The sequence below is a fragment of the Vigna unguiculata genome, chromosome 4 (assembly GCF_004118075.2).
Source record: "Vigna unguiculata cultivar IT97K-499-35 chromosome 4, ASM411807v1, whole genome shotgun sequence".
NCBI lineage: Eukaryota > Viridiplantae > Streptophyta > Magnoliopsida > Fabales > Fabaceae > Vigna > Vigna unguiculata.
Window position 1 is genome coordinate 35,737,814 of NC_040282.1, and position 59,539 is coordinate 35,797,352.

General features: G+C 30.4%; 2 protein-coding genes and 1 long non-coding RNA gene across 9 annotated transcripts; 1 reads left to right on the plus strand and 2 right to left on the minus strand.

The window, feature by feature from the left end:
• Positions 1-20,302: 20,302 nt before the first annotated feature.
• Positions 20,303-21,989, plus strand: LOC114182105 (UDP-glycosyltransferase 1). The gene has a single exon (XM_028068862.1). The coding sequence runs from the start codon at positions 20,370-20,372 to the stop codon at positions 21,792-21,794; it is 1,425 nt and encodes a 474-aa protein (XP_027924663.1). The 5' UTR covers positions 20,303-20,369; the 3' UTR covers positions 21,795-21,989.
• Positions 21,990-27,419: 5,430 nt separating this feature from the next.
• LOC114181342 lies at positions 27,420-29,929 on the minus strand. 6 transcript variants are annotated; one of them, XR_003603801.1, is made up of 8 exons: positions 29,714-29,924; positions 29,322-29,607; positions 28,720-28,830; positions 28,580-28,638; positions 28,385-28,459; positions 28,173-28,235; positions 27,970-28,079; positions 27,420-27,795 (listed from the first exon to the last, which is right to left on the minus strand). It is a non-coding gene; the product is annotated as an uncharacterized LOC114181342 (long non-coding RNA). The 6 variants fall into 6 exon arrangements; XR_003603802.1 differs by having other exon boundaries at positions 29,350-29,607; positions 29,714-29,923; XR_003603800.1 differs by having other exon boundaries at positions 28,720-29,607; positions 29,714-29,929.
• A 6,816-nt stretch (positions 29,930-36,745) lies between these two features.
• Positions 36,746-41,541, minus strand: LOC114181375 (isoflavone 7-O-glucosyltransferase 1-like). Of its 2 annotated transcripts, none has more exons than XM_028067814.1 (2): positions 40,797-41,541; positions 36,746-37,569 (listed from the first exon to the last, which is right to left on the minus strand). In XM_028067814.1, exons 1-2 carry the CDS (start codon positions 41,479-41,481, stop codon positions 36,845-36,847), a joined length of 1,410 nt encoding a protein of 469 aa, XP_027923615.1. In that variant the 5' UTR covers positions 41,482-41,541; the 3' UTR covers positions 36,746-36,844. The 2 variants fall into 2 exon arrangements, with proteins under 2 accessions (XP_027923615.1, XP_027923614.1); XM_028067813.1 differs by having other exon boundaries at positions 36,746-37,563; positions 40,791-41,541.
• Positions 41,542-59,539: the final 17,998 nt, after the last annotated feature.

A 59,539-nucleotide genomic window follows, 5' to 3' on the forward strand; every position in this document is an offset into this window, starting at 1 on the left:
TTTAATAGTTGACTTTTTTAGAAGTTGGATGAGAGGAATTTTATAAAATGTGGATAAACTAATAGTTCTACCGAGATATTCAAGCTCTTGGACATTTCTTTTATGTTAAATTTTAACTTATTTTTTCTTTTTCTTTGATATTTGTGTAACAACTTGAGTCGTGAAACAACAACCTTAAAAGTGAGGCAACACATGGAACTTTCATATTAATTACATGAGATCCGCAGCCATAGTTTTAACTTACATGATGAGAAATGGACAGAAAATAAGCAGACATTGCCTAACAACTAGAACGACCACATGTTCCTGTCACTGCTCACTGTATTATTGACTCTTTCATCTTTTGTTTTTTTTTTCTGCATATTTAGGCACCATGTTCTGGAACAATATGCTAGTGTGCATTCTTTAATGGTTGCCCCTGATTCTGGTACTGTATATTTTTGATTCTTAGTTCACTTTTTTCAGTGTGAACGTTGCGCTGTATTAAATTAAGAAAAAAAGTTAATTGTTCTTTATTTTCAAAACAAAAAGTGCCAATCAGCTTTATATCTTGCTTTCACCTTTGTTTTATATTTTATTTCTACTTAAAATAACAAGTTTAAACTGATTTAAAAATATGGAAACTTTATATCTCTACTAGTTATATTTCACTGCAGAAAAAAGATAAAAAAAAGGTTATTGTTTAAGTATGTGTACTTAAACTTAAGAACATATTTTTTCTAAAATTCCTATTAACAAATCATTTAAATTATTTATGTCAATTGATATCTTCCACTATTGTTATTCCCACTATAAATAATGTTAAAAATATTTATAATAGTTATTACTCATAATTATAAAATATCTTATAATCTAAAATTAGAAAAAATAAATCAATCTATGATTGTTTAGTTTATTTTTTAGAAAATCATATTAAAATATAATCATAATTATCCTATAATATGAAATTAGGGAGAATAAATCAATTCATGATTGTCTAACTTATTCTTAAAAATCATATCAAAATATTTAGAAAAAAAAATTAATTTCTGATTTACAATTTACCATTACTTTTTCTTTGTCTTTTTTAATTTTTTTTTAGAAAAACTTTTCGATATTCTAGAAAATAAAAGAAGAAAAGAAAAACAATTTGAATCTGGCCAAAGTTCATTTCAATATAAGGAAAGCAATAAAATTGTTTTGAAGTTTTTTTTTTTTTTTTTAAATAATGATGATGGCTTGTAAGATATATCACCAAAAGGGTTTTCAAAAACAAGTATTTCTGTCTCTAATTTTCCTTTAGAAAACCAGAATTGTCCTTGTTATGTGACAGATACACAGGTCCTAGATTTTTATTTTTTATTTTCTTCTACATGGACCCTTTCTAGATGAACAAGTTGTGGTCAATGGTAAAGACTCTGGAGTCAGTGCATGCCCAATTTATGATCCAGAGTCATTCCCCTGTCACAATGTGTTGCCAATTTTTCAGTGCTGGTCCATCAATGTTTTTGTCATATTTACATTAAATAATATACTACTTTAATCCCTCAAATATTAAAATAGATTAGATAATGTACTATTGTCTAACTTATATATTATATACATTATAACGACGGTGGGTATTTTACCTGCATTTTCTATATGAAAAAGACAAGTTGGTATGTACTATCATGCATTATTACGATGTTACTTTCATGAAAAAATAAAATAAAATACTTTTAAGAGAATTCAGAAAAGCAAGCCCTAGTATGATGGATAATAGTTTATAATATCCTTTCACGCTTAAACTAGTTCTTAGTATGATGAATAATTTAATTAACTCGTAAAAGGAAAACACGTTTTATTTGATTTTGGGATGTATAAGTAAGTTTGCATGAAAAAGAAAAAAAAGTTGTCAGCCAATAGCAATTGGTTTTCCAATATCAGTGAATATAAATTATAGTGAGATAGTGGTGTGATGAATAGAAATTAATAAAGTAATTGAGTTTTCTATGATGAGATTATAGTGTTAACGGAGGCATTACAGAAAAATGCTAAGAAAATGTTATCATTTGTGGTGGTTCAAAATTAAGGTTCTTAGTCGCAAATAGTATTGATGACTATATAAAACCCTTCAAATGTTGATCATGGTCCAAATAAATAAATTGAAGTTGATTTTTTTTTTCCCGTTCAGGTGATATGAGTGAGATATGGTAATGAGACAATGGAGAACAAGAAAAGATAGAATAAGTATTACTCCTCCTTGGATCTTCTCTTCCATTTACGGTAGTTTTTTCTCTTTTGGGGTTACAGAGAAATATGGTTTGTGAATTAGATGTTGAGACGATTCTAATAAGACCTGTGGTGTGGGTATTTATCGCAAAATCAATCTTTTCTTATTCAATCATGCTCTCATTGAGTTTTTGTTTGTTTTTCTCTATCACAACTGCTTTCTATTGACTTATTTAACATACTTACTCAACTAGATATGAGAAGTAAAACAAGCATAAAATAACTAAAATACACTAAATTTAAAAATATAACAAGATAAAAGTTAAAAAATAGTTTATTTATTCATAACTATAAATAAAAGAAAAGATAAAAATAGATGTTATGAATCGGTCCTAATCATGAAAATAAAGTTTAACAACTTCACTATTTTCTAAGAATAATTATAATAGCTCAATTCATATAATTTATGCTAAAAGCAAAGGCTAAAAAGTCTATATAATGAAACCAACATCACAAATTACTTTAACTCATAGCCGCTCTAGTATTATATATATATATATATATATATATATATATATATATATATATATATATATATATATATATATATTAGGATTTCATTATTATTAGTAATTAAGCGATATAGTACTAGATAGACCTTGATTTGGCTCTCATTCATTCCTTTGTTAGCATAAAACTTTTTTCCCATTAAAATAAAAACAATAAAAAATTAAAAAGTTTCACCTCACCAACAATTCTTCTAAAGACATTTTGGTTTACGATAAGAACATTAAATCTTTACCTTGAAATCTTAGTAAAATTAGTCTAAGCCATACAAATTTATGCTTTTACATACAATCACTTTCTCAACTTCATTCAACGAGATAAACACATTTTAATAATCAATCATCTCAAGCTTATATAGAAGAGATGCAACGAAAGAACAATGAAAACATACACATGAGTCTTGCATTACACACTTAACTTATGAAGAGTTATTGACGAAGGTGGTGGAAAAAGAGCAAGCATAGTTGTTGACGAAGGTAGGATTTAATTCGGGAGCGAACGAAGTTAGTTTTGGAGTTGTGGAGGAAGGTAGCTATTGACGAAGGTAGGTTGAAGAAGCTGCAACGATTTGGAGCAAGTGCACACGAAATAAGCTTTGGGGAAAAATCGAAAATCAGTAAATTTGGGAAAGCTGAAAAGAATGGAGGGAAACAATAAAAATAGATTAGCCACAGAAATACATCTAATTTGGCACCGAATACTATTCAATCACTAATATTTAGCTAGTGAAAAATTGGACTTATGTGTTAGTCATCAAAACTCTCTCGGTCACTATTTAGCCATCAAAACAAATTCGGTTTTTACAAAATCACTTTATTTATCACTTTATTTAGTGACTAATTTGGTAGCTAAATTGAATAATTTATTCTGCTATTCATAGTCACCAATTTAGTGATTGAATCTTTATTATTAATTTTTTCGGTCGCTATTTCAGTCGCTATACAAATTAATTCAAAAAATAAGCAATTTGCTCACTATTTAGGTGGCTAATTGAGGCTGATTGACATCTTTGAGTATTTCAATCACAATTTTTTACCACATTATTTCGGTGGCTAAATGACTTTTTTCTACTAGTGTATATAAGTTCATGATTTTTTTAATTTTTTAATTTTTTTAATTTAAAAAAACGTTGTTCACGTGTCATTTCCTTTCGTTCACTTCAATCCCTATATTCATTATTTCTTTATCCATTCTGTTCCAAATTTTGTTAAAATAGAATAATTATGTCTCTTCCAAATTAAGAACAAATTTAATTTTTATACAAATGTTAAACTAACTTTTTTATTAAAATTGATATTTTTTTAAATAAATTATAAATTATTAGATTTAATTAAATATTTAATATAATTTTTAGGTTCAATTATTACATGGAATATAATTATTAAATATTTTCTTCTAATAATTATATTTTAAATATACTAATATTTTTAAAATTGACATTTAAAATTATTAAAATATTAAATTTATGTTTTACTAATAATTATATTCTATTTAATAATTGAATCTAAGAATTATATTCAATTTTTAATTAAATCTAGTAATTTATGATTAAATTTCAGAAATAACTAATAAAAATGTGAATTTTAATAAAAATATTAGTATAATATTTATATAAAAATTAAATTTGGTTTCAATGTGGAAGGGATAAAATTGTTCTACTAATAAAGATTGGTACAACATTAAAAAAATAACGAATATAGCGACTGAATTAAATAAAGAGAAATGACATAACCACGAACTAACACGTGACACTGACATTGACATGTGATGTGATGTTGACTTGACACATGAACAATTTTTTTAAATTAAAAAAATACACAAGGTGACATATAACATGCATTGTTCACGGGTATTAACTATTTAAATATCGTGAGTAAAAATGACTAAAATGACAAAAAAACGAAAAATAAAACGTATTTGAACACTAAAACTAAATTAGGACTAAATTGAACAAACGTCATGAAAATAGGGATCAAAGTAGTATTTAAGCTTAATTTATATATCAAAGTTATATGAAATGTGTAAGTGATGCATGAACAAGTGGTGATGTTAACTTAAATTTGTTGCATCTAATTACAATTAGTGAAGCTCTAAGCCCAACGGCGAAGCATCGTATGGGTTGGGTGTGAGAAAAGAAGTCTCACATCAATGGGAACTTACTTTGGGGCTTACTTTTAATGTTATAAAAGGAGTCCAGTGTTTTCTTAGGAAATCATCCCAAAAGTCTCTACCTTTCTATTCCTTTTGTTTTATTTGCTTGAGAGAAGAATTAAGAGAGAATATTAGTTTCTCCTCTAAGAGAGAAGGTTAGTTTTCTCCTTTAAGGTTCTCCTTGTGTTAGTTTTTTCTTATTTCTAAGAGAGGGGTTGTCATTATTTTCTCCTTAGGATTAGAGAGAATGGTATGTAATTTTTCCTTTCTTTGAATAAATTAAATTCATTGCCTATTATCTATTTTTGTTCCTTTATTTTCATCTTTTATTTTAGTTGTGAGTACTTGTGCTAGTACTCTGATACCCAATAGTGGTATCAGAGCTGTTGGTTCGTGTGATTATATTTCGCTGCTATTGTCATTAGAATAGTGTTGTGATAGTGGATAAAGTGTGGTAGTGTGAAAGTGCATGTCTAGGAAAGACTTGGTACTTAAGTGTGTCCATTAGTGACCCACCTCTCCTTCCTGGAAATTACCTGGTGCACTGATTCACGGTCTGCCTCCATTGTTCTAGTAGACAGTACTATGAAGTGCATAAGTCGGTTTTAAAGCCATGACAACAAGATACGAGATAGAGAGGTTTAATGGGAAAATTTTCTCATTGTGGAAACTGAAGATGAAGGAAATTTTGAGAAAGGACAATTGTCTAGAAGCAATTGAAGAAAAACCTGAGGGCATTACAGAAAAAAATGGAAGGAAATAAATAACAATGTTATAGAAAATTTGCACTTAGCATTGGCAGATGCGATTTTTTCCAGCATTGCGGAGAAGACTACAGCAAAGGAGATTTGTGATACTCTCACAAGCCTGTACGAGGTTATGTCACTTCACACAAGAATATTCTTGAAGAGAAAACTCTATACTTTTCGAATGAGTGAGTCCACATCAGTGACAGACCACATCAACAATCTAAATACATTGTTTGCCCAACTTTCAGCGTTAAATTTCAACATAATAGAAAATGAACGTGCGAAGCTTCTACTACAGAGTTTACCTGATTCGTATGATCAGTTTGTCATCAACATTACAAATTACAACGTTGTTGACCTCCTACACTTTGAGGATGTTGCCGGAGCTGTTCTTGAAGAAGAATCCAAGCGAAAGAACAAAGAGGATATGGTGGAAAGTGCAAGACAAACAGAAGCTTTGGTGATGACGAGAGGTAGATCAACAGAACGTGGATCTAGTGGGAGTCAGTCTCATGATAAATGTCAAAGTAAGAAACATCTCAAATGCTACCATTATGGCAAAAGAGGGCATGTGAAGAAAGATTGTTGGCATTTGAAGAATGAAGGAAAGAACTCTTAGGCATCAACCTCACAAGGTTGTATGGCAAATACCTCGGAGGACGAAGATATTCTGTGAAGAAGATGAGAGATTTGGTTAGTCATGAAAGCTTAGAAGATCGTGGCAGATGTGTATGTGCTTTTGGGAGATACGTTGCAGGAAGCTAATGCAATGGTTGCATCGACAAGTCAAGAAGAAGCGGTGTTGACGTGACATCGTAAACTTGGGTATAAGTCAGAGCGAAGTTTGCAATTCCAGACAGAACGTAATCTCTTACTCGGGCTCAGAAAGGTTGTTTTACCTCTGTGCAAGCACTGTGTGGTAAGCCAACAAACATAGTTATAGATCGCAGATTGCTAGTTTGACTACCAGGAAAAAGGAAAACACAAGAAGACTTGGTTTATTCTGATGTAAGGAAATCACCAGAGTTATCACTAGGAGAATCAAAGTTTACTCCAGGAGATTGTGGGTGTACTACGTCAAGAGGAAGTCAAATGTGTTATTACTAGTTCAAGGAATCCAAAACACAAGTAGAGCTTGAAACTGAGGGAAAGTAAGTGCTTGGACTATGCTAACAATGTGAAGGGGTACCACCTGTGGGTCCCACTACCCATAAGGTTATTGTTAAGCAAAAATGAAATGATGCTCCAACTAGAAGGCGTTAAAGAACAAGAAAACTTGGTTTGCATGGTTGAACAAATCTCAATACGGTTTAAAAAGGGCGCTCAGGTGTTCGTATCAGAGATTTGATTCCTTCATAGGCCTCGATTACAACAGACTGGGTGTTTAGACCATTGATGTTGTATGTGGATGACATGTTGGAGGTAGGCCCCAACAAAGTTCAAATCCAGGAATTGAAGGCACAATTGGCTAGGAAGTATGAGAAGAAGGACTTGGAACCAGCAAACAAGGATTTCAGGGATGCAAATTCACCGAGACAAAAAAAGATAGGAAGGTTTGGCTTTCTCAGAAGAAATACTTACTGATAATCTTGCGACGCTTCAACATGCAAGATTGCAAGCCAATTTCGACCCCACTTTCTATCAAATGTTCCTCACTTATGAGTCCTAGCAATGAAGCGGAGAGGATGGAGGAGTCTCGAGTACCGAGTGCATCGGTGGTGGACAACCTTATGAATGCTATGATGTGTACAAGACCAGACATTGCACAAGCAGTGGGAGTAGTTAGTAGGTTCATGGCAGGTTTAGTGGAGAGTAATGAAGTATTGACAAGAGGTCCTTAGAAGGAACCTTAGGTGTTGCATTGCGTTTCGGAGGATCAGAATTATGTGTCAATGACGTCTACGTGGATTCGATCCTACTGAAGTCTACCAAAAGAACAAGCAACATGAAGACAGAGAATAAACCATGGTGTGAAGATTTGATTAATTTCATCAAAATCTTCAAGTGGGAGATTGTGAGAAAAGAAGTCTCACATCGATGGGAACTTACTTTGGGGCTTACTTTTAATGTTATAAAAGGAGTCCAGTGTTTCCTTAGGAAATCATCCCAAAAGTCTCTTCCTTTCTATTCCTTTTGTTTTATTTGCTTGAGAGAAGAATTAAGAGAGAATATTAGTTTATCCTCTAAGAGAGAAGGTTAGTTTTCTCCTTTAAGATTCTCCTTGTATTAGTTTTTTCTTATTTCTAAGAGAGGGGTTGTCATTGTTTTCTCCTTGGGATTAGAGAGAATGGTATGTAATTTTTCCTTTCTTTGAATAAATTAAATTCATTACCTATTATCTGTTTTTGTTCCTTTATTTTCATATTTTATTTTAGTTGTGAGTATTTGTGCTAGTACTCTGATACCCAACACTGGGAGGGGCCATGGTCCCCCAAGATTTTTGAATTTTTTTTTAAATTAATATACATTTTGAAATTTTTGAAATTTTTTGAATTGTTTTTAAATTATAGGTAATATATTTTATATATAGATGAAAATTAAATTGTTTGTATTTTTATTTCTTTTATAAAATATAACCAATTAATGTTAATAGATAATAAAACATAAAATTAAATATATAAAGAATAAAAGTATTTAGATTTAATTAATCTTTTGAAAAATTGATGCAATTTGATCATTCTCGTTAAATTTATTGAAGCGGATGAACGATTTTCATCAAGATTGATAGTGAGATTATGTTAATTACACCAACAAAATAAGTTATCTTTATTTACAACTTTAATTTTAATGAAGAAGCATAAATCTGTTTCAAGAAATTTAATGAAAATAACCAAATTGCATCAATTTTTCAAAATTCAGAACCAAATTGAAACTAAACAAAATTGGAGGACCAATTTAACATTTTTGAACTAAAACAATAACCAAAAGAATAATTAAACCAAATATTTATTAAGATATTTTTTATATCCTTTCTTATTGTCTTGTTAATTTTACAAAAATTGTACTCATTTTTCACTGTCATATTTGTTTTAAAGAAAAAAGGTAATTATTTTTTTCTCTCATTTCTCATTTGTCTTATTTTTTTTTTTGAAGAAAAAAAGTAATTATCTTTTATCTTACTTGATAATAAAATATTAATTTAATAGTTAACAATTTTTTTTATCTCATGAGCCTTTGATATATTCATTTTTTATGAATATAAAAGAAAAAATAATGTATTATTTGTTTTTCATAACCGATTTTTAATTGTGACTTAACTATGCTATGTTTTTTCTTTAATATTTACGCTTCTCAATTTTTTAGTAAGGTGTGATAAATTATTTTAATATTATTTTAAAAAATAAGTATATTGATGAATAATAAAAGAATATATTCATTATTCAAAAGTAATGAAAGTGAAACTATTCGTGAAGATGGAAACAAGATAAATTATATTTTTCACAACATTATACTAAAGATTAAATTATTCAATTAGAGAAACCAATTTTTAAACCATTATACTAATGATCCACCAATTTAATGGTCAAATAATTACATTATTTTGACCCCTTCAAAACTTGTGATGAATATCCGCCACGGTCTAAGCCAATGCTAATTAACAATAATATCCATATTCCAAACAATTATACGTTACATCACTAACATTAGTATACCTATTCAGCCCAATAGGGGACACAGTCCAACAAGACCCAACTCATCCAACACACCTCTATTGGGCACAACACTCATACATCCACTAATCTCATCAGCATAATCGTAATCGCTCCACATATTTAGTGAGATATTAAGTCCTAGTCAAAATATCACAGTAAGACAGTTGCTAAACGGGTATAGCCTGACCAACGGAAGTCCCGGATTAAAATGATACTATAAATAGAAATATTCCATAGATTCATTCATATTCTCTCTTATTCTTTGAACAAATATATCAAATTCCCTTACTTACAGGTGGAACTCCCCCATACTTGGACAACAAGAGACGAGATTTTCAATCACAGTATCACTCGGGTGATTGTTTGAACTTCACCACTTACACTCGATATTCTCGGTAAGAACAATTAGTATTCACCCTTTCGATTTAATTTTAGCTTTCTTACTCATCTCGGTTAAGTTATACCGTTAATTAGCATTAAAGTTGTACTAAAGTAATTAATGAAAAAAAAATGTTGCTTCTACTAGTTAATCTATAATAGACTCAACATCAACGTAAAAATTGACGCTAAATAGTTTAACTTATAACTTCTGTCTTATGCACTTCTTAGCCTCTAACTTATCTAAATTTTAAATAATTTATAAACTGTTTTTAAAAAAACATATCCTGAACAATTAATTTTACAAAAAAAATATTGTAATATATATTAACCACCCCAATTTCAGGTCACCATCCGCAAGCAACTAGTTGTTGACAATAAACACAAACTGAGGCATGAATCATGGCCTAAAAGAGTGCAAGAATGCACTGCATCTATGGCTGCTTCTCATAACTTGGATGAAAAAATAAAATAATGGCATGACTCCATTAATTGAAGTTCATCCTTATTTTGAGCCTTCAATGAATCAAAAACTCAATATACTTATATTTTGCGATTCAAAATATGATTTTTGGGTATATTTATTATTATTTCTTATCAGTGTACATTGTTTTCCCCTCTAAATTATTCCTTACATGTGTTCAGATTATAAACGTCGTATCTTTAAACACTGATAGCAAGTATGCTTCTTTTTCTATGCAGGAACAGGAAGAAATTTCAATTTGCGCATGCACGTTTGAATTATTTTATTTTAGAATAGTGATTTTTTATAATTTTTTAAAAAATTAACAAAAAAAAAAAACTGTTCTTACATAAACTCAATCACTCAAGCCAATGTCTGATATAAGTGAAGTGATATTGCTGTATTTTTTACTCATATTTTATTCATATTTTAAATGGTTAATATTGATGTTTAATTAAATTTAGAAATTATTAAATTACTTTTCAGTTAAAAATATTTTTTTTACTCTTTAACGAGTTGTCCATTTCTTTTAAATTGGATCTAACTATATATTTGTCTTGCTCTAAGATGGTTGTCGAAATCCTATCTTTCCATTAAATATATATTTCAATTTTTTTAAATTTTTTTTCACCAAAAACTTAATAATTTAGTGCTTTTTTATCGGAAAAAAACGTGTTATTCTAAGAAAATGTAGTATCCCATAGATAATTATTTTAATAAACTGAAAACTATACATTTCGTTCGTGAGTTCTTGATTGACCAACTTATAAAATGATTTATTCTTTAAAAGTTTTCCATCCAAACACAAAGTTACTTTTTTACAATGATCCAATTTAGCATATATTTTTCATTGTAAATTATTTTATTTTCCCTTTTTTCTTATCATACATGTGTATTCTAAAGAGTTTTTACAATTTTTTTTTTTTTATATTCTCCATTCAAATATTCTTCTTTTTTATATATATAAAACATGTTAAAAGCTTCACAAAAATGAGTTACTCTATAAAGTATATTTACCTTTTTAAGTGTAAACCGATGAGGGACTTCTTGCCAAGATTCCCTTCACAAAATTGGTAAAGTTAACAGAATAGCTATATTTGAAGTGTAGAAATTAAAGAGGACACCTTTATTAGTGTGTTCCAATAATAGAGGTAGTGGAAAGAGTAATTGTAACACACAACAAAATTGTGGATAATTATTAGAAAATAGTCATTTCTCAAACAAACGTATACGCATTATATACATAATAATTGTCAAGTGACGAAAGGTAGTGACATATGTTATAAAAATCAAGATTAAATGATTATCGACGAAATTTGTACATAGGAATTTTGAGAAAATGAGTATATAATTAAAAAATCTATCAAAATTGTAAAGTTAATTTTTTGTATTTTTATTATTAAAAGGGATATTTTAATAATTATGAAAATTCAATTATTTTAGTAATTCAGTGAAATCAATTATTTCATACAAGTATATTAGTTGTGTCACATTCTAAGTTGAAAACTTAAATTGCTAGCAAAAAGAAATATATAACTTATAGTAATTTTGTTGAATAACATCTTAAGTTCCGTACCATACAAGAATAACTCAGACTTTAAACCCGATGAAAGGATATACGATACTAAAAATACATTAGCAACTACACTTGTATCCACGTAAATTATAAAAGAGCTTAAACTAAATTCAATTTGATATTAATTATGAATGTAAATTGAACGCGTTTCTGTTTGTACTTGAGCTATGCAAAGTGACTTAATATTAAAAGTAATATATTTGGGTTGAAACAATGAAAAGATGACACATATAATTCCAAATAAGAGACGTATATTGTATCTAAGATTAAAGAAGCATTTTCTTAGAGATAATATTTTTGTATACCAAGATAGTTTATAGTTTCCTGTTGAAGACGAAGAAGGACATGTCCATTGATTATTCCGTGGACGATAATGGAGTTAGAACCCAACATTTTCTTCTTAGAACATATCACATGCCAAACAAAACATACATACAATAATTATTTTAGTACAAAATTATTTTAATATATATAAGTAAAATAATTTTGAAACTATAGAAGAAATAAGGTATAAATTTTTGATATTATTAAATTAGGTATAATTGATGTGGTACCTCAATTTTTTAAAATTGTTTAATTTAATATTCGAATTTTAAAAATATTTAATTTAGTATCCAAATTTTTTAAATAGATTTATTTTAATATCTTTCATTAAATATTATATTGTTTAACTTTTGTTGAGGTGACACAGTACAACAAAGACATGACAGAAATGTTTATGCATATGAATTTACTGTACCAAATTGAAAAATTCCACGATAAATACCATATTAACAATTATACCTATTAAATAATAATAAATATGTTAAATCACCTGATATCTTGAAGGAGTAATTTTTTTCAAAGATTTTGCTGTCAAACTAGTTGAGCAATTAAAAGCTATAAAGTTGTCACATCATCCATTAATTATGATATAGTGATATTTCATGAAAAAGATTAAAAAAAATAGAGACGGAAAACATAATTTACTTACATGGATGGAGAAATTATTATGCAACGTGACCGCCACACATCAACTTAAAGACGTAAACTAAAATATCGAGGGAAAAAATGGTTAAAAGACAAACTGGTCAAATTTTTTATTTAGGTATTAAAACTTGAACTTGAAAAACAATGCAGGAACTAAAAATCATGAACCCATAAAAGGATCCTACTAAAAAAACTTCATAAATAGATCTTAACATTGATACGTTATGTTGTTAAATTATTCTATGAGAGCAATATGTGATTAAGATTAAAAATAAATGAGTATTGATCGGTTAGGCTAAATAATACGTTGGTAAGTGTAACGTTCCATTTAATAAATAAACTTACTTAAATGACACGTCACATAATATAATAATATGAGTAGAGATACAGAGTAAGGACTCACTCCCTAAAGATATCTAAGAGTTATAAAAGGAAATTCTAAGGCACACCACGATGCCAAACAAGACAAAGTACGAGGTCTAAAGTAACCAGAAACACAACACAAATCAAAATAATACATGGGCCATAGCCCTAGCAAAAGACATAAAAAGAAGAGTCCAAGTCTAGTCGACTAAGCAGCGGAATCATCACCTCCCTGTTGGCCACGGGTGTTCTCGCATCTACTCACATCAACAAGTTGATGATCATCGCAAGAGAGAGAACCACACAGCAGAACACACAACAAATAACATAAGGGTAAGCTAGAGCCAAAAGTAGTTTTATCATGCAATCAGATATACCTTCACAGTCAAATATACATACATCATCCAAGCATGTTATGACCTTCCAATCAATAAACTAAGACTCGACTCATCCAAATTACAGATAATCTAGTCGGATTCAGCGGATGCTTGCACTTGTGGTGGATATCTCTACTCACCCCCGAGCTAAGTGTTACAAGTGTTACAATGTTTCAATCCCCCACACACAAGGTTAGCCCTTAATGAGTTTCAAGCCTCCTGCTACTCTCACCACAAGAGTCAGTCTGCTTTAAGTGAGACTAACTGACTCTTTAAAATGTCAGGATGCAACCTTACCTTGAATCCTTACCAAATTATATAAATGGGACACCACCATGAACTCTCACTATCAAGGGTTATAAAATTACGTCCCGACCACTAAAGCACGACCCTGAAACCTCACCTAGAGGTTTCAAGGAATTACGTACTGACCGTATACCAATCATATTCAAACAACCAAGTAATATATATTTATCATGCATATACATCTTATGTCAACCTTCATGACCAACCTCTTTTATATTCCAGGTCAAACCCATACCAACTCCTCATACTCCATCCATGAATATAGAATTTCAACTCATCTCATTACCATGCCACTTTCATAACCAATCATTTCATGTTCATCACATGCCAAGAATTATTCAAGTTCGTCATTCACAACTCATACACCCTCCCACTCATGGATATTCATTCCCCTCATGCCATTATATAATAATCCAATCAAATACAAGCCAAACATCCAAGAATAGAAAAAACACCAAACCAGAACGCACTCTCGCCCAGCTCTTCGCTCAGGCTGAAGGGTCTCGCTCAAGCAAGAGGGACTCTCGCTCAGGCGAGCTCCCTTCGCCTAGGCGAGAGCTCGACATACATGTATAGTGGCTTCTGCGCATTCTCGCTTAGGTGAGACTCTCCTCGCCTGAGCGAGACGCTCGCTCGTTCAAAAACAAAGCTGGTCACCTGAGCGACCATTCACGTGGAATAACCTGGGCAAGCCTTTGTTAATCTCACCTAGGCAAGGCAGGCTCGCTTGGGCGAGAAAACTAGTGCTCACCACTGTTCTCTCGAGTAACAGCCACCCACACACACCCAAACAGTTCAAACAGACATTTTCAACCGCTCACATATCCACACAGTCCATTCAATCATCCAATACTCGTAAAATAAGCAGAGTTCATGGAAAACACAGTAGGGTCTAGCTTCCCTTACCTGGACAATGCTAGATGACAACCTCGACACCCAAACCATCTAGCACAGGTAGTTCTAGGAACAAATTCAGAGCTGGAAAACAGTGAGCAGAAGTGGGTTTATTACGGAACCCTAATAATGACTATGAAACTAAACTAGAGAAGGAAAATCTATGAGTTGAAGAGCACTTACGTGAACATAAACGAGATCAAACGGAACTGGAATCTGATTAACTTTCGAAACCTTAACAGAGGGATAGACGACAACAGCCCTAAGGGGAAAAGGCTCTGTTTTTAAAAAATGAGCAGAATGGCTAGAGTTAAGATAGATTAGGTATGAATTTCCCCTTTTTGAGCCAGCTCTTAGATCCAATAAATTGGACAACCCTTAAAATAAAAGGACAAAAAAAATAATGGGCCTTACAATAAATATGTTATTCATTTCTTTTTACTCTAAGTTAAGTGCAAAATAAATCCTTCATCTTATACGAAAGTAAAATCTCTGACAGATACTAAATAGATACAAAATAGACACTTTCAATAAATATAAATATTTAATTATCCACTTGTTATTGGTGGATACGGAACCATAGTATTTGATTCATAAATATTCTCTATCTGCTAATGTTTTTAATAAATTTAAATATATTTTTTAATTCAAATGTTCAAAATAAAATTATTAAAGAAATATTAATCATGGAATAACCATTTAAAATTTGACTTCATATATTTTTACCTTTTTGTTTAGACATATGAAGTTGAAATTATTTTGTAAGAGACTAATTTTTTAAAATTTATATTTTAATATAACTCATTTAAATATACTTCTTTTAAAAGATAAATTTTTTTTGTATTGATATTTTATTTAATAATTTGATTTGATATTTACTTAAAATTTCATATATATATATATATATATATATATATATATATATATATATATATATATATATATATATATATATATATTATGTTCATGTTGGGTAGTATATAAAAGGGATGTTGTTAGTATTTTAACTAATTAGAGTGGTTGTTATATATTATCATTTGTACCAGCTATAGTAAAAGCATTAACTATATACAAATACCTTCAATATACAATAATTAATGTACTTTGTATGATTCTTTCTCTTTGCATAGAATATTCTTAATAAAAATTATTCACGTAACAAGTTTTGGAGTCTAAATTTTATTAAATTCAAGTAGCATAAAAAAAATGCTCTTTTCATAGAAATAAAAAAAAAAATCACAGGCCTTCTAAGTCATTTGTAACTCTAAATGAAGGAAAACCTACAAGGGACGACCCCTATAGTTTGAAGCTTTCTATGAAAAAAATAAAAAGAGAAAGAGAACACTTTAAATCTATTAAATGTATTAAAACAAATTCTTAACTAAAATCTAAGGAAAATAAAGATTTGTTTTTAAAATTACTTTTCCAAGGTTTCTAATTAAAAATTTAGAAAACGAAAATTCATGTTTAGAATATCTTTTCATTCCCACATTTGTATTTAATGTATCGAAATAAAAGGTACATTGCCTTATGAATAATTTAAATCTCCTTGAATTAGGTTAAGTTTTATATGTCATTTTATCTAAATCAAAGAGAACACAAGCCACTTTTTGAATTGCATTAGACCTTTTTCTTTTTCTTTCTGAAGCATTATTGCCTGGTTGAACTTATAAAATAATATCAAAATCAGCACATATATTTCTTCTAATAACGACAGATAAAAAATAAATAAAATGGGTGACATATCATATTACATATCACTCCATGATAACACATGCATGTGAGTGGTGTTGTGGTTAAATATTTCACCTTCTAGAAGCACAACATGTACATAAGCATAAAATAAACGATTCATGCTATATATATACTTCATAGTTTTCGGTCCATTAATTTAAAACGAAAAATCCTAAGGTGCGAGAACAGAAGGGAATATTCTCTAAGAAGTTATGTTTAAATATTTCTATAATTAGTTCGAATTTAATAAAAAAAATATTCAATTTCACAGTATTTAATTAATTATAAATAATACATTCTGTATATGCTTCTTAATTGTAACTACACGCTTAAGTGGAGGAAGTATTGATAGAAACCAAATGCTAACATCTAGAGAAGAAACTAAAGAGAATGAAGACAGTGAAAAAAAAAAGTGTAGTAAATTTTTAACAATGAACTAAAGTAATAAAGAAAAGTATCAACTAATGCATCTCAAAGTAAATTTATATTTTTCTAAAGTAACGACATAAGGAACAGACATTTATTCTCATATTAAATATATTTAAAAATATGTTACTAATTCTTCTACAAATTTAATATTAATCCAACTAGATCCAATCCAACTTAATTCTTATAAAATAAAAAAAAGAAGGTATAAATATATTAAAGACTTATTAATCTGTTCTTAAAACACTTTAAAGAAATAAAATAAATATTTTACAGCAAGAACTAAAGAATACTAAAAAATATCATTTGAAAACATTTCTTTTATTCTTATAAATAATTTCATTAACAAACCCGTTTACTAAGAATATTTATTAACGTTTGTCATAAATTAAATAAAGTGATAATCAAAAGTAAATGCGTAGTCAACCTTTTCGTTGAGTGAATTGTATATAAAATATAGGCTTAATAGCATCATTGGTCTCAAATTTTATCTACTTTATCTAATTTGGTGCTTTTTTTTAAAATATTTAAAAAATCTTAATTTTGGTAAATTATGGTCAATTTAATTATTGTTGTGACTACGTTTAAATTATTAAGAGAAGGTAAATGAAATCAATGTCACTTCATGATTGTTTTTATTTTTTTTATTTTTTTTTAATTTTAAAAAAGTTGTTCACATGTCAAGTCAGTCCTGTGACATGTAGCAGTGTCAATTCACATGTTAAGTCACTAACACTGCAAAGTGTAAAGTCAATATCACTGTCACGTGTCATGTCTTATATTTAATTTAGTTTCAAATTTCTTTAATTTTATTCAATTATTTAATCCAAATTTTAGTTAATTTAGTTCAATTTAGTCATAATTTTGTCTTTCTTTAAAATTGATCAAATTTAATTTTTATATAAATGTTATACACTATTTTTATTAAAATTCAGTTTATATTAAATATTTATTTAATTCTTTTTAAACCAAACCTAACTATACTTTTGGAAGGAAATTATTAGATTTATGTTTGATTTTTCTAGATGTAAAAAATAGGTTAGAGTTATTTTAAAATTAGAAGAGTTCTTCATTATTTTTAAAATTAAAAAGAAAATTATTCATTAATTTTTAAAATTGGAAGGAAAATTCTTTGTTATTTTTAAAATGATAAGGGAAATTCTTAATTATTTTTAAAATTAGAAGAAAAGTTCTTCATTATTTTAAAAATTAGAAGGACAAATTTTCATTATTTTTAACATTAGAAGGAAAATTCTTCATTATTTTTAAAATTAGAAGAAAAATTCTTCATTATTTTTAAACCAACTTTAAATTTATTTTTTACATGTAAAAAAGATCAAACATAAATATAATAATTCCTTTTCAATAATATAACTTTGTTTGGTAGATTGAACCAAATTAACAAAAGTTGAGACTGAATTAAATATAAAATACATGATATGTCATTGACTCGACACGTAATAATGACACTAGCTTGATACGATACTGTCACATTTCATAATGTTGACTTGACATATTTTTTAAATTAAAAAATATATATAAAGTGATACGTGCTAGTTATTATCATTTTTCATTAATTTAAACGTCATTAAAAAACTAAATTATCCACAATTTCTAGAAATTAATTTTTTTTAACATTTAAAAAATAAAATAAAATTGAACAAAGTAGACAAAATTTAGGAAAAATGTTTTATTTAAGTGTAAAGTATAATACACTTTTTTATTTTGCCAAAATTTAATTAGTATTAACATAAAAGAAAAAAAAACAAAAAAATTTGAATTTTCCAATAATATTAAAATTAATACATGTGGGTTCAAATAGCGACAAATCACACATCATCGAATCACAAAACACCACTTCATTCAGTGAGTAGCCATTGTTATAACCTTCTAGAAATCTAGGCATTTACAACAATAAAATATTATTACATTTCTGGACCACTTTAGCATTTATTTTACTCAGACAAATCTAATTTTGGCATTAATTTTGTATATCAATTATGATGTAATTCTTTTAACTTAATAGTTTAGAATTTGAGTAAGAGTATCAACCAGTGTAATAGTCACGGAAAAAAGTGGGTTCTATATTTTTATTGAATTAGAGATCTTAACTCCATTCAACTTGTCACAGGTTACGATTTAAATTAAGTTGGTCGACATAGAATTATGAAATATGAATAGTTTATAAAAATATAAACTATTATATTCTTAATCACAAAAATAAATACATGTGCATGCAGTGGCGGAACTATATGATGATAGAGGGGAGCCACAGCTCCCCCATTTTTTTTTTAATTTTTTATATATATTTATATATTTTTTTAAATTATATTTATATATTATTTATATTAAATTTATATTATAAAATATTATAATATAAAATAAAATAAAAAAATTTAATAGAGACATTGATTTATAAAAGAGATTAGATTTTTTTTTTCTGACTATAAGATCTTTTTATTATGTAAATTATCGTGTGAAAAAAATAAATACAAAGAGATAGATTGGAAAATAAAGGTTGAGAAACACATAGAGTGAGATTGAAGTATACATTCTTGCATGATCTCTCACAGATCAAGATTAGTATCTTATTATGATTTATGTATATTAAATTTATGATTCTTTTTAGGATGTTTCTCCCAAATTAAGTTTATCTCAAATTAATATAAACCCTAATTATGATTTTAAAGATTCTTTTATGAAATTGGTATAAACCCTAATTATAATTCTTCCCAAATTATTATAAGCCTTAATTATGAAATTTAGGGATTTTGTATTCTTCGGTGCCTATGGTATTTTTTTTTTAAATTTTGAATTTATACAATGTTGCTTATTCAATTAAAGTGGTATGAGTTTTGTTATGTTTTGCACTGTGATAATTGTAATTTGTGAATATAAATTTTAGTTTTTTTAGATATGCGATAGGTGATAAATTTACATTAGAAAGATTATGATAAGAAGTAAAAAAATTAATTCTTTTTTTTTTAAAGAGGAAGGTTTATGATAAAGATGAAAAAAATGCATTTACATTAACTGAACTTGAGAAATTTCATGAAAACCAAGAATTCAAGATAATCAAAAACAAATCTCTAAAATCAAATTGATGAGATACAAAGGACTTATCTAAAATGATATTCATGGTTTGGTATTATGATATAATAGCGAATGATAGTAATATTTTTTTAAATTCTACTATTATGTGTCCTTGTTTTAAACAGAGGAAATAAAGAGAAAAGATGAAGAGTCTTTTTTTTCTAACTAAAAACAAATTATATATAATAAATCTAATTTGACACCCCTACATTTTTTATCCAAGTTCCGCCACTGTGTGCATGGTATAAGCAGCATAGCAAATAAATCAGTCAATTTTAAATTTAGAAAATAAATATATATAACTGTATTAAATATTTTTGCAGCTTTATAACATAGTTTAAACCAGCCGACATATAATCCAAGACACACTCACCTTGTTCTGTCCATAAATAGAACAAGAAACTCCTTTTGTCCACTCACACACCAAAATTCCTTAGAAAAGTGGAGAAAAACAAAAACAAAAGACTCTCTTGAATCGCCATGACCATGAAGAAGGACTCCATTGTTCTGTACTCAGCTTTGGGAAGAGGACACCTAGTTTCAATGGTGGAACTAGGCAAATTCATATTATCCCACCACCCTTCTCTCTCCATCAATATCCTCTTCCTCACTCCACCCCCTAACCAAGACACCCCCACCTCCCCCACCGCCTTCACCTGCGCCGCCACAGCCAAATACATCGCCGCCGTCACAGCCGCCACCCCCTCCATCACCTTCCACCGCATCCCCCAGATTTCCCTCCCCACCGTCCTCCCTCCCCTAGCCCTAAACTTCGAGCTCTGCCGCGCCACCACCCACCACCTCCGCCGCATCCTCAACTCAATCGCTCTCTCCTCAAACCTCAAAGCCGTCGTTCTAGACTTCATGAACCACAGCGCTGCACGTGTCACCCACACGCTTCAAATCCCCACGTACTTCTACTACACTTCCGGCGCCTCCACCCTCGCCATTCTCCTTCAGCAACTCGTCCTTCACGAAAACTACTCCGAATCCATCAAGGATCTGAACATGCACCTCCTCATCCCCGGGCTTCCCAAGATCCACACCGATGACTTCCCGGACACGGTGCAGGATCGTGCAAGCGAGGCTTACAAGGTTTTTATCGACATCGCCACGTGCATGAGGGACAGCGATGGCGTTATTGTAAACACGTCTGAAGCCATGGAATGGAGGGCTATAGAGGCCTTCAACGAAGGGTTGATGGAAGGAACCACACCACCCGTGTTCTGCATTGGGCCTGTGATTTCTTCCGCCCCTTGTAGAGCAGACGATGACGGGTGTTTGAGTTGGCTCGACTCGCAACCGAGTCAGAGTGTGGTGTTTTTGAGCTTTGGAAGCATGGGAAGGTTCTCCAGGACGCAGCTGAGAGAGATCGCTACTGGGTTGGAGGAGAGTGAGCAAAGGTTTCTGTGGGTTGTGAGGAGCGAGTTCGAAGATGGTGACTCGGGGGAGCCGACCAGTTTGGAGGAGTTGCTCCCGGAGGGGTTTTTGGAGAGGACAAAAGGGAAGGGGATGGTGGTGAGAGACTGGGCCCCACAGGCTGCGATTCTGAGTCATGACTCAGTGGGTGGGTTCGTGACTCACTGCGGGTGGAACTCGGTGTTGGAGTCTGTGTGTGAAGGGGTGCCCATGGTGGCATGGCCTCTTTATGCAGAGCAAAAGCTTAACAAGGTGATTTTGGTGGAGGAAATGAAGGTGGGTGTGGCCGTGAAAGGGAACAAAGAAGGGTTAGTGAGCTCCAGCGAGTTGGGTAACCGAGTGAAGGAAGTGATGGACTCAGACAAAGGGAAAGAAATTAGACAGAATATTTTTAAAATGAAAATTAGTGCCACGGAAGCAGTGGGAGAAGGTGGATCTTCCATCATTACTTTGAATAGGTTAGTGGAACAGTGGAAACAGCACTAGTAGTATAGAATTAGAGAAGGAATGAACTTTATTAATGAATAATATTAAGTTTAAAAACGTGTGATGCAGCATAAAAGCTGAATATCTTTCTCAATAGAGAATGAGTAGTTGTGGAAGTTGCTGTAAATTATCAATGTTTTCAAGATTAATTATGAATATAAATGTGTCAGGGGCATGTTTTCAAGTTAAATGAAATCGATCTACGAAACCAGAGTACTACAAAACATTCTCTGTACAAAATAATTTTTTTTATTTCTAGCATGAAACTCAAACTTAAGATAGTGTTCATTTAATTTATTCCTTAATAATTAGTCTTTCTGTTCATATAGCAACTAGTTTAATATATATGAAGCTAGGATCTCTGGAACATTTATAATTTTGACTTATTCAGTGTTGCGTTCGATGGAGTTTCAATCAGTCGGTGCTTGATTGAAGACTATAACATTTTCTTCTGCTATATGCGCGTCACGAGAATTGGCCATTTGTGTTGAAAAAACTGTAAACTAACAGGTAAAATGCAACGTAAGAAACTGTACATGAGATGATGGTGGAGTTTGTGTATTATTAAATCTGTCTGAATATAGAGATTTTTTTCTTATCAGCAAATAGGGCTAAATGCAAATTAATATGGTACTCTTGTAGATTTAATCTTACGGATTAGTTTATAATAATGACATATATTTAAGAAAAATGCTTGAGCAAAACGTAGAAATGTATATTAATTCTATTTATTTATATTAAAAAATAAGTCTATTTCATTTTCTTTTGTTATATATGGTCATGCCTGTTTTATAGGATTTGAGTTGTGCAGTTTTGTTGATTTTGCGTGTATCTCCTTTTAAACTTTTACGTATACTCTGTTATACTTTTTGAACCTGTTTTATTTATATAATTAATTTGTTTTGATCCACCCTAATGAACATCTGTAAATTAGATAAGTGCAATATTTGTCTTTTAAATTCAAATTCTAATGATATGGAGAGGGGAAAATTCAGCAAACTAATTGAATATATATATATATATATATATATATATATATATATATATATATATATATATATAAATTGGAGTGAAGGGATATTCTGAAATATGAGCACTTTGAAGTATAACTTATTTTATATTAGATGAGTGTTTGCAAGGTTTTGGTGGCTCATACCCATGCATTGGCGTGACAAATTGGATTAAATATGAATTTATAGATGGTGATGGCTTTTCTAATATAATGCGAAAAATATATATCATTATCAGAATCTTGATGTTCGTTGTTTGGATTTCTAAGTGTGGAAAGTATTAAGTTAAAAATATCGATTTTTTCTAAGAATGTAAAATTAATACCGCATAATTCTTTTAATTTTAACATAGAAGAGTGTAATGTTAAATTTTTTCTTTTCCAAAACCAACATCAACTTATCTTTTATCTTAGGTCTATCATCACAAACAATAAATATAAATATAAATATATATATATATATATATATATATATATAAATAAAAGAAAGCAAATAATATTATATTATTAGGAAAAGTATAGTTTGAGACTCTCTTTAAATTTACAAACACTTGACAACTTATTATACTTAATGTAATAAAAATAAATATAAACGATATAAAGTTGTAAGTTGAATATAAGAGAAAAAGGAGAGTATGAAAAGTAATATCTGCCTTTAATATTACTTTACTTTTACCTGACACGCCGAAATTTCTCAAAGTTTATGTGTTATAAATAAAGATTATGACGGTGGATTACAGAAGTCAAATTAAGTATGATAGAGCAGTAGTGGATGACATAAGAGAAAGAGACAAGTGACTGTACCTGGAAAGTGACCATTTCCGAGATATACTGAATTCCTTTATTTAACTACCATCTAGAAGGAACAAGCATCGACGTAAATGGAATCTTTGCTACAATTTACACATTCATGTTTTTATGTTTTTTTCTGGAGACAAAGAAATGCCTCGGAAATACTGTTCTTGCCTTGCTTCTCTCGTGGCTTCTGAGTTTGTCACGAGAATGATTCAGAAAAGAAGAAGAAGAAGAGAATATACTGATTAGATACGAAATTAAAAAAAGAGAGTAAAAAATTAGAATTATAATAAAGTAATTAAATTATTTTAAACAAAAAAATTTAAATTTCCCTTCAAAAATTTTTCATATTTTTTAATTTTTGTAATTTTTGTAATTTGATTTTTGTTAAAGTGACTAAATATTAATAAAGTATTGATATAATATTTTCAGTTGATATTAATTATATTTTTTTAATATTAGAAATTTTTTTATTATATAATATTTTTTATATAATGTAACGTCTCAATTTAGTAGAATAAATTTAATAAATAAAACGTGATATGTTTATAGTATAAAATAAGTACCAACGGAAAGTATATAAGAATCAACTATTACAATTATTCATAGTATACAAAAAGGAATATCCAAAGGCACAACAAGAATACCTCTAGCAGGAATTAAAAGAAACAATTGGCAAAAGGATCGTTCACTGAACAAGAACCTACCTAAACATTAGCGCCTCAAAAGTTGCTCAAAAGAGAGCCCTAACTACCACTCCTAAATTGGAAAGCAGCCTCACCAACATCTAAATGATCTTTAGGAATTTCCACATCTATTCACACCAAGGATTTGGTAATCATCGCAAAAAAGAAAAGTCAAACAGAGAAACAAACACCAAATAGAAAGGATAAGCTAAAGTAAAAGATTTGTAATCATATTATTGAGCAAGTAAATGTTAAATCAGGTTATAAACATACAAAGCAGTAAACACTCAAACCATGTGATAGTAAACAAATGCAAGACCTTCTGACTCAAATATCCGGATTATACTCTCGATATAGAATTATAACGGAAGTATGCACCTGTGTTAGTTTCTAAACTTTGCAGAGTCTAGACACAAGGGGTTATACCCCAACCACACCCTAGGGTTAATCCTATAATGTCTTAGGCCCAATACGTTCCAAGACTAGAACCTCCTGCCACTCTCATCATATAAATCATTTTACTCTATGTGAGTGTGAACGATTATTAGAATTCAGGATACCTTCCTTTATCTAGACATCTCCTATATCAAGGTATACACTAACCACACCATCACCAAGAGCTTCCCTTGAAATTCTTTCACCAACAACATTCCACATGTTATCTCAAGCATCATAATCTCATGTCAATGCACCACCTTCCACCCAACCCATTCTTATTTCATTTCATACCAAGCAAGTCAATATCACATGAAACATACATAATCACAGATTCATGCTTTTAAGAGTAATTGAATCAACCCACAAGTTCAAGTTAAAGTAAGGAATTAAAATTCTGCAGCAATTCTCGCTTAAGCTAGAAATTTTCGCTTAAGCTAAATTGATTTCACTTAAGCTAAAAATTCTCGCTTAAGCTAAACTGATCTCGCTTAAATTAAAAGTTCTCGCTTAAGCTAAACTGATCTCGCTTAAGCTAAAGATTTTTGCTTAAGTTAAACTGATCTCGCTTAAGCTAAACTGATCTCGCTTAAGCTAAACTGATCTCGCTTAAGTTAAAAGTTCTCGCTTAAGCTAAACTGATCTTGCTTAAGCTAAAAGTTCTCGCTTGGGCGAGATTGCAAACAGGGAGCACTGCAGGTTTTTGCGAGTTCTCGAGTAAGCAAGACCTCCTCGTCTGAGCGAGATAACTCGTCGCTCAAAATGGAAGCTTGTTGCCTGAGCGAGAGTTTGAGAAAAAATAAGGGCGAGCTTATGCTACTCTCGCCTAGGCAAATACTAAGAAAACATAAAAAGAAAAACTAGCTTCTCTTATCTTGAGTGGAGCTAAACTTGAAGGGACTCTTAGTGTAGGAGAACTAGAACCAAAACAACTTAAGGAGATGGAAGAAAACAAACTCAGCTAACTTGGAGAAGAATAGAGTTCAAGCCCTAATAGAGCTTCTAAAAGGAGAGAAAAGAGAGGATGGGCTGACTTGAGCCCAACTGAAAAGGCGAAGCCCAAAACGTTTTTTTAAACAAAGGGACTACATATAAACCCAAAATTAAAAGTTAAAAGAGCATGAAAAATAATATTTGTATTAGGTAAAGAAATATAATAATATGGAAGGATTTCTTTTTCTTTTCAAAATAATAGTTTATTAAAATAAAAATTATTAAATAGACATGTCAAAACATTATTTTCTTATCTATTGAAATATTATATCTCCAAATAGACCTTTTTTTTGTTTTTGATTTTTTTAAATAGGAAGAAAAAATTAAAAAATTCAAATTCAAATTATGAAAAATAATTAAAAATAATTAATTAAAAATATTTGGTTTATTTCTTTAATTAATAAAATAAAAAATAATTTATGATTTTTTTAATATAATTTGAAATTAAATTTGTTATTATTGATGTTTTTAAAAATAAAATTATTATAATAGAAAATATTTATAATCAATAATAATAACAACAACATGATAATAATGTTATAAAATTTTACATTTATCTTTTATTTTACATATTTTTTATAAATCATATAATAATAATAGCAGATTTTATTCTAAATTGTATTACGACATTAATATCCTCAAATTTGTCCCAAAAGAATAATTTCTTAAAAAAAAATATTCAAATGGACTCACTAAAATAAAACACAATTTTCCACAAATGTACTTAAGCCAAATTCTCAACTGATTTTTTAGATATTTGATATTCAATATTTCTTCAAAATTTAAAAATATTATTAAGGTTTGTTATTTCAAACATTTGTAACAAAATTATAAAAATAATGACTCGATAAAATTTACAAAAAGTAAATTAAAAATGTATGCAATAACTTTTTGCTATATAGATGATAACTTTTACGTAACAGTAGTTGTCTTTCATCCCTGACAAAATCAAATATTGCAAAAAAAACTATATTTCTGCACTTACAGTAGGAAATCAAATATAGCAATAAGATTAAATATAGATATTAACGGTTACTATTCATCAAACACTATAAAAATAATTATTTTTGACAGGAGTTATATTTGGTATTTCTGGAGGTTTTAACCCCACCAAGGACTTTACCAGAAATTTGTCAATCTCCTAGAAAAACTAGCGTCGATAATGAATTACCACGAAGAAGGTTTTAACAACCTCTGGAATTAACACAGATTACCGAAGGTTTACAACTGGGGTTTCAAACCCCCGTACTGTTGGAGTTTTGAAAAACCATTCGTATTCGCTGGGGTTTCGAAAAACCGCCGGTATTGGCAAGAATTTGAAAAAAAAAATCCTGGACTCTTAATCCACCATGCTGCAAGCGAATTCTCCCATTATGATGACAACTTTAAATATTTTTAATTGAGATTTGTTGTTTTGTTTGTTTTATACTTTTTAATAACATAAATTATAAAAGGCAAAACATTTAGGTTTTTACCATTTATAAGTTGCATAAAAGATCAAATAATATAAATGACAAAGCGTAAAATTTATAATTAATAAGTCATTACAATATCATTGTTCTAACTAATAAAATAGACATAATGTAAAAGTAAATAACATTATTTACTCCAAGTGATGGCTGTAATTTCCAAAAACACTTAAAGAGTATGAAACAAAAATGTTATTTGCATCACAATTGCTATCTCCTCTTTTCTTGTCCCCTGTGATGGAGTGAAAAGTAAAGTGGGAGTTACATATATGAACAAATCATACTGGATGGCAATTTCCAGTTAGGTAAAATTCATCAAAATGATTAAGAAAAAACAAGAATATATTGTTTTTTCTTAAGGAAAAAATACATAAAGATAACTATCAATAATTAAAAAATATACAACTTCGTATTTGATGGCATGTTTCTAAAAAGGTATTTGATATGCCATAATATTGTACAACGAAAAAAAAGGATAGTTGTCTTCTATGAAATCATAAACCACAAGGAAGCATAACGTGAAAAAATCTAGGTACTTGCCAGTGAAAAATCAATTGTAGGAAATAGAGATTGATACTCCCTAATACTTCTTCTTTGTTGTAGGGATGAACCCCCTGCATGAGAAAACACACGAAGAAATTTGTAAAGGTTCTCATGATGACCTTAATAACAAGCTTAAGAAAGCTTATATAAAAACTAAAAAAATGTACTAATATTGTCTATAAACATAAAATACAACTTCTGACAATATTGGGGAGGGGAAAATAAAGGAAGAAGCCATGTTTAACCTTTAATCTCACTATTGTTTACACAATTTTGAGATTCAGAAAACCACCATATTCATCTTCAAGAGCTTGAGGGAAACTAGAGTGAAATAGAGTTATAAAAGGTTGTTGTTCTGTAAACAAAAATAGGTACATTAGTTTAGTTTGATATGGAGAGTATCATGAGAAAGAGAGATAGAAAAGGAAAGAAAATTATGTCCACTGACCATTTGCTATCAGATCATTTATGAGATTGTTTTAATATACAATGCCTTCTCGGTTAACTCCACCTAAAATCAAAGTAGTTTAAACTTAATTGCATTATGGACAAAGTAGACAAAGTTCTACTAGATAAAGTCTTAAGAAATCCCTCAAAATCATGCAAAGTCATGATTCAAGTTGGACCAAAACATAAAAAGAGATTATTATAGTTTCTCACGAGGTAGTATTCTTGGCCAAGAAATGGAGACCTATAGGCATTGAATCCAATATCCTTCATCATAGTCACATCCCGCTGAAAAACAAATCATGGGTAAAAACACAAAATCATAAATCTATGAAATAAAATCTCAAAAAACTAAGGAAATTCCTCTTGAACTAGATATCTAAGTTCAAATTAAGAGAAAGAAAGTACCTTGTAGTGGTGGTATAAATCAATGGCAACATCCGCATTACTGTGGTATGCTATTCTATCTGAAAATCAAATAAAAATGTCTCAACATTTTGAGTGTGCTTCATTGTTCAACAAACCAACTTTGTTCTATAAAAAAGTACCTTGTATAAACCAACTTCATAATGAGAAACCCAAAATCAATTTGGTTAAGCACAATACATGATATCCTCTAGGGTGTTTAACACACTGCTAACTCCATAACAATGGCACGCCTAAGGAAATCACAAACATAGTTTTGTAAGTGGGGAATGCGTTTTCTGTTACGCATAAAGTGGACCTAATTTAAGGATATACTCAAACTCAAAAGGCTTTTAGACACCATTAGTCCCAAATCCAAATCTTACTGTTCAAACTTTGAAGTTTATTACCACTAGTTCACAATCCAAATCTCACTTATGAGCTATCAAAATTCATCTTACTATTCTCTTGAGAACAAATCTGGGAAGAACCATCATCCCACCCCATCCCCTACAAAAAATTTCCCCTCATTTTCTTCACACTCACAAGCTCCTTCACCCAAATCTCATAACCCGACTCTTGTTTCTGTCAGAGTAGACCCTTGGGTTGGTGAATAACAATCCATTGAGTCAAAAACACATTAAAATCTCCCTCATCAGAAAATACAGTTTGACTTATTGGTTTTCCTACTCTATTAAAACAAACAAACCACAATTATACAAGAGAGAAAAAGATAAAGATGAACCGTGATTCTGAAAGGAAAGCGCACACACGTTAAACCGAAGCAGCTGCGAACCTCCGAAGTCGCAAACCCCTAAAGCAGCCACGAATCGGCAAAGCAGTTATGAACATATGCACCTGCTGTGAACAAGTCAAGCAAACAAAAATCACCGAAGCAGCTGTTGTGAACCCACAATGCAGAGCAACCGATCTAAACACACAAAACACGGACTGAACCCGTGACATAACCGCCGTGAACCCCCAAAGCAAGGTCTCAAATGCACGGTCGACATGAAAGCAAAAGGCATCGCCTGATAACAAATCAAAATCCCACCGATAGTAACAGTGATTTAGAGCATGAGAAATTGGAAGAGTGAAAAGCAATTTCAAAAAATCAAAGAGTGCAAAGCGAATTACCAATTGAAAGCTGTGATTGAGAGCTACAGAAACCAAATAGCGAAAATTTTCTTCGGTGATCGAGAGAGGAAGATTCAAAGGAAATGGATGTTTAGGTTTCGCGATCACGTTTAGGTTTCGCGATGATATACCAAAAATAGAAGAGATAAGATAAAAATAAAGTAGCATTGAAATTTTAACTGGTTTTCCTGAAAAACTTTCCAGGGGTTTAGAAAACCACCATTATACATATTATTTTCCTAGAGGTTATTAAACCTCTCTTACTAAACCTCCGATAAAATTAAGTTTTTTTTTAAGTGAAAATCACTTAAAAATATCAAAAAATGAGTTTTAACTTCTGAAACAATTCAGTTGACCACATATTAGAGGCGGGTTCGATCGAAAAAAAAATTAATTTTTGTAAGAATGAGTTAAACTGAGTTCAATTAACTTAATTTACTGGTTAAACGGGTTTGAATCATGTTGAAGGTGGATTGATCCACTTAATTCACTAATACTTTTTTATAATATTTCTTTTTTAAGATTTTTGTTATAATTATTAAATGCTTCTAATTATATAGTTTCACAATTTCATATTTTTAAATGCTAGAATATTATTTAATAATATTTAAATAATTTCAATGTTTAATTAATTTGTTTCTCATGTTATTTAGGTTGATACTTTAATCTTTAACTATTATCTTTATAATAATATTTCGAGAGGGTTAAATATGTTTTTGATCCTTCAACTTTTAGTCCAAATTGGAATTAGTCCATTTTAGAAACTTTGAACAAATTTAGTTCCTCATATTTAGAAATGTGTAAATTTAGTCATTTAAACTAATTTTTTTAAGTTTATTTGATGTTTCAAACGCGTTTATCAAAAATTAATATTGAAGTGAAGATGTGTTAAACAATATAAACAGACTAAAATATTATAATGAAATGTGTTTGAGATCAAATAAACTCAATAAAAATTTGTTTAAAGGACTAAATCTAAGTATTTACAAAATTGAGGATTAAATTGGTTCAAGACTAATTTCAATTTTCACTAAAAGTTGAATCAAAAACATATTTAACCATATTTCAAGAATTAAGTGAAGATTTTGATTTCACAATTATAAAAATTAAATTAAGTCAATTCATTCTCATTGTAATGCAATAAATATATAAAAAATTACAAAAAAATTATTTGTAAGTGGGTCAACCCACTAATTCACTATAGAATCAAGTAACAAAATTTTTGACTTACCAAAAAATGAACTGGATTAAACTGATATTTTTTTAACTGAATTAAATAGTGTAAACCAAATTTGCTCACTTAAACATTTTTACGTGCACTAAAAAATGGGAGGAGTTAATCAGTTAAACCACTAGGAGTTACGACACCACCAACTGCAAACTGAATTCCCTTATACATCTCTCCTGATTGTAACGGAATGTAATCTTGATCTTATAAAGTCCAACTTCATCATCTTGCAAGACAATCATTAAAAAACATTATTAAATAAAAATCGAATTTACAAACTAAAAGTAATTAATTATTATATTAACTAAATTAGATATTATTTTATAAATTAAAAATTATTAATATCTAAAATATTTTTATTAATAAAAGGTTATATTTAGTTTATAAATTAAAATATAAATTAGTTTTTAATATTAGCTATTAAAATTTTAATTATTAATTCTTCAACAATGTATATATTTTTTTCTTGAAACTATCATTCAATATATATCCTTTGTTAAGTCTTTGAGCTGAAAGTTTTTGCTAAAGTTTCATCTTACTTCGCTATTACAACAAACTGAATAAAACAAATTTAGGTTGTATATTGATCCGGTGTTGGTGTAGGCATCTCTTAATATCTCTTAAAGCGACCTTGATGGCTGCCAGTTCCGATATACATAAAATTCAACTTTGACATCTTTTCATCGTAGATAGGTGGGTAATCATGGATAGGAATAGGTCCAATTTATATCGATGCTTGATCTAAATAATTGGATCATATTTAGCATCTGAATCATTTTTTTTTTCTCAAAACTAGTTTGAATTTTATTTTTAAATTTCGATCCAAATATTTGTGTTGAGATTTAAATTTAAGTTCAAATATTTAGGTCAAGTTTAAAATTTAAAATTCATTTTTTTATAAAAAAAAATTAAATTGAATTTTCTACAACTTATATTGTTGGGACTGACTTGATTGAATTAGGTTGAATTTCGTCAAGGGCTAAATTGGTCGAATAGGCTAAATTTTGGTTGTGGCATATTAGACCAAATTTCAGTTGGTATCGATTCAGTCAAATTTTAGATGGGCTGACTCAACAAAATTTTGACTTGAGGTTGATGCAGCCAAATTAGGCCTAATTTTAGCATAAATGACTTGGGAAACTTCAATCGAACTTTGCAAGACTCGGTCGAATACGGTTGAATTTCGTTTTGGACCTACTCTATTGAATTTTGGTCGGGCCGACTCGATCGAATTTCGATCGGACCGAATTGGTCGAATTCAAATGGGCCAACTCAACCAAATTTATGTTAGGATCGACTCGTCAAATTTCAATCGGAGCTAATGCAGCTGAATTTGGCTGAGTTCAAATTAACCAAATTTTGGTAAAGGCCGACTTGGCCCAATTCAACCGAATTTTGGTTGAGGCTGACCCGACAAAATTTAGTTGAATTATGGCTGAATACTATCGAGGTTGACTTTGACAGGTCCGACTCAACCGAATTTCAGCTCGACTCGACCTCCTGCTCCAATCAACCTATCTTGACCTTTAACTTGACCCGGTCCAACTCAACCTTAGGCCCTGGTTGGTCCATCTCAACTTTCAACCAGTGTATACTCGTCTCGACCTTTGTCTCAGCTGGTCTGTCTCGACCTTCAGTCTCGATCCGTCCATCTCGATCTTCAGTCTAATTTAACTAAAAATCTATATTTAAAATTTGAATTAGATATTTAGATTTTTCAAATTTAAAAATCTAGATTCAAATAATGATTTGAGTAAATAAATTGGATTTGAGTAAAAGTAGATCACATGAAGTAAAGAAAAGTATATTTTTTGGCTACCCGTAGTTGTAGATTTCTCTGCACGGTCCTTTCAGTGGTGATATTCTCTATGCTATTAAGCCCGAGTATAGTCAATTAACCACAACAAATCACTTAGCCCGAATATTACAAACCTATCATATTTAGGCTTAACTACCATTTTTAGCACAATATGTTACCCACTCAAACTATTCATCTCCACAGTTTCATGTAATCCTGTTAAATAATGTCATTTCCTCCCAATCCTCGACAAGAGATATTTCATATCTCTTCCCTTCTTACTTTTTTCTTCTCTTTAGATTTGTTGTTCCCCTCTCACTTTCATTTAGTCCCTTCTAACGTTCACTCGCTTTGAAGATAACCTCAACATAGATTGGAACAAATGCATGTGTCCAAACTTGTAAAATCAATCTTAGATATTTTATTAGTAATCTCCGACCAGGAATTCAGTTCTGCTAATTTTCCAATCATCTATCTTTTCATTTTTGGAGTTTACCGCTTTATCTAACAATCCTAATTAATAGATACAATTACCATTAATCATTTACTTTTATTTTGGTTAAATTATTCATTTGGTCCCAATTTTTGTATGTAAATTTGAATTTGGTCCCTCAATTTTTAAAAGTGTTAACTAGGTCCCTAATTTTGATAATTTGTTTCAATGAAGCCCCTTCCGTTAAAATGGCAGAAACGGTGTTAAGAGCACAATGACGTGAGAATGTTAGACTGAAACGTGTTATCGTGTCATTTATATTTAAATGCATTGAAAAACAGTTAAGAATTGCAATATATAAGTGATTTACTTTTTCTCCGTGATGACAGTGTGTTTGGGGACTCTCATTCCACTACAACCTTTAGGTCACTGCATTAAATTCAACCCTGCTCAATTCAATTTCAATGCAAACAAAACTTTTGAAACAAAAGATTATTGTGCATTTATATATTGAAATTAGTTAGGTTAAGAAATTAACCAGTAGAGAAAGGCATGGCTGACCTAGAAGGAGGAGGTGAGGAACCAAGTGCTTCAAGTGGTTTCTTTTGGGTAGCAGCAGACTTTTTAAGGGATGGCCTTGCAGCAATTCCAGAAGCATTTGATGAAATCTGAGAGCTTAGCTGATTAATTTCAGAAGCAGACTTAAGAAATTAAACCAAGATCGCAATTCCACTAAGAACACTATGATTTCAGTTGTTCGAACGCCAACTTTCCAGCAATGTGATCCCACACCCTCACGATTCTTCTGCAAACCCCTCCTTCCTCCAATTTCGGCCACAAACACAAACCCTAGAATAAACCCCAATTTGAAGCCTAACAGAGACGCTCATTATGTTTTCTTACATATTAAATGCACACCATTTTTCGTTTTTTCGAAATTAATTATTTATTACAGCATTTAAAATTACATGTGTACCACATTTAATGTGCCACTTCACTATTCAGTTCCGTTTAACATCTCCACGTCACTGTGCTCTTAACGCCGTTTCTGCCATTTTAACGAAAGGGGCTTCATTGAAACAAATTATCAAAATTAGAGACCTAGTTAACACTTTTAAAAATTGAGGGACCAAATTCAAATTTACATACGAAAATTGGGACCAAATGAATAATTTAACCTTTTATTTTTAATAGCAAACAAATAAATTATGCGTAGATCTATATATATTATACAGTTTCCATATGAAGTAAAAAAATAATTCAAAAGATACAATCTATATGATCTGAGGATTTACAAACATATTATAAAATGGTTAAGTATATTTTATGTTTTTTAATTTTTGTAAAATTTTAGAATTAGTCCCTTTTTAAAATTTTGATTTAATTTAATTTTTTAATATTAGATTTTTAATCTTGTCAAATTTATTTAATTTTCGATATGATCTTGTCTGTCATTGTTATAAAACTAAAATTTATAATTTGTCGTGCCATAAGTTGAATTCGCGGGTAAACCGACTATCCAACATTTTTTTCAACTTTTTAGGAAATGTTTTGTTTTATTTTTATTTTATTTTATTTTTGAATTTTTTCTTTCTTTTGAGCTTATTTATTTGCTTGTTTATGTGGACATTAAAAACATCAAAAGCCCACTTCACCTTCAAGGTCATATATCAGTACAATGGCAAAGAAATAGGAAAAATATCTCTATCAGTAACAATAGTTATCAGAAAACATCCACCACCATTCACTCTTTCCTCTATAAAATCAAACATTTGATAATCGAGATAATTGTCACTACCACTTTCATATTTTTTGTCATATCACAAGCATAGTTAAAGGAAGAGATAGAAAAGATGGGCTTTTTGTATACATCGAAGAAGTCTTATGCAGTAACAAATTTAAGATCCTAAAGAAGATAAATAAATATATAAGATTAAAAAGATAAAATAACTTTTTTTATATATTATTCTAGTACACTCAATAAATTTTACATTGTTTAAGAATAGAAGTAAAATCTAATTTAAATACTTCTTCTCTCTTTCATATACGTCTTTTAAAAATAAAATCGAAATTTCGCGTTTCAAAACATAAAATACCTCAAGAAAAGCAACACGATGATGATTCCTACCAATAACGGCCGAATAAACTTTGATAGGGTCAGAACATATATTTTATAATAATTTTATTAAAACTGAAAACTACGTTTATCCGTTGTGGGATTCCATACCCAGCATGGGGTCACATAAACGCAATGCCAAAAATAAAGGCTTTCACATCACTGTTGTTAAGACTAAGTATACCATAAAACGCATTCTCAAATTCAGAGGGACTACTTCCCATGATGTGGATGCTAGACAGGATATTCGTTCCTTGTGTGACTCCACTAGAAGAGCTTGAGAGTGACAATGGAAAGAGTTATATATTATATTTTTATCTTAATATAAAATACCACGTTAATATGTTTCCATATTGTTTAGTTTTTCTTTTTAGAAAAATCATTCATATTTATTTGCAATTTTTTAAATTCAAGCTGATATTAAATAATTTTATCAAGTATACTTTTTACTTGTCATTTAAGCTTAATTAATTTAAACATTTATCATAAAAGTGAAAAGAAAAACTTATGTCTACTTATTGTATAGCAGATAACATTTGTTTATTTCTTGACCGTTATATAAATCGTAAAAAACACTTAAAATGAATGAAAGTAAATAATATATTCCATCTTATTAGTAAAAATCAATATAGTTTCTATTAATTTAAAATTGAGAACCGAAAGAAAATATATCAAAACAAAATACTAATAAAAGTTTTTCATTTTCCAAAATAAACTTTTTTGTTCGTGTACAATTGTGAAATATTAACTCAATAAATCATTCTGACATCTTAATGTTTCATTCAGTGATTACATACAGATTTAAGCTCTAAACAAGTATATTAAATATTAACGCATACCAAATATTTACTTGTCTCTCTTAATTTATGCAGAGACAGAAATTTATTTATACAATACAATGTTATTACAATTTCCAAAATATATATTAACTATATGAATATAAATTATTCATTAAAAAATTTAATTCGAAAGGGATAAGAGTAAGAGTGGAAAAAAATTGAAATTGGGTAAACTAATTCATAATAATCCAAATCTATATTATGAATTTATCTTAAATATAAATTCATATTTTTGGATTTTAAATCTAATTCGCTTAATCAAGATTGGATTGATTAAGATTTGATCAATTTGAGTTATGAAAATTTGTGTTATCTGTGTAAACAAAGTTCTGAACGGTGCTATGTTAAAGAAAAAAAAAGAATCTAATTAGATTAGAACCCTGTGTGAGAGATACCAACCATTGGGTTGTCAGCAATGTTAATCTACCGGTTTTCTGTGGTTCTCATCAAACTCCTTCAGATATGATGGTAGAATGATGGTGATAGAACACAATAACATTTTCATAAAACTTTTTCTACGCAATTTCTCATCCGAAAAGAAAAAAAAAACTTATTTACGTAAAATTATGATATAATTTTAAAACAATTAGGAATAGAAGAAGCAATGGAACATAAAACTCAGAAGGATAATCCTAGATTGACATGTTTTATAAGAGAAAAGTGAAAATAATATGTAAAAATGTGTCACACTAATTTTTTTCGTACATAGAAACAGAATCAAATGGTGAAAGAACTTTTACATAACATGGCCAACTTATCCAACGCAACACGTGAAGTTCCACCTTCACCCAATGCTTCTGCAGCACTGAGTTTCATCTTGAAAATCCTCTGACGAATCTCTTTCCCCGTGTCCGATTCCATGAGTTCCCTCACTCGCTCCCCCAACTCACTCCCACTCACCAACCCATCTTTTTCCTCCTTCAACGCCAAAGCCACCTTCATTTCCTCAACCATAAACACCCTATTCAGCTTCTGCTCCGCGTACAATGGCCACGCCACCATCGGCACCCCTTCGCACACGGCTTCCAGCACCGAGTTCCACCCGCAGTGAGTCACAAACCCCCCCACTGAGTCATGACTCAGAATCTCCCTCTGTGGCGCCCAGTCCCGCACCACCAACCCCTTCTCCTTCGTCCTATCCAAAAACCCTTCCGGCAACAACTCGTCCAGACTCGGTTTCTCCTCCTCCGAGTCACCACCCTCCAACTCGGTCCTCACCACCCACAAGAACCTTTGCTCGCTCTTCTCTAACCCAATAGCAATCTCCTTCAACTGCCCCCTCGAGAACCACCCCATGCTTCCGAAACACAACAACACCACGCTCTGACTCGGTTGGGACTCGAGCCAACTCAGACATCCTTTGTCTTCTTCCCCGTATGGTGCAGAAATCAAGGGGCCCACACAAAACAACGGTGGCACGGTCGCATCCTCGTTCAACACTGTGTTGGGAATCAGAGTACTAGCACAAGTACTCACAACTAAAATACAAGATGAAAATAAAGGAACAAAAAATAGATAATAGGCAATGAATATAATTTATTTAAGGAAAGAAAAATTACATACCATTCTCTCTAATCCCAAGGAGAAAATAATGACAACCCCTCTCTTGGAAATAAGAAAAACTAATGCAAGGAGAACCTTAAAGGAGAAACTAACCTTCTCTCTTGGAGGAGAAACTACTATTCTCTCTTAATTCTTCTCTCAAGCCAAATAAAGTATAAGGAATAGAGAGGGAGAGACTTTGGGATGATTTCCTAAGGAAACACTAGACTCCTTTTATAACATTAAAAGTAAGTCCCAAACTAAGTTCCCACCAATGTGGGACTTCTATTCTCACAATCTCCCACTTGAAGATTTTGATGAAATTAATCAAATCTTCACACCATGCTTTATTCTCTGCTTTCATGTTGCTTGTTCTTCTGGTAGACTTCAGTAGGATCGAATCCACGTAGACTTCATTGACACATAATTCTGATCCTCCGAAACGCAATGCAACACCCGAGGTTCCTTCTAAGGACCTCTTGTCAATACTTCACTACTCTCCACCAAACCCGCCATGAACCTACTAACCACTCCCACTGCTTGTGCAATGTCTGGTCTTGTACACATCATAGCATTCATAAGGCTGTCCACCACCGATGCACTCGGTACTCGAGACTTCTCCATCCTCTCCGCTTCACTGCTAGGACTCATACGTGAGGAACAATTGATAGAAAGTGGGGTCGAAATTGGCTTGCAATCTTGCATGTTGAAGCGTCGCAAGATTATCAGTAAGTATTTCTTCTGGGAAAGCCAAACCTTCCTATCTTTTTTTTTTTTGTCTCGGTGTATTTGCATCCCTGAAATCCTTGTTTGCTGGTTCCTAGTCCTTCTTCTCATACTTCCTAGCCATTTGTGCCTTCAATTCCTGGATTTGAACTTTGTTGGGGCCTACCTCCAACATGTCATCCACATACAACATCAATGGTCTAAATACCCAGTCTGTTGTAACTGAGGCTTATGAAGGAATCAAATCTCTGGTACGAACACCTGAGCTCTCTTTAAACCGTACTGAGATTTGTTCAACCATGCAAACCAAGTTTTCTTGTTCTTTAACGCCTTCTGGTTGGAGCATCATTTCATTTCTGCTTAACAATAACCTTGTGGGTAGTGGGACCCACAGGTGGTACCCCTTCACATTGTTAGCATAGCCCAAGCACTTAATTTTCCCCAGTTTCAAGCTCTACTCGTGCTTTGGATTCCTTGAACTGGTAACAACACATTTGACTTTCTCTTGATGTAGTACACCCACAATCTCCTGGAGTAAACTTTGATTCTCCTAGTGATAACTCTGGTGATTCCCTTACATCAGAATAAACCAAGTCTTCTTGTGTTTTCCTTTTTTTTTTTTTTTCTGGTAGTCAAACTAGCAATCTGCGATCTATGACTATGTTTGTTGGCTTACCACACAGTGCTCGTGTAGAGATAAAACAACCTTCTTGAGCCCGAGTAAGAGATTACGTTCTGCATGGATTTACAAACTTCGCTCTGACTTATACCCAAGTTTACGATGTCACATCAACATCGCTTCTTCTTGACTTGTCGATGCAACCATTGCATTAGCTTCCTGCAACATATCTCCCAAAAGCACATACACATTTGCCATGATCCTCTGAGCTTTCATGACTTACCAGATCTCTCCCCTTCTTCACAGAATATATTCGTCCTCCGAGGTATTTGCCATACAACCTTGTGAGGTTGATGCCTCAGAGTTCTTTCCTCCATTCTTCAAATGCCAACAATCTTTCTTCACATGTCCTCTTTTGCCACAATGGTAGCATTTGAGATGCTTCTTACTTTGACATCTATCATGAGACTGACTCCCACTAGATCCACGTTCTGTTGATCTACCTCTCGTCATCACCAAAGCTTCTATTTGCCTTGCACTTTCCACCATATCCTCTTTGTTCTTTCGTCTGGATTCTTCTTCAAGAACAGCTCCGGCAACATCCTCAAAGCGTAGGAGGTTAATAACGTTGTAATTTGTAATGTTGATGACAAGCTGATCATACGAATCAGGTAAACTCTGTAGTAGAAGCTCCGCACGTTCATTTTCAATTACGTTGAAATCTGTCGCTGAAAGTTGGGCAAACAATGTATTTAGATTGTTGATGTGGTCTGTCACCGATGTGGACTCACTCATTCGAAGAGTATAGAGTTTTCTCTTCAAGAATATTCTTGTGTGAAGTGACTTAACCTCGTACAGGCTTGTGAGAGTATCCCAAATCTCCTTTGCTGTAGTCTTCTCCGCAATGCTGGATAAAACCGTATCTGCCAATGCTAAGTGCAAATTTGCTATAGCATTGTTATCTATTTCCTTCCACTTTTGATCTGTAATGCCCACAGGTTTTTCTTCAATTGCCGCTAGACAATTGTCCTTTCTCAAAATTGCCTTCATCTTCAGTTTCCACAATGAGAAATTTTTCCCATTGAACCTCTCTATCTCGTATCTTGTTGTCATGGTTTTAAAACCGACTTATGCACTTCTCACTATGAATAGTACTGTCTACTGGAACAATGGAGGCAGACCGTGAACCAGTGCACCAGGTAATTCCCAGGAAAGAGAGGTGGGTCACTAATGGACACGCTTAAGTACCAAGTCTTTCCTAGCCAGAACTTTCCTAGGCATGCACTTTCACACTACCACACTTTATCCACTATCACAGCACTATTCTAATGACAATAGCAGCGGAATATAATCACACAATTACCAACAGCTCTGATACCACTGTTGGGAATCAGAGTACTAGCACAAGTACTCACAACTAAAATACAAGATGAAAATAAAGGAACAAAAAATAGATAATAGGCAATGAATATAATTTATTTAAGGAAAGAAAAATTACATACCATTCTCTCTAATCCCAAGGAGAAAATAATGACAACCCCTCTCTTGGAAATAAGAAAAACTAATGCAAGGAGAACCTTAAAGGAGAAACTAACCTTCTCTCTTGGAGGAGAAACTACTATTCTCTCTTAATTCTTCTCTCAAGCCAAATAAAGTATAAGGAATAGAGAGGGAGAGACTTTGGGATGATTTCCTAAGGAAACACTAGACTCCTTTTATAACATTAAAAGTAAGTCCCAAACTAAGTTCCCACCAATGTGGGACTTCTATTCTCACACACTGCAATGGCTTTCTCTTCAATCGCTTCACACGTATTTATTATAATCCCAGAACTACCCTTCATGGCTTCCCCTACCTGATCGAAAATCTGGTTAGTGTGGCTCAAAGGGTCGGAGGATTCGTTTGGAAAGTCATCCATGGACATTGCAGGCAACCCTGGGAAGCGAAGTAGAAACCGTTGATCTTGGACTTGTTTTGGGAAAACGGAGGAGAAATAAAAAAGCACAATGAGGCTGGAGGCTGCGGAAGTGTAGTAGAAGAAAGTGGGGAAGTTTGTGGTGAGATTTTGAGTGAGAGTTTTGGGGTTGCTGAAGTTTAAGAAGTCCATGACTAGGGCTTTGATGTTTGAGGCTTTGGCGAGGCTTTGGAGTGCAAGGGCAACGTTTTGGGTGCTGTGTCGGGAGAGTTCGAGGGAGATGAGGTGAGGGGGGAGGGAAGGGGTGTCGAGGGGGAGTTGGGCCATGGGGACGCTGTGGAAGGTGATGGCGGGGATGGTGGCGGAGACGGCGGCGATGTATCGAGCGTTGGAGTTGCAGGCTTGGGTGAAAGTGGCGTTGGAGGATGGGGTGAGGATGAGGATGGTGATGGAAAATGAAGGGTGATGGGATAGGATGAGCTTGCCTAGCTCCACCATGGACACTAGGTGACCCCTACCTATGTTAGGATACAGAACAATGGTGTCTTTCATGTTGGACAAGTGCGTGAGTTGTGTAGTATGGAGTCTTAGGAAAGATGCTACTGGCTCTATTTATGGACAAAGAGTCATGTTTTCATTCTTTTGTCTATTTAGCAATGATTCATCCTTTATTTTGTGTAATTATTACAATTTTATTATTTTTCTTTATTATATTACATATTTTATAAATTTATAAAATTTTTTAAACGTATGCTAATGATCGATCAACCTTTTATTATACATAAATTATTCTTTTATTTATTTTCATTCAAACTATTTTTGTTCGTAATTCAAGTTTTAGTAAAACAAACTCATCGTTGCACATCTATTAACTTCCTTTTCCATCAATACTTGTTATTATAATTTATTTTCGCTTTGATTATTTCATTTATTTCAATTTTGATTGAAGAGTTGTAAGAGGTGTACCTTATCGATATTATTTTAGTACGGAACCAGACGATTTCAAGAACTCTCTATGTTGAATCTCCTTCTGTTCCCCTCCGACCTCTTCTTGGATCTTCTTGCCGTGTGAACCCCGAGGCTGGACAAGTCAAATACATACCTTTACGTGTTCACTAGGCCTTAATTTATACTAATTTCTTAACGGACCTGTTATTATTATTTGCGGGTCGTTTGTATTCGAGGATCAATTCTTTCCCTTTCCGACTAAGGTTGTATGCGTCGATCTTTCCTTATTGACTAAGATTGTGTGTCTGCAATTTGTCATAGATCAACTCTTCCCATTTGAACGAGATTGTTCTTCTACGCCTTTGTTAAAGATAAACTCTTTCCATTCTGAGATTTGTTCGTCTGTACTTTTGTCAAAGATCAGCTCTTTCCATTCTGAGATTTGTTCGTCTGTACTTTTGTCAAAGATCAACTCTTTCCATTCCGAGATTTGTTCGTCTGTACTCCTCCAAATATCAACTCTTTTTTTCTTGGCTGAGATTTGTTCGTCTATACTTCTCCAGATATAAACTATTTCCTTCTTGGCTGAGATTTGCTCGTCTGTACTCTTCCAAATATTAACTCTTTCTTTCATGGTTGAGATTTGTTCGTCTGTACTTCTTCAAATATCAACTCTTTCCTTCTTGGCTGAGATTTGTTCGTCTGTACTCCTCCAAATATCAACTCTTTCTTTCTTGGCTGAGATTGCGCACTACTCCTTTGTACCTCTGCGCCGTAATCCCATTTTCCATATGTCACATCATTGGGTCGGGATATACATGACCAAAAGGGTCGAGATGTACCCGACCTTCTTTGCCTGGCCATGCCCTCTGCATTGTGTTTTGCTGGACCTAAAAAAGTGGGGCACCCTAGAGACTGGCCGGTAAGAAACCTGACCCTGCTTGGGTCGGGATAAACCCGACCACCTACCCTTCATGGTTGGGCCAGGTTGTACTCGGCTACACCTAAACCAGCCCCCCAGTCTCGTAGTGAACGAAGTGAAATAAGAGGCTGAAATGTGTAAAATTGAGTATGAAGGAAAGAAAGAGTGTGGTTGGCCGAGATGTACCCGGCCATTCCTGGCTGGGATGTGGCTGTGACGCTGCCAACATTTGTCTTGGCCGAGATGTACCCAGCCATTCCTGGCCTGGATGTGGTTGGCTTCTTGCCTTCCTAGGTTAGTAAGTTCGCCTTTGTGTGTTGTTTTCTGTTATCTTTGTCATATTTATTTTATCAATATGGGGGGATCATCTAGGACGATGAAGCTTCCTTTCCCATTGATACAGATATGAGGGGATCATCTAGGGAAATGAAGCTTCCTTTCTCATTGATACAGATATGGGGGATCATCTGGTTAGATGAAGCTTCCTTTCCCATAGAGAAAATGCTAAAAAAGTATTTGATTGATGCACTTGATTTAAATGTATGCGTGCTTCAACGATGGGAAATGTAAGCGTAGAGTAATAATGATGAAAAATTATGCTTTATTTATTACTACGATGTCTCGTTAAAAACTTCTTGACCAAAACCCTCCTTAGGGAAAAAAGACCAAAGTAGGAAAGAGTACACCACTTATTATGCAATCAATCCACAAATCATTCGTAAGAAGTCTGAAAATTAAAAATAAGCATTTAACAAACTAACTGCAATACTTCAGATGTGAGGCGATCCAAGTTGCTGGAATAGGGACACCTGATAGGTGTTTCCATCTGTATGCACCCTTACCCAAAATTTCCTTGACACGGAATGGCCCTCTTCCCAGTTGGGTGAGAATTTCCCCTCGGGTTTCCGGGCAGGACTTGCCATTCGCCACACTAGATTTCCCTAATGAAAAGACTTAGGTTTGATTTTGGTACTGTAGCGGCGTTGGGCTCTCAACTTGGTGTATGGGTCTTTCTCTCAGCCTGTCTGCGTAGCATTTGCGCGCAGTTGGCTGGTCTACATGTACATTGATTATGTCTCCCGAAGTTGACAGAAATTTCATAGCTAGGTGATATATGGATATCATCGCACCAAACATGTTCAACGAAGGTCTCCCTAGCAAAATATTATAAGAGGTGTGAGCGTCAACAATAAGGTATCAAATTTTTACCGTTCGCGTCGTTCTCCCTGCTCCGAATTTGATGAACAAATTAATGAAGCCCTTTGTATTCACTCGCTCTCCTGAGAAGCCCATGATCAGCTCTGAGTATTGCTGGATTTTTGCTTCCGAAATTCTTAAATTTTTGAAAGTACCCCAGTACAGGATATCCACTGAACTACCCTGGTCTACCAAGGTTTTCCTTATTGTAAAGTCTTCAATCTCTATTGAGATCACCATTGGGTCATCGTGTTGGGGGTCAATGGCTTAGAAATCATCATCACAGAATGTGAGGGGTGGCATGTGCCGCCGGGGACATGTAGATATGACATTGACATTTTGGATTGCTCGGACGTACTTTTTCCTCCCAGACATAGTGGCTTCGCATCCTGTGAAGCCTCTTGATATATAGTTGATCACTCCTCTCAATGGTTCCCTCACATCCTCCTCATCATCTTTCTCGGGCTCAACCCTCCTTTTGGTGCCTTCTTCTCGCCTCTCCTGGTACCTTAACGTTCTTCGTGGTCGCTCCTCATATCTACCTTCTCGCTCTTCTCTAGAAGAGAATCCCCCTTCCTCCCGTTTGACAAATCTTCTCATGTGTCCTGTTTGTATAAGCTCTTTGATTTTATCTTTCAGGGTAAAACAATCCTACGCCGTGTGTCCATAATTTCGATGATACCGACAATGCTTAGTGGTGTTCGCGTTTGGGTGAGTCGGGACCCTTTGAGGGGTTATTAGGTCGGCATTCAGGGCCTCCTCCAAAATTCTCGCTCTGTTAGACACAAGGGGTGTGTACCTGTTGTACTTTGGTTGTCTAGAGTCCTTGAACCTACTCTCAGGTCGCGGCGCTAGCACCCTTTCTCTATCAATGTATTTCTTTTCTTGAGTGTCTAATCAGTTTGTATTGCGAAACTCTTTTAATTCTTCCATCTGCATGAATTTGGTTGCCCTGGTTCGAAGCTCGTCCAAATTGCTCACGGGCTTCTTGCACAAACTGTCAACGAATGGGCCAGGCTTCAACGCTGTTACAAGGTGATGCATGGCGACCTCAGGATTTAGATTAGAGATATTCAACGATATCTTCCTGAAGTGCTCCATAAACTCCTGCAAAGATTCTCTCTTCTCCTATCGTATATTTACTAACGCTAGAGAAGTGAGATGGTGTGACTTACTGGTGGCGAACTGAATGCCTAAATGGGTGACCAACGTATCGAAACAATCGATAGAGTTAGGTGGTAATCGTGTGAACCAGTTGAGTGCAGGCCCCTTCAGGGACGTTGGAAACACACGACAAAGAATTGCATCGTCTGAGGTATATAATCCTACTTGGGTGGTGAATACGTCCACATGCTCCTCTGAATCAGTAGTGTCATCATACTGGCTCATAGTCAATCCCTTTCAGCATGCGGGAAGTTCTACCTCCATGATCCCGTCCATGAAGGGGTGACGTCTGATTGTTCTTGCTCTCGCGCCTATTTGGTTGGTGGTGGTTTGCACCCTGGATTCATCTCGTCCTGTGCCGCCCTCTCCTTCTCCATTACTATGAGATTTTTCCCTTTGTTGGGAATTTTGCTCAATTTGCCTTCGCATCGGCTGGTTCTCCTCTCTCAGGACATTTATCTCTTCTTTGTTCTTGCGTCTCAATTCCTCCAACTGACGGTTCATCTCTCGTTGCATCTCCGCTGCTACTGTACTTCGACCGACTACTGCTCTTATCGACACCATCCTTCTTGAGAATAGTTTGGCCCCACGATGGGCGCCAATTGTACCTGATCGATACTATTTTAGTGCGGAACCAGGTGATCTCAAGAACCCTCTATGTCGAACCTCCTTCTGATCCTCTCCGGACTCCTCCTAGATCTGCTTGTGGTATGAACTCCGAGGGTGGGGGTACCTGCAAGCACTCTGATGCTCAAGTCAAATAGTGATTCGATATATGGTGTATGTAGTAAAGTGAGAATAAGCATACCTTTCTGACTAAGGTTGTACGCGTCGGTTCTTTCCTTATTGACTAAGATTGTGTGTCTGCATTTTGTCAGAGATCAACTCTTTCCTTTTGAACGAGATTGTTCGTCTACGCCTTTGTTAAAGATCAACTCTTTTCATTCTGAGATTTGTTCGTCTGTACTTTTGTCAAAGATCAGCTCTTTCCATTCTGAGATTTGTTCGTCTGTACTTCTCCAAATATCAACTCTTTCTTTCTTTGCTGAGATTTGTTCATCTGTACTTCTCCAAATATCAACTCTTTCCTTCTTGGTTGAGATTTGTTCGTCTGTACTCCTCCAAATATTAACTCTTTCTTTCTTGGCTGAGATTTGTTCGTTTGTACTTCTCCAAATATCAAATCTTTCCTTCTTAACTGAGATTTGTAATGTTTCGTTGTAACATTTTTTGTTGTTCAAGTGTTACAGTAACAGTATGACATACAATGTTACACATGACAATATTATATGTTATTGTCAAGTGTTATAATTTTTGAATTCAATTTAATATTTATATATATTCTTTTTCTTTAATGTAGTCTAATTTTTTTAATATATAACATTATCCTTTCTTTAAACCGGAACCAAATTCATTATTTGGATAAATGTTATGCAAGTATTTAAATTCTAATTTTTTTATTGTTATGTTATATATTTTATAAATTCATTAAATTTATTTTTTAAAATGTATATTATTGATCGATCAACATTTTTATATACATAAATTTTTTACTCAAACTATTATGGTTCATAATTTAAATTTGAGTAAATTAAACTCATCATTCCATATCTATCAATCTCTTTCTCCCACCAAAAAAACTAGTTGTTATAATTGTTTTTTCATAGGAAAAGTGTCCTTGACAAAAATTATTGTATACTCTCACTCTTTACAATTTTAATTAAATTATAGAGTATCATTATATCATTACAAATATAATTATTTATAATGAAATTTATATTTGTCGTTTGTGATGCTTTTAACTCTCATTGACTTACTCAAAATTTGTAATTTTTTTTTGAAAAAACTAATGTGACTGACAGATTATCGAAAATTTTTAACAACCCCTGAAAAAATATAATTTATGAACCCTCGCTAAGTCAGATTTTTAATAAAATATATAATTTAATTTATTAATTTATATTAAAATATCTAAAAAAATGAAACATAAATGTTTGATGCCTTTTTCTTAATATATTAATGATATGAAAATGAAAAGCACGACTATTATAAAAAATAATTATTAAAAAACAATTAATTTTAAAATTAAAGCATGTAAAAAAAATTCTATTATAAATAAAAAATTAAAATTAATTTGTGAATCAAAATCTAAAATTATTTTATAATATTAATTATTATTTAAAACATCAATATAAATTATTAATTATTAATCGTATTATGTTTTAATAAATCATTATTTATTATATTCATTATTTTTAATTATTATTTTATATTATCTTTGATGAAAATTTAATTATTTATTATATACAAAATGTTTACTTATCTTTTAAATGATTATATTAATTGATTCTTTGATTTCTTAGTTTTTTTATACAGAGTAATAAAGATAATATTTAAAGATTGTTTCGTTCAAATTAATAATATTATTAAAAAATTATAATTAACTTCAAAATACATTTAAAACGTTAATTATCAACTTAGAATGGATTTATAAATAAATTTATTACAAACATTTTATTTTATTTTTTTCAAATTATTCAACTATGTTCCTTTCTAGTAATATTTTTTCTAAAAATTTCTCTTTTTTAATTATTTTTTTCATAATAATACTTCTATATTATCAAAAGCAACAATAATATAATACTCTCTATTGAAATTAATATGCGCTATAAAAACATTAATTTAATTTCACATAATTATATTGTTAAAAAACAATTATACACTCAAACTTAAAAATTAAAAAATTAAAAAAATAAACTAAATTCAAATATATTAAAAGAATTTTGTGCTATGCACTGTAAACAATACAAAGTAGTAGCTAAATACAAAAACCAATACATGTGTCGCAAGCAGAAAAATCGAAAAGAAAATTCAAATTTATCTTAAATAGAAAAGAAAGAAGACAACTTGAGTTTTTGATATTTGAACAAAAATTTAAGGGGTCAAATTATATTTTTTATTTATAAATTATTATTTTTAATTAAAAAAGTTTTTATTTTTTTTTTAATTTTTTACTAAAAACAAATATATATGATAATAAAATTCAACAAAATATGATAATATTATATATATATATATATATATATATATATATATATATATATATATATATATGAAAGTAAAATATAAAGTTTATCATCAATAATAATATTAAAAAAAAAAGAAAAAATCACCTTTAGTCATGGTGCTACTCTACATTATTTTAATGATTTAAAATCTTCAATAATTGAATTATAACTAAAATTTGTTGCAATATCTCTTTCAATATAGATTATCATACTACTGGTTAAGAATTCAGTCTCCATCTTATTACTCACCGTGTTTTGGATTATTTTCATTACAGAAAAATATCTCTCAGTTATAGCTATAGAAGCATGAAAAGTCATGATATGGATCCCATTTTATATAAGTCATTCGTACCTCGTCAATTTGTTTGGTGAATATTGTCAAATTTGATGACGCTTCCCTGAATCACGAATCACATTCTAAAAAATTTCAAATTTATTATATATAGCTTTAGCAACTTTAGAGAGTTTTTTTTCATTTTCTCCAATTATTAGATTCTCATGAAGTTTCTCAAATTTAGTTGACGTAGATACATTTTTTTCATTTTCATCAAAATTTTTCCTCTTGAAAAATAAAAGGATTTTTTTATCTTTATCATAATTTTTCTAATATGAATTTGTCACCTCACCTATTTAGAAAAAGAAAAAATTATGAATACCTCAACCCAAATCTCAAAACCAAAACTCAATTTTTTAAGAAAATTAACAACTTCTAAATGACTAACTTTCCCAACCTTAAATAGATTCCTAATATTGTTCTTTCCTTACACAAGTTCTTCCCTTACACAATTTCAAGGCCTAAAATATCTCCATTTACACAAAAAAGAGTTTGATCAATAATTAGATCATGATTTTATTATTTGTAACAAATAGAGGTATGCCTATAATGTAGAAAAATCACGTACAAGAGAAAAACATATTGTTTTGATAAAAAAGAAATTGTTTAGTCCAAATGTTCCTTACCTCCTTAATTTCGTGTTGGTTCAATTTGATTTTGAAAATAATAAGAGATTGAAAATGAAAATTGAGATAAAAAAAATATAAGAAAGAGAGTTACAAAGAGAAAAACCAAATAAAAAAATAACAAATAACAAAAGGAAAAAAAAAAACGTAATTTTCAAATTTTGGAAAAGCTTCTTTAAACTAAATTAATATAAATAATAAAATAATATATAAATATAAATTTAAAATATATAAAAATTAAAAAATAAAACATTGTGGAGACGTGACTCCCTTAATCCCTTAAAAGGACCGCCCGCAAACAAGTGAATTCCTCCTCTACTTTGGCTTCCTCTTCTGTCATTCTTTTATCGTTGTTCTCTCATTCTTTCATTATTATTCCCATAAGCTCTCATCTCTTATTCGTTCATCAAGTCATCTTTTATCTCTCATTTTTTTTTTATCTTAATGATCTCATCTCTCATTCTCTTATATCTCTCTTCTACTCAAGAGTTGCTTTTATTGTTTTTGACTTTTGTGTTTTTTATTTCCTTTCATATCGTTATGAAAACCTACTACTTTTTTTGCCTTACTAGATCTACTAATACTACACCTGATCTATTTATAAATAAGTATTAAAATATCCGCTATCCGCATGTACCAACTATCTGCCATTGATTTTATCCGTGGATATTCTCAAGTATGGGTAAAAGATGTGTAATAAGATGTCTTGGCATACCTTTACTACCATAAAAAAATATTATATCTTATTAACTATTTTTTTCACCTTTTTTCTTTATCCTTTTCACATTACTATTCTATTTATGATGAAAAAAAAAATTCTTAAAAACTCTTTCATGAATACATTCGCAATCGTAATTAACACTACAAACACGATTACACTTATGGATACGACCCCAACCATGAATATATGAATCACACATTTATCTTAAGCAATGGATTATACTAATTGGGGTTGGGGCTCATGATTTTTATCAGGCCATTACTTATTGCACCCCTGTAGTATATATGAAAGTTCATATTTTGTTCTTAAAAAAAAATAATATTTTTAGATTGTGTAATCTATTACATAAAAAAACTTTAAAATTGTACAATTTAAAATTCATTTTTTATTATTAGGTAATCTGAGTGTTTTTCAACTTTCAGATTATATAATCTGAAAAAAGTAATAATAAAAGAAATTCTAAATTCTACAATCCAAAGCGATATTTTTATTTCTAAATTATGTAATCTATTGTGATCCATAAGTTGTTTCCGGATCACACATTAAAAAACAAAATTGTGAAATGGGAAACTTATAGCACTTTCTTCCTTCATTCTATTCTATCCATCACTAACAATGGTGATGACAATCATAATGGATTATGAGGTAAGAGGGTAGTTTGGTCTTTTGACCACCCACATGGGTGCACATGAAAATTATGGGAATGTAGAAACAAATAACCTTTTTATAAACTTTCAACCATTATTGGATCTTAGGCCTATGTGCCCAATCGTGCCAATCTCATATCAAGTTTGTAGGGCTTCTTCTTCCATCTCCAACCATTTTTTTACCACCCCAAAATTTTAAAAATATCCAATGCTCTACACAGAATTTCAAATCTGGTCAATCTCACTTTTCAATTTTTATTTATTTATGTATTATATATATTTATTTAATTATATTCTTATATAAGATATTAAAAAACTAAAATTAAATAAAATTAAAACATCACAATTCTATTTATTTTTTAATACTTTAAATAAAAACAAAATTAATATATATATATATATATATATATATATATATATATATATATTTCCAAATTCTATTCTATCCATAAATTGTTAATTAATAAAAAATAACCGTTAATTAATAAAAAAAATGTTAGAATAGTTTTATAGATAATAAATAAATAATTATATTATAAAATATAAATTAGGAATAACTAATGTTTGGCACAAAGAGGAAATCTCTTTATATATAGTTATAGATTATTATTATTATTATTTTTAATAATAATATTATTATTTTCATATTATTACCGTATTATTTTCATTAGTATTGTTATTCTTATTCTTATTTTATTATTATTTTTTTTTAATTTTTATTAAGAAAATGCAACAAGGAAGAATGATTTGGGTTAATGACTCACAATCACCATAAATCTTTTCATTTTAGAGAGATGACAGGGAGTCTTTTTTTAAAGGCATCATTGGAAATTTACTAAAATTTCTAAAAGCAAAAACACATGTCATTCTCTCATTCATCCTTACTAGGAAACACACTCTTAAAGTGTGTTTGGATTGAAGAAAATATTTGAGGAAGAGTGAATAGATGAATTTGAGGGAGAGTGAGCATATGAGGTTGAGAGGATGGAGATATGATTATGGTGTTGTTTTAATTAAGGGAGAGATTATGTGATTTGAGATGACAATTTGTGTATAATGTGTATGTATGATAAAGTAAAAAAATATTTTAATACATAAAATTAGATGATTACCATTTTACCCTTGATAACAAATTTGACATAAATTTAAAACTAATTAGTGAAAATGATATTAAAATTAACTTGAATTTGTTATTTATTAATTAAATCCAATTAAATCATAATAAAACATGACAATGATAATATTATTATAAATATTTTTTATTATTATTGTTATTATTATGGTTATAGTTATAATGAATGATTAATTTTTTTGGATTTTGATTTATTAATGTTAATTATAATAATAATTATTAATATTTAGATCTTATATCTATCTAAACAACTACCAACAGCAACCAAAGACCAACGACCACTACACCCAATTTCCAATGATCTCACATACCTTATATCATCTAGAAGCACGTTTCAAGGTTTATAAAACATACAAGATAGTTTATCCAATAATCAAACAAAAAGCAATGGGTAATTTTCACTTCAAATCTCCTCAATTTGCAAGGATGTTGAAGACATGAGCGATTGAAAGAAAAAAAGAAGTTGAAGATGAATACATGGGTGGTTCTGGAAATGAATTTTAGTAGGGAAGATAAAGAAGAAACGGAGAAGGGGAGGGAACCGATTCTATAATCAGTACTAGTGGGAAAATGTTTTAAGATTTTTTACTTTTACTTTTGTTTTTATCGTTATATCGTGTTATTATTATATCATCTTATTGTTATATCGTCATATTGTCATATCGTTATATCGTCGTACTGTTATATTGTCATATCATATATTATCTTATTGTGTTATTGTTCATCATATTGTTATATTGTCTTATTGTCATATCGTCATATTATTATATCTTTATATCGTTATATTATCATAATATCGTTATATATCATTATATCGTCATATTGTTATATCTTCATATCGTTATATCATTATTTCATCTTATCGTTATATCATCATATTGTTATATTATCATATTGTCACATTGTCATATTTATAAAATTTTAAAATTTTAAAATTATAAAATTTCAAAATTATTAAATTATAAAATTATAAAATCATAAATTTTAAATTTAAAAAAAAATAAAAAATAATAAAATTATGTGTGGTAACAATCGAGTAAAGTGACATGATAAGATAATAACCACATCAACCACTCAACAATCACATCACTAAGTTAGTAAAAGAAATTAATAGGGGAGATTCAATTGAAAAATTTAAATTTATTGAATACTCAATGAACTATAAAAATTTTAGGAACTCAATTAAAAGTTTCTAAATTTATTAGAGATTTAAAACATAATTAATAAAGAATTTTGTCAAGAAAAATTAATAAAATTGGTTACGGAAGTTGAATTTCCCTTTGCATTTGCAGTGTTTTGTTTTTAGGAGGTATTCAAGTATCTTGGTGCAAAATATTGAAATACTGTGAAATGAAAAAAAAAAATGTTTATTTGGAGGAGTTTCTTTCTCATCAGAGTTTATCTTACTACTAATACATAAACTTCGTCTCAAAGTCAAGGATATATGTATTTGGAAGTCATTAGTAATGATTGAAATTTGCATAAAAAGATTTTAAATTTTCATTTAATATAAGCCACACAAAAGAGTTAGACTATTTTCTCTTAAATAGTGTGCTTACTTATGACCACAACTTAATTTCTGAGTTGTTATGATTTACCACTGATTTTTTTATTATAAGAAGTAAATAAATTTCTTCGATATATTTTTTTATTTGTTGCGTTGAATACCGGACATGAAAATGGAGACTTTTTTTTAATCTTTATAAGGATATTGAAACTTGTGGAGAGTATACAAATATCTCAGTAAAGTGGAAAATGATGTAGTCTTCCACTCCTCAAAATGCATGTCACAAGAAAATGATCATTATGTCTTCATATTTAAATGGTACTAGTTTTTTCTTGGTGAATATTATGTAAATATTTAGATGTCTTCAACTTTTTTTTCTTGGTAGATATTACATGGACAAGGTTCTATCTTTTTCTTGATAAATGAGTCCAAATTTAATTAAAATGTTATTGATTGGTATATCTTGTGTGTTAAAAATTTATATAATATAATATCTTTAACTTTTGGTATTATTCAATTTTAATATTATTATTTTTTTAATATTTTATATATTATTTAAATTTTTTTGTATTAGATAAAATAGTTACTTTGTTTCTTGAAACTATGGACTTAAATTAAATTTGTATTTATAAAAAAACTAATTCTCTTAGAAAATATGGATTTGGAAATCCAATTCAAATTACTTTTATATAGAGAAAAAATGAATTCAAATTTAAAATCCTATCTAAAAATTTGAATTTGGATTTATAAAAATCCAAATATTATTAGATTTACATTTTTAAAAATTCAAATTATTTCCATAAAAGATATGGATTTGAATTTAAAACTAAATTTAAAAGTTTGGATTTGAATTAAATTTTCTAATTCATGATCAATGAGTCTCCTTGTCCACTTAATATTAGGTTCCGCGCTGTGCCAACTTAAGAGCTTCTGTCCATGGATGATTACATCCATGACTAAAACATGTTGGAACTCTTTTTTCCAATTGCATTTTTAGCCTCGTCTTCTCTTGTGTACCTGCACCATTGCTTTTGCTTTTTAGCAACACCATTAGTATATATATTGTTCCAACAAGATTAGGGATTGCAAAAATATATCTGCTAGATAAAATTTGTGATGGATAGTTGATATATGTGAATGTCTATTACATGTGGATAGCGAATAACAGGTAATTTGATATCGATTTATAAACGGGTCGGATATGAATATCATACCACCTGTTTCCACGAGTATTTGTTACTTACAAAAAATTAAAATTAAAATTTAATATATATTATATTAAGTTAAATTTAATTTAAATTTTAATCGGTTAAATTTAATTAAAAGTAAATTTTATTTTATATTTTTTGTAATTTTTTTATTTTAAAAATTTGTAAAATATCTTTTCATAAACATCCATGGGTATCCACACACACACACACATATATATATATATATATATATATATATATATATATATATATATATATATATTCGAATTTTTAAAAAATTGCGGGTATTTTTTAAATGGATATTTAGTTGATAATGGGGTTGGTAACATGTTGGATTTTTTTATAATGAGTTAGGTATTAGATAGACATTATTTGTGTCCGACCCGACCTGTTGTCATCCCTCTCTATACAAGATCGAAAATACCTTAGCAAGACTCCACCAGAAGCTCTTCATAGCACTTGTCAACCTTCAAACCGAGATGTTCCTAGATCCAAGTATTAGTCCAAACCGAGAGGAAGTGTACTTGCAGGAAAAACACTTTAATACTTAAGTGAGGAGTGTGTGTCAACGAGTAATAAATATTGTAATAATGAACATAATTAATTTATCTCATGAATAACATTATTTATATTATGTTTATAGACTTTTACCTTATTTAGCCTAATCTACATATATAATTATCTCGATTAATTTGTTTAATTTTATGCCAATATGCTTTAACTATTAGCTGTAGTTAATCATAATTTACCTCCACTTTCGTAATGTCTTGGCCCATACAGTAAATTGTTGAAAATATAAGCGGAGATGGTTTCGGGTTGAGTACTCAAAATGATCTCTGATATATAATCTATATAATATTTTTTTCTAAATTTGACTAAATTTTATCAAATTTTATACATCTATGGAAAAAATAACTTGAACATTTCAAAGTACGTTAAAAATGTACCATACGAGAATATATATATATATATATATATATATATATATATATATATATATATATATATATATATAATATAATATAACATCAATTTTATTTAGAAGTACTATTACGATATGTAATGTTTTTTCCTTTTATACCAATTACGGTAAATATTTGCTTAAGTTCACATTTTGATTTTGAGAGTTTAATGCAAACTTAATTGGGATGTGGACTTATAAAATTTTAAGAATCATATTATAATATATAATATTAAGAGTCATATAATTACACTATGAAATATTATGAGTGTCAAAAATTTGTAAAAATTGTAAAAATATGAGAGATGTATGATAGATATAGAAGATATGTTACCATAGAAACTTGTTATTTTATTTTATTTTACTTATATATTTATATACTTATATAAAGTCAAAAAATTATTGATCCAAAAATTATTCATTTTCAAATACGAATTTAGACGGAATGCAGATTTAAATAAGTACAGACTTGACTGAATGTTTATTGTAGTCACAACTTATCACATGGAAAAATAAGTTAATTTCAAAGAATTTATTACAACAACATCTCTCATTATAATTATCACATAAAACTTATTTCATTCATCATCAAATCAAACCAAATCTATTTTATACATTTCAAAGCATTTTGGTCTACACACAAACCTCATATCCAATCAATAAAAAATAACAACTAAGTAATTTCTTGGAAGAATTGTAAGTATATGTCGTACCAAAAATTAACATGCAGCCCTTTTCTAAGAATTTTAATTTATAAACAAACCTCAAATCCATAAGTTAAGAACGTTCGTTAAACAAAAAATTGTACAACACTTTCAATTATGAGGTTCACGTTACGAATATATTGTATTGCCTTACTCTTCTAGACCATTAGACGATTTGATACACAATGTTTATCTTTAATAAGTTGTTATTAAATGGTTGTTACATTAGGTAGTTTAAGATTTTATGGTATTTTTCTATAGAGTTGTTAAGTTGCTACCAACCTATATAGTGTAGTCTTTCTAACATTTTGAGAGATCAAGAAATTAGATTTTGAAATCTATAATTTGTTCTTTTTTTTTAGCATGTCATACTAAGAGATCAATGCATTTTGTATATGTCAACAAAAAGTTATATATATATATATATATATATATATATATATATATATATATATATATATGGTTTAATTACATGAAAGGTCTCCGTTTTCATTACAAAATCTCAACTGGGTCATCAACTTCTAAGTAATCCTAATTGGGTCCTATTTTTTGAAAAAAAAAATGTTCCAATTTGGTCCTTTCTGTTAGAGCATCATTGACAATGTTAACTGTGTGTCACGTGTCAGTTAGTGGTTTTATTATTATTATTTTTTTAAAATTTTTAAACAAAAATTACCTTTTTTTTACTTTTTTCTTTCTTGAAAAAATAGTTGACACGTGTCAAATTTGGGTTTTGCCACGTGTCAGCTTGTGATTTTTTAATTTTGTAAAATTTTTTTAATTTTTAAATTAAAAAAAAATTGTCATGTGTCAAAACATGGTTCTGCCACGTGTCAATTAGTTATGGGAAAAATATCGATTTGGTCCCTGTATTTGTTATTTTGCCTCAATTTAGTCTTAATCTCTTTGTAAATTGAAGTAATTTTATCCCTTTTAAATTGAGACCAAATTTAACTTTTATATCAATATTATAATGATATTTTTATTATAATAGATATTTTTAACTAAATTAATTTTATTTAAATTTAAATTTTGCATTGAACTTTATTTAAAAAATTTATTTTAATAATTTCTAAACAACTTTATAAATTCAAATGTAAAATTTTAAAATAGTTTTATATAAGTTACAAAATTCAATGCAAAATTTAAATTTAAATAAACTTAATTTAGTTAAAAAATATCTATTATAATAAAAATATAATTATAATATTAATATAAAAGATAAATTTGGTCTCAATTTGGAAAGGATGAAATTACTCACTCCACTTTAAAAAGAAATTAGAACTAAATTGAGACAAAATGACAAATATAGAAACCAATTAAGATTTTTCATATAAATAATTGACACATGACAGAACCATATTTTGACACGTGACAGTTTTTTTTTTAAATTTAAAAATTTTATAAAATTAAAAAATCACAAGCTGACACGTGACAAAACCCTAATTTGACATGTGTCAGCTGTTTTTTCAAAAAAAAAAAGTAAAAAAAATTAAAAAAAATCACGAGCTGACACGTGACACACAGTTAATGTCGTCACTGATGCCCTAACGAAAAGGACCAAATTGAAACAAATTTTCAAAAAATTGGATCCAATTGGGATAACTTAGAAGTTGAGGACCCAATTGAGATTTTATAACGAAAACGGAGACCTTTCGTGTGATTAAATATATATATTAAAAACGACTCATTGCTCCGTGAATAAGATTTGGTAAGTGAAAATCTCATCCTTTAAGGAGATGATGCAAAATCATAAACTACAATGAATATTTTACTAAGAAAAAAAAGCCAAAATCACAACAAATGATATAAGTCTATTACTTTTAAAATTTAATTCTATATATTTTACATAGTTTCCGATACATTCTAATATTAATTTATACACCAACATTACTAAACTAGTAACTTAGTCTCACTTTGAACTTTCAAACCAAAAATTTCAAGTTCAAAACACAACAACTACATTAATAGCAATCACAACATCCATTTAGACAATTAAATTATTCAATATATTTTGTGTCACAATATCAAATTCTATATTCACAAATAGCTTTCAGAGATATTGTATTTTTCAAAGAAATCCATCAAAATTCTAAAATGTTAGTTTTAACTTATTACCAACAAATATAATTCGTAAATAAAACACATCACCACATCATATTTAAAGATACATTCATTTGAATAATATATTAAATGTATCCCAAAATTTATGTTGAATTATGTTTAACCACATGTTTTAACTATTTTTTCTGAGAATTTGAGATGAACCTTCAAAAGGGTGACAAAATTTGGATGACTTTGATAGACCTTGATGAAATGTTTTCAAGAGTTGAAACACATGAAAATATCCATGTGCTCTCTGACACTTAAAGTCAATAAGAGGGTTAAGATCTTTTGTGAGAGAGATGAGTATGTGAAAGTGTGTATTCTTTAGAAAATACTAGATGTATTTATAGGACCTTTTGAATCTTTAACCCATATGATAGAACTAATTAGAGTTAATATGAGGATATCAAATCCTTCGAGAATATCTTGAAATATCTCCATATTGGAACACTTAGTGGGCCTTATTAGACCACATTAATGGTGCATTTACTTATAGAGATCCAAATGCATAACAAAATCATATATTAAATCTTTAATGTTAATGAACTCATAATCTAATTCATGGTAGGATTTTTAGATGTGGGTTAAAAACAAAACAAAACCATGATACAATACATAATGTTATCTACTTTACAATGTGAACCATGATCCATTTTATAACTAATGTGAGTCATATTGCATATTTTAATTATTCTAATTCAATCTTTCATCAAATTAAAATATTATTTTTGATAATAAAATATGACAATTATGTTCTTAATTATAAATTTAATATTAACTTACCACTTTCTTTGTAATTTAAATTAACCAGAAAATGACACAAATTTTATGATTTATATTACTTTATTCTTTGTTGTTTGTCTAAAATTCTGATTTGCTCATGAGAAGGATGAGATACTCTTCCGAAAAGAAAAAAAAAAGAAAAAAAAAGCTATGGTTATGATTAAAAATACAAAAAAACATATAAAAGTTTACCTGTCTGACATGATACTTGTGCTTCTGGTTTGTCAATTTTTTATGTTAATTTTAAATACTTATTTCCATTGTCTTTCTTTAATTGTCTTTTATGTAATTTTTTATTTATTAATTCAAATAATTTAATTTACTTTTGCATTTCCAATGCTCGATGTTCAGGATGTTAATTTGTTCCATGTCCTGCCATTACCAAGTTACATATTATTTATAAATATGATAGTGGCATTCATTTCCTTTGTCCTTTGCAACTGGCTCACATGATGTACCTATTTTTTTCATATATATATATATATATATATATATATATATATATATATATATCCTATTAACATATAAATAAAATTAATATAAAGAAAACATGAATATAACGTAAAAATTTCAAATACG

Excerpts from the sequence above, each read along its gene's own strand:
- LOC114182105 (XM_028068862.1), top strand. The coding sequence starts at position 20,370 with ATGACCATGAAGAAGGACTCCATTGTTCTGTACTCAGCTTTGGGAAGA.
- LOC114181375 (XM_028067814.1), bottom strand. The coding sequence starts at position 41,481 with ATGAAAGACACCATTGTTCTGTATCCTAACATAGGTAGGGGTCACCTA. Across the intron at positions 37,570-40,796 it reads GATTGAAGAGAAAGCCATTG|CAGTGTTGAACGAGGATGCG; the intron begins CAGTGTGTGAGA and ends TGATTCCCAACA.